Below are 72,089 nucleotides of genomic sequence, written 5' to 3'. Positions count from 1 at the left end.
AACAAAAGAACCACAAAGAAAAAAAACTTACTTTCACAATTGACCGACTATTCAATACCGCAGAAACTTAAGTTATGCTTCATTTAAAGGAGCGTTAATGATGCGTAACAACTTTCTCAGTCAATTTTTGTCGTTTTTGTTTCTGTAATTCTTTTACTTGCCAGCAATTATCGACACCGTTGTTATGAACACAACGTGAATTTCCTAAGATCCTACGGAAGAAAACTGAAGAGCGCTACACTGGCAATGGCTTCTCTTTCGGGGGAGGGGGAGGGGGACTTCGGCTTTTTGGCTTTGGCTTTGGCTTTGTCTGAGATTTTGTGATACTATTTTCTCATGTCAATCAAAAGTACGACACCTCAAAGCTAAAAAGAGAGTTGTGCTTTCCTTTCCAATGATTATAAATCCTTAGTTTAGGGAAAATAATTCCATAGGTTTTACATGAAACCTAGAAATGGGTAGGGTGATTTAACATTTCTTTTGTACATTCCATTCATTGTAAAACTCACCTTGCTGTTTTAATCCAATGCAAATTGACGAACAACGTCCACAGTTTCACGAGGTTAGTGTAAAGCCCTTGCCGCCCACTTTACGATTAATATCATCTGATCGCATGTATTTGTCCTTAATAAATATATAATGTTGGACGATATGAACGGAAACTGGAAGTGACGTCATGTAATATTCAGCGACACACACCCAAAGTTGCGTAATAGTCGATACCAATCTACATCTCTAAGCAAGTCAGGCCGCAGTGTTTAACGTTTTAACTAAGTATAGACAATACTTCTACTATATGCATAAGACGTTAATTCATATGATCAACAATTTTAGAATATATATATTGATCAATTTGAGCAAATCATATGTTCACTTTTATGTAAAGTATTACGCAATGGAGAATAGTGTCAATATATGCGATTATAAACGTTAATTTCTACAGCACATCGTATGGTACAAATGAAATTCGAACAATATATATATGTATATATATATATATATCAAGGGTTCTCAACAGGTGGCCCGCGCGCCAAATTCGGCTCTCGAAAGATTTCAATCCGGCCCGCGAAATAATTCGAAGTGCAACTTTGGGTTTTCCCGAAGCCGTTCATCAGGTCAGTAAGGCTTTAGGCTTGATCACCCTATCGGCCTACCCTATGCATTGCCCAGTCTATGTAGGCCTATATATAATAAGATTTTGGTTCTCACTGGCCCTTTTTTCTAAGCAAAGTTTCACTTTGGCCTTAATAGTGATAATAGTTTCTCTTGGAGCAAGTCGTTTATAGATTCCCAATGACGTCATTCTGTCGTCTGACGAAGGACACAAATATTACCCAACCTTCATCCGGAAGGGATGTATACGTGCAACTGAGGCTACGGTGAAGGAAACCCGAATAAACCCCCAAAATTGTAAAATACTCTGTAACGTAAATTAAACCGAGTTAGGCAACACTTGACAACAGCATGCCGTTTACCAAGACAACGAGTCAGAAACATCGTCTATGCAAATATAATATAGCACAGTCCATTGTCAAATATGATGGCGAAATAAAAATACAAAATGTTGGTAATAAATGAGGGATAAATTCCATCGCCTCTAAGTAACCAAAGTTAATTTATATGAATACAAACTTGATTTTACTTTCTTTAACCATAAAGCGATTACAAGAGGTGAGTGGGTTTGAGGGTAACGTGGAAGGATGTAATATTTATAATTATATTATAGTTGCTTTTATGTTGTGAATTTTAATCTTAAACAATGTTATAAACATGTCACATCACATCAAGAATGACGTGTTCATGTGATAGGAAGTCACTGAAGTTATAAGGGGAAAATGTAGACCAAATTTAATTTACTTGTTAACATAACCAACAAATGTTAATAATTACACTGTAGCACGTGCATGTGAGCATAAAGGCTAAAACTAAAGGTCAGACGGAATCCATCTGCGGGTGCGTGGCGGTGCAAGTGCAGGGGATGGAGAGGAGGAGGGAGGGGAGAGGGAAGGGAGGGGAGAGGGTTTTCCCCCTATCACTGAAGGGAAAATTTTCTTGTTATCATAACCAGCAAAGGGTAATAATTACAATGTAGCACGTGCATGTGAGCATAAAGGCTAAAACTCAAGGTCAGACGGAATCCATCTGCGGGTGCGTGACGGGTGTAAGTGCATAGGAGGGGGAGGGGAGGGGTTTGCCTCCTATCACTTAGGGGGAAAATCGAGAAGCCTAAATTTACTCAAGCAGTACTTACACAAAATGTCTTTATATATACATAAATGCAACTTCAACCCCTTAATTTATATAAAAGAATTTTCTTCAATATTTTCAGCACTTTAATTTTAAAAATGAAGAGAAAAGAAATGCCAGAGCACGATGGAGCAAGATGGAGCTGCAACAACGCAAGAAATGCAACTGATTTTAATTTCATAGTTCGCAGCTTATTTATATATTCACTTGAACTGGAAGAAGTCGATTAAATTCGTGTGAAAAAGTGACATAGTCACGGACGTCTATCAAGAGAATTCATTTTATGTGCACTGAATGTTGAACATGAAGTCTAATGACACGTTCAAGGCCAAATGAGTATGTTGCATAATTCACGAGAATATATATATATTTTGAAGAAATGTAGATAGAAAATATCACAGAGTAGGCACATATTAAAATTTGTCATTGAATGTTGTTGGGTATTTTTTTTTAAGTCTAGTGTTGTTACATAGTTGTTTATTTTTCATTTGTAAAATATATGTAAGTTTACTAGTGAGAAAACAGTATATGCAAATGGACGTGCAGTTTAAATATGAGAAAACAATCACTGTGTGTTAAATGTTCTCCTGGTTGGTACAATTTCGTCATTACCTAATTTCATATCAAAGCGCTTCAAAGCGCTCGAACAGTATATGAATATCTTGTTTCTATCAGATAAAGGATATAGGAACTGTTTCTACTGTCAGTACGAGGGCTTTAAAGCATTATATCAGAGGACAGTATATAGGGTGGTATTAGCATTGTAAATGTTGCGTGGTCTACCCCAAGTCTAATGTCTTATTACGTCTTAAAACATCTTGGTAGTTTGCTGTCAAACAGGGCTGCTTATGTTGTTGTATTAATTTATGGTTTCTCGATTTTGACAATGTTTATAATGAATAAATGATAAATAATAATGTTTGATGTTGTATTTTGTGGATGTTGTTATTGCGCGCTGCCTTTGTTGTTGTGCGCATGTATTGTTTAAAGGTCTATTATTTTCTTTGGTTTTAATTTTCTAATACTCTCGATCACGCTAACATCTCATGCATAACAATGCTATTCATCAGATTTCTAGATTATATAGACGCGTTTTATTTCAAATAATGAATAAAAAAACATGGTCGAAAATTGGAAATTTCGGCATGTTTTTGAGTTGAGTATAGCTAAAGGACTTAACCAGTAGAATTGGAATATTCCGTTATTCGTTCTCTCGTGATACCATTGTGCGCCTGCGCAGTTCGATACACAGCTATAATGAATTGCAGAACAGTTCACTTGTGATCAACTGACTAAGAAGCTCAAACAACAGCTCGGGATGTGTTAATTATTCTACAATAAATTAAACACAAACCGAGATTATAAATAGGCTTAATATCAATCACTTTTAATTGATTATCAAAACAATTAAATGACGTAACAGCTAAATAATACTTAACTTAGTTTGGCGACAGGTTTCAAACCAATGGCCCTTAACCAATAATTAAAGATTGTTGAGTCAACATAAGCAAAGATGGCGACGAATAGTTTTACTTGGAGATATTTTCGGGTATTGTCTTTCCTCCTTATCTTCCTTCGAACGTGCTTAATCGCTATTCATTTAAAATCCGCCTCTGCTTACAATCAATTTGATTTGACAGTTACTGTTATGTTCCAGTATAAAATTTGATTGAATATATATTCGCCCAATCTTTCAATCAAACTTGCTCCATATCGGTTAGGAGTAATGACCAAAAAGGGTTTGTTTAGCAACCTTTTTTTCTGTCTAGGATGGCGGTAAAGTGATTCTGTGAATGAGATATGGAAATAACGAATCTATCTGGCTGTGTCAAGCCGTCATTCTTGCGATAATTATAAATAATGACTGTATTTTGAGGACATTTCTGACATTTTGTCATGAAATTAAAATATTGCAAATTGAATATCGCTATAATCGTTTATGAATATGTACACTGAAATACGATCCACAAAGCAAGGGTTCATGAGGGAGGGGGAGGGAGGGGGGCAGTCACACACACATGTACTGCTTTTGTTTTATTCCTCCTTCCCTCACAAAATATTCTTTCTTTAGACGTTATACAATTACTATGGAAAGACTATGCCACCAGTGCTGTATTAGCACTGGTGTTAGATGAAATACGCGGTCTTTATGAAATGTGATGTATTTAGGCTAGTATATGGTTGTCCACTATGAAATCAGTAAACGAGGACACAGTTTAAGACTAATATCTTTTACTTATTCATTCGTTCATAAATTATTTCATAATGGGTACATTGATTCATTAGTACATTTATTTATGTTTTATGCATTGATTCATTCATCCAGTCATTCATCATCCATTATTCATTCATTCATCCAGTCATTCATCATCCATTCATTCAAATGTTTGTTCGTTCGTCCGTCCATCCATTCATTTGTCCATTCATCCATCATTCATTCATTATATTTATCCATATATGCAGTCATTGTATTTATCCATCCATCCGTTCATTCAGTCATTACTGCTTTTTCAAAGGGTTTTTCAACGCCGATATTTTCCCGTTTTTACTTTTGGTCACTGATTATGTTAAACCTCTACAAGCCATCACATATCAATAGCTATACCTAAATATATAAACGTGTGGCGCTTTCATTTCTCCAGAACTTTCTGTGGGATAAAAACCACTCCAACCAAAATATGAATAGATATATAATTGAACTGGATCTTTAAAATAGGCAAAGTAAAATTTATAGTTTAGTTTTTCAATCGTTCAGTAAAAGGACTGAGAAGAATGGTTTTAAAAGACCTCCTTCTATTAAAGTGTAATAAAGACGACCCATTTTTTCTGTTTAAACGCCAAAGGGATTACACGAAATCTCAGAAGGCTCACAACGTATTCTTTGCTGTTGAAAGGAAAATCTGAAATCAATTTCTTCTTCGTTTCTATTTCGACCGAGACGAAAGCATTACTAAATATTTGCTATAAAAAAAAGACCGGAAAAACAATCATAAAAGAAAGAGACTAATATATGAGCTTGATATGACTTTTCCCAAGATATTTGGGGTATTTTTTTGTTGTTTTGGATCAATATCACAAGATATGTTTCCTTGAATTATGGCATGGATGGTTGTCCATGTCGTGTAAAAGATGCATTAAACCGCGCGTAACTAAAGCGACATGTAGTTTCAAAGGAGAAGAAATGTAGAAGACATTAAGCCCAAGCAATACATTATGAACAAACCTTTTAATTGCGTCTCTATTTATAAAGACGTATTCTCTTTTCTTTCTTTTTTTACTTTCACCATGTACGTTTGGTAAGAATTTCATGGCACACGTAGATTGATGTAGTAGGATTATGTTTTTGAGTTGAAATTCATAGAATTCTATTGGATATGTAGAGCACGAGCTTGACTTGATGTACATGCTTTTTGATCAAATAAGGGGTACTTTGCTGTCCACCTCAATTTTATAGAAAGTTTACACTTTCGTGCCAAGTGGGTGAAAGTAATCTATTCGTTTCGTTTCGGTGTGTTTATTGGGGGGAGTAATGGGAGGGGGAGGGGAGTAATGGGAGGGGGAGGGGAGGTTTTAACCAAGCTATACTTTTGTACTTCAGTTAAGAATTCAGCTCCTTTGTCCAAATCCTGTTGTTTATGGGTTCACCTCATCCCCACCCCCCTTCCCCCACCCCATTCACCCCACCCCATTCACCAATTTACAAATTCTAATAGCTCTGCAGTCATCAAAAGAGAACAACGCAAAAACGAGAAATGTTCTTCTAGCTTCACATCACAAACACGGACACTTAAGGATGAAACCTAACAATTAGACGACCTTGGCAATTTCATAATGCATTGTACACATGTTATGTCAGGCGAGGATAAAGAAAGAAGAAGTCTTTTCTTCCCCTATCGTGTTTGGAAAAATCTGATAAGCTGACAAGTTGTTTGCGTGTTTATGGAACAAGTCACAAACTGACTATAACGATTCGCCTTAAGTAGAGGATGGATTTGCCTTGTTTTAATGTTAACATAACATCTCGAGAGGAATAAATATAGGGCACTAAAATGCAACGTTTTAACATGATCTATGAACAGATTTTCAATGGCTTGTCACAGAGTGCATGGTCATGTAATATCATTTGGAATGTTGTAATATTTTTGTGTGGTTTAGTCAAAGTAAGACCAAAACAAGATATTTAGTTTTCCCAATACTTTTATTCCTTAGTCTAATAGCTCAACTTTGTCAAAAGAAGAAGAAGAAAAAAAAGATGTTGACATTTTCAGATCTACGTTGAAACATTGACTATGACCATGTGGCGAGGGGGTGGGGGTGGGGGGTGGGATGTGGTCAATACCTTTGTCTTTAATCTGATGGTGCTCCAAGATAAACCTTAAAACTGTCAGAATGTTTCCTCCTACGTTTTGGTAAATCATTATAACTCAAGTGTAGAAAGAACTTGGCTTGAGTAAAATAGGAGTGAGGTTATATGACATACGAACACAACCCCCGACACTGTAACATCGTTGATTGGTCGTTGTTCGCAATATGGTCAATCGAAATGAATAAACATGGCTAGTTTTTCTTTTGAAAGAATATGAAAATTGACCAATTCCTGATTTATGATGAAACAAAATAGTAATATCATAATCTGAAACGTCTCAAATTCCATTACTGACCTACGTAAGGAGAGAGAGAGAGAGTTTGTTTTCTTCCAGCCTCTCAGTAAGGCCGTTTGTGGGAGGATTTTAATCTCATTAACTTAAAAGCTTGCTATAGTATACAACCACGGTTGCCTGACTGAAGAATAACGACTAAATTTAATACATCTATGGCAAGCTATATAAAAGACATACTCGTTGTACGTCACCGTGAAATAGGATTAAAGTAGTCACATGGGACCTCAGAATGGAATACAATTGACTCCATTAAGTATCGACGTAATAAATGTCTATTTCTGCTGCAGCTTTTGTTCGAAATGAGTTCAGTTAGACATGTCATCTTTTGTAAGATATATTACGGTATTATCAATATTTCACCCGTTTTCAGGGGCGTTGTATTTTTTTCCTTCAAAATTTAGATAGAACATATCTCTTTTTCACGCATTAGGTTTATATTTACTGCCAAACAGGTGATATTGTTAATGAAATCGAGACGGGATACGCAGTATGAAATCATTCTTAAACATTCGTCATTGTCGTAAACCATGCGGGTTGAAAACTATGTCTCCTGGAAGGGGAGGAAGGGGCGGGGGAGGGTATGATCCGCTATGGAGAAATGAAAAGAGACAAAAAAGAAAGAAAAAAACACCAGCTATATCTGTTTTTGAATGGCATCATGCTCTGGCAGAGGGTATTACTGCTCGTCACATTTAGGAGGGTGAAATAATGTTGCATTTTGCATCTCACGTTTCGTGGTTCGATCACAGCTTTTGATCAATATTTGACAGGAAGCTAGCATATGTCTGGAATTAGTTTGTTTATCCGTTCAGTGATCACAGTATGAGGCTATGAGCTGATCAAAAGCCGACGGTGGTTCAGTCAGGATTAATAACATTATCCTAAGAGGTCAATATAGTTGGGTCTATATAGTCGCCAACAGTTTTACATATATGTAATTACAACTATAGCATGGGAGTTGCTGAAGTCGGAAGATACTGGTGACCTCAAATGACCTTTAACCTTCGCAGAACTCTCGGGTCTTTGTATTAATTAATGTGGATCTACGTATATAGTTACGGTTCATCCAGGCGTTTACTATTGCAGTCATGAATGTTTAAAGGGTTTTCAGATGGGACGGGGAGGAAGGGGCAGGGAGATGGGGTGGAGTGGAAGGGGTAGGGAGATGGGGTGGAGTGGAAGGGTAGGGAGATGGGGTGGAGTGGAAGGGGAATGGGGTGGAGTGGAAGGGAGATGGGGTGGAGTGGAAGGGGAGCGGAGTGGAAGGGGTTTGCAGATGGGACGGAGAGGAAGGGGTAGGGAGATGGGGTGGAGTGGAAGGGGTAGGGAGATGGGGTGGAGTGGAAGGGGTAGGGGAATGGGGTGGAGTGGAAGGGAGATGGGGTGGAGTGGAAGGGGAGCGAAGTGAAAGGGGTTTGGAGATGGGACGGAGAGGAAGGGGTAAGATGGGACGGAGATGGAAAGGGTAGGGAGATAGTGCGTAGTGGAAGGGGGTAGGGAGATGGGGCCGAGTGGAAGGGGTAAATAGATTGGACAGAGTGGAAGGGAACTTTAATGAAACACAAATAGCATACCTAACCACACTTGTCAATAACAATGACAAACTGCTTGAAAATCTTGGTAAGAAACTTCCAGAAAGTGACCCACTCTACATAGGCTGACACAGAGTATGGTTTCCTTTGCAGTATTGTCAAAGAGTGGGGGAAGATAGATCCTATGAAACAGTCCCCGTAACCTCCTCCCTAAAAAGGCCCTTACCTCACCCCACCACTACTCAGCCCTCCTCAACCAACATATCAGAGAATGAAAAGGCAAGTCTTGTCAACTTTTGTCAGTTCTAATTTTTATTATAAAAAAGAAAAGAAGAAAAAAAAAGACCTCATTAGGTTTATGATTTACAAAATACATGAAATTTTGTACAATAGCCACCTTTCTTTTTTTGTAATTTTTGATACACAAGAGAAACAAAATCTAATGCTGCAACACTTGGCTGCATAAAAGCGGCTGGTTACATTTTTCAATTCCAATCGTTATAAAGACCTGGTGCGATTACTACTAACAAGTCGACTCAAATTGCAATCATGTAAATACAGTGCTTCAAAGGTATTTATACCCTCCTTTACCCCCATCTCCCCCCCCCCCTTCTCAACTCAGTCCCAAGAGGATAAAAAATTGCTTAATCAATCAAACTATGAGTTTTCTTTACAAGGTATTTCAACCTCCTCTACCACCATCTCCCCCCATCCCCCCCCCACACCAACCGATCCCAGACCAAATATAGAAAAGAAATATCCCATGTTGATGGTATTAAGCGCATTACATAAGAACAACTATAAGCCTTATATGTCTAAGAGGCTATGCCTAGTGATGCACAGGCTGTGAAAATGCATGAAGTTTAAGCTATTATTGTCTTGACATTATACAACATACTGTAATGTACTGACCAACTTAACAAAGTAAACATAAATGTTAGTTCTTCCAACCCTTTCTAGATTTACGCAAACCCACCTCCCCATCCCCCTTCCTTCCCAACTTTCCCCACTCCCCCCCCCGCCCCCTCTAGCTGTCACAAGAATCCCCATCCCAAAGAAAAGAAAGAAAAACTAACTAGAGACATAAAACCTTAGACGATAAATAACATTCCATTTTGAAACAAAGCATCTGTTAAATTCCGTTTCTGTTCTTGCCGCACTTCTTGTCTTATCAGCTGAACAGCACACACCTACATCATCACACCTCCTCCCTTCACACCCACGATGCTAGTTTCTTATGAATTCCTCTTTCCAAAGACAAGGAATCTGCAGAGGCGTAGACAGACAGGTCAGAGAACACCCCCTCCTCCCCCCCTCCGCTCCCCGGATAAATATGTCACTGGGGGACACCTTTTTGCACTCTTCACTTTCCATTAAGACTATATAATGAAAATGAGAACAAACCACTCCTCCCACATACTTTTGCCTGGCTGACCCTAGGTCAGGGGGATTGCAGCAGCCATGACCCTAGGTCAGGGGGGTTGCAGCAGCCATGATTCCCCCTCCCACACCTATTGTCAGGCCTAGGCATTTACACTAACAGTCTGTATTATATATGACACTAAAGCGAGTGACATCACAGCGTTATAAACGAACACTTGTTGCTGTTTACTTATAAAGATCTCCCATGAGCCCATTCACTTATAAAGATCTCCCACGAGCCTTCAAAAAATTCTGATGTCAAGATCCTCATTTTTCATTTTCACTTGATGATAATAGATTTAATCTTTCTCACATTCAGTTTGACCCTAACAAAGGCGTGATATGTTTTTTTAAAACTTCGGTGGATACTGAGGCTAAACCTGCGTTCAAGTTGAAAATAATCAAAGTCATCTTGTTTTTGTTACATCATTAACCTTGTTCCCTGATGCTTGAGAACTCTTCTAGTAAAAAAACACTCAACTATAAAGATAACAAAACCCTCTCTGTTAGTTAAGAGCATCCGGCATTGTTTCTAGAACCATTCAGTTCAATTGTTATCCTCGTCAAAAATAGCTCGGTAAAACTTACGTCCGTGTCTTTCATTATAGATTTTTATATTTTTGATGATTCTACTTTTAAAACAAGGATCGTTTTCTTTTCAAACTATCAAATTTGAGATTTTTCCCTTACTTTCAAGAAAATTTGTTAAACCACATCAAAAGTGACAAGACTCATCTGTCGTTGGACGTTCTGTCAGGTTCTTGTGTGGACTGCAATTTGCTCGGAGAAATAAATGAAGTCACGGATTAAGACCATCAGAGGACAATATACCTCAACAGCTGCCCAAATACTACTCCATAACCATGTAATGTAGCTATTGGTTTCTCTTCATCTGCTGTTTATTCTTCTTCTTCTTTTTTATATTTACTGTGTGTCAAACGTTCCAATTCTGCCCTGTCAATCTCGACACTCATTTATCATGTACTGTTTCCATGTTCCTCTTCTAAAGTGCAGAAGGTATGGGAGGAGGGTAAGGGAAGACCGGTGGGGATGGGGTGAATGGATTCAGGCAGCACGGATCCTCTGACATTCACTGGGTCGTACAAAGACTGAGTGTTTGTTCCAGGTTGTCAGACTCGGTGCCAGTATCGGTGCTGTTGCTTGTTGGTGGTCATTTCCTGAGGTCCAAGACACAAACCTGGAAAATTGAAAGGATAAAATATAGAGCATGGCCACTTCAAACTTCCCTTATAGATAAATGAGCAGAAATGACTTGATGGGTTATTCTTTATTTCCTCCCTCCAACATCAACAACTCCCCTCCTCTTAAACATTGGCATTTCTTGCTTCCCCAATTCTCGACTAACTTCACCATTAACATTCATAGCTTGCCCTAATCCACTGACTCACTTCACTATTCACATTCATAGCTTGCCCTAATCCACTGACTCACTTCACTATTCACACTCATAGCTTGCCCTAATCCACTGACTCACTTCACTATTCACACTCATAGCATGCCCTAATCCACTGACTCACTTCACCATTCACACTCATAGCTTGCCCTAATCCATAGACTAACTTCACCATTCACACTCATAGCTTGCCCTAATCCATGGTCTCATCTCACCATTCACACTCATAGCTTGCCCTTATCCATAGACTAACTTCTCCATTCACACGTATAGCTTGCACTAATCCACTGACTCACTTCACTATTCACACTCATAGCTTGCCCTAATCCATAGACTAACTTCACCACACTCCTAGCTTGCCCTAATCCATAGACTAACTTCACCACACTCATAGCTTGCCCTAATCCATAGACTAACTTCACCACACTCATAGCTTGCCCTAATCCATAGACTAACTTCACCACACTCATAGCTTGCCCTAATCCATAGACTAACTTCACCACACTCATAGCTTGCCCTAATCCACTGACTCAAGTCACAATATCATTTCCATTAACATCTGAACATTTATGTCTTTAATTCACAAGGACTGCTGAGATTTACAATACTTACAGATCCATCTGACGCACTGGCACCCACTTTATCCCCTCTGTGGTTCCAGCAAACTTCAAAGATACCCCCGGTTCCCCTGTAACTATGAACTAAACTACCAGTCTGTAAGAAGAGTTTAACAAAAACATGATCGATTACATAACATATTTATGTCTCATTTGAGATTTAAAAATATTTTAAAAAAGAGATACAGAATTTTGCTTTTCTTTAAAAGAAGAACAGCAGTTTTTTCCCTCTCGTAATTTATTACCAAAGATGATGTTAACATGTTGATTAAAACATTCGATCCGACGTCACCCGCAATATTAGATGACTCATATAGAAGAGGACCAATGGAGTAGTAATCTTCTCATCAATCACTGTTTTATCAATGTGGCCGGCTGCATCCTGCCTTGAGGGTGATTCTCAAACAAGAGTTCTTAAAACCGCTTTGACCTGAAACTGATTACATTTGCAATTCACAAAACTCTGCACGAGAGGAGAGTGGGCTCATTTTTCCCTGTTAAATAAACTGGCAACACGGTCATAGCAAAGTACTCTTCATCAGACGTTGACCCACGCCCGTTACCTACTGTATGGCGTGAGCGTTATGGAAGTGGGTCGGTCAAACGCCCAGCGAGGACGACACATACTCTTGCTCTACACAAGACGGGTCTTTTTACCTTAAAAGTAAAACGAATCAAGCAAACTGCCCTCTCATTTGAACTTCATGAAAAATGGCTCTTGACACCTTTTATATCATCCAATCGTGTGCACCTCCTTCACCTGACTATGTGACGAGATTGAGTCTGTATTTAGAATTCGCAATTTAAAATAAATCTCAAAAGCTTCCCTCTCCCTACTTTGCAAAACAGGAGTAATCTACGATGGACTTAAAATTTGAAAATCCCCCGAGAGTTATGCAAATAAAATACATCGAGGCCTCTTTAATATATATAGTTCCATGTCGGCAAACAGTATGACCAACTTCATATGCTCACGATTTTTCTCTTTTACGATGGTGGACTTTTTTCTTTTTCTTTTAAACAACGGCCATTTTAATGTCTCCTCTCTTAGGAATAGGGCATGTAATAAAATGTCAGATTTTCAAATAAAAAATTAAACTTTGTTACAATTAAAATTTATTTCCATATAAACGAATATGTATTTAGTACTTGAGATTGAGTTCCCTGTATGTGCTCAACTATATAATTATTTTCTGCATAAAATGTACTCAACACAAGCCTCATAAGAGTACTCAAAATGTCAAATCTCAAAGGCAAAAATCCATGTAAAAGTCGTGCGACAATGTCACAGAGCTTTACTGTTTGCTTCCTTTCATATTTGCACCAATCAAAATATTTTAATGTCAACTTTCCCACGAAATATGTCTTTCCATGTCTGAAATATGTAAATAGTATACAAACTGTAACACACAAAGCTTGTGCCACAAATAACATTGATCCAAATTTGCAGCTTCATAGCATGTATCCCATTAGCGAGATATAATATATTCCGTCGGTCGGAAATCCAGGGTTTTCCACGACTGCAGGGAACGGAGTGAAAAACATGGTAGTACTTTTTCACGCATGATTAACATTAATCTCCATGATTGTGACTAAATATTGCAAATCAACTGGCGAGACTCTCTAAACTATAAAGATAGCCTACGCTTTCAGGACGCATTTAATCAAATGCTCAGATGCTCTGGGCTACAAGCAGGGTTTGGTCGTGTATCAATGAATCAATAATTGTGTGAGGCATGACTGAAGTTGTGAACTGACAAACAAACAAAATACCAGAGTTTTGCATACAGAATAAAGAAAGTCACAAATCTTCAAAAAGACTTGTCGAACCATTTGCGTGCAATTCCCCTCACACACTAGTGTTTTTCACTCAAACCGCAGGAGGTAATGCAAGTTTCACAGGAAGTGACATTGGAGTGCACTGCAGAAGAATCTGTTACATAATACTGTACATACTGTCCTACATCATACTGTACATACTATACTGTACTGTCCTACATGATACTGTCATACTGTATTGTACTGTCCTACATCATACTGTCCTTACTGTCATACTGTACTGTACTGTCCTACATCATACTGTACATACTGTCATACTATACTGTACTGTCCTACATCATACTGTACATACTGTCATACTGTACTGTACTGTCCTACATCATACTGTACATACTGTCATACTGTACTGTACTGTCCTACATCATACTGTACATACTGTCATACTATACTGTACTGTCCTACATCATACTGTACATACTGTCATACTGTACTGTACTGTCCTACATCATACTGTACTTACTGTCATACTGTACTGTACTGTCCTACATCATACTGTACATACTGTCATACTGTACTGTACTGTCCTACATCATACTGTACATACTGTCATACTGTACTGTACTGTCCTACATCATACTGTACTTACTGTCATACTGTACTGTACTGTCCTACATCATACTGTACTTACTGTCATACTGTACTGTACTGTCCTACATCATACTGTACTTACTGTCATACTGTACTGTACTGTCCTACATCATACTGTACTTACTGTCATACTGTACTGTACTGTCCTACATCATACTGTACTTACTGTCATACTGTACTGTACTGTCCTACATCATACTGTACTTACTGTCATACTGTACTGTACTGTCCTACATCATACTGTACTTACTGTCATACTGTACTGTACTGTCCTACATCATACTGTACTTACTGTCATACTGTACTGTACTGTCCTACATCATACTGTACATACTGTACTGTACTGTCCTACATCATACTGTACATACTGTACTGTACTGTCCTACATTATACTGTACATACTGTACTGTCCTACATCATACTGTACATACTGTCATACTGTACTGTACTGTCATACTGTATATACGTCATACTGTACAGGGACTACAGTACCATCACTTGCTTCTGATTTAGATTTGAAACGATTTATATAACCTTGGCAAATAATTCAGTCGTGTGACAGGATGTTATTTCACGTTCGAAAGATTTAATTCATCCACTTCATTGAAATTAAGCGGTGAGTTTAAGACGACAGGAAGGGTCCTACTTGTATGACAGTAAAAAAAAGAAAGAGGTAGTTTGATGTTGTCCAGATATGACAATAACATGTTTGAGTAAATTTCAAAAACTCAGCAATGGAAGATGCCACCAAGGTTAGCATAAACTGTTTTCTTTACCTGTATTCGGTATATGTTGTAAATCATAGACTACTGTATGTGGTATGCAAGTTGTTGTATATTAAATATATATATGTCCGATCTTATGAAAATACCATAGACAAACAATTTCTTTGTAAACCAGTAAACAAACCCTGAACCAGGCCTTGCTTCATGTCCTATGGTCTGTTACACAAAAAACAAAACAAAAACAAAAAAATACACAAAAAATACAAAATACAAAAACAAAAACACACAAAAAATACACAAAAAATACAAAATACAAAAACAAAACAAAAAATACACAAAAAATACAAAATACAAAAACAAAACAAAAAATACAAAAACAAAAAATACAAAATACACAAAAAAAATACACAAAAAATACAAAATACAAAAACAAAAAATACACAAAAAATACAAAAACAAAAACAAAAAATACACAAAAAATACAAAAACAAAAAATACACAAAAAATACAAAATACAAAAACAAAAACACACAAAAAATACACAAAAAATACAAAATACAAAAACAAAAACACACAAAAAATACAAAATACAAAAACAAAAACACACAAAAAATACAAAATACAAAAACAAAAACAAAAAATACACAAAAAATACAAAATACAAAAACAAAAACACACAAAAAATACACAACAAAAACACAACAACATCCCTCCCACAACAACTGACAGAAAAAGGGAAAAAAATGAAGCACTTACTTGAGTTGACCAAATATGTACACATTTGTCAAAGGAACCACTGGCCAAGTATTTGCCGTCAGGACTAAAGGCGACGCTGTAGACCGGTTCTTGGTGTCGTGTTAAGGTATGAATGCATAGCCCCCTCTCCACTTCCCAGAGCCGTACGGTCGAATCGAAAGATGCACTGAGGTCAAACGGGAAAAGAACGATATGGTTCAACTATTGATTTAATTATTCAATTATTGATTTATTGATATGAAATATAGACCTCTATTTGACATGAGATTTTACTGTTCATTCTAATAAACTACACTTGGTTTGAGAATAATAGCATAAACCAAATCAAAACACCTCAAAAAGATTCTGCGAGAAGTTTAAGCAAAACTTTCCAAGAACAAGCTTCAGAAGTGACAGCCTGGAGACATTTCTCAGAGGTTTTGGAACAGCAGCGTGCACGACGAGAAATGCTTAGCTAAATAAAGGTAAATGTTTTACCTACAAGGCTACAACAGTAACTTCTGATAGGGAAACATGTAAAACTTGAAATTGGAAAAAAATATGAACCTTTGAAAGTAGAGCTGATGATCACTACAGGCATGCATATATATATCTATATAGCACACAACTAATATAATGTTCTACTTCTAAAAAACCAGTCAATGATATCAATGTACAGTAAATACCAAACTGCATACTGCATCTGCCTGTTTTTCTTAACCCAAAGTGTTGTTTTTGTCAATGTCATTTTAATTTTTTTTTTAAGTTATTTTAAAATTATTTTTGTTAGCTTCAGCCAGACCCTGTATGCTCCTATTGTCAGAGTGGGTGTTCATTCAAATTGCTCATGGTCCAGAACTCTTTGGGCATGGTTTCCCAGTTCTGAATGTGCTATTATACACAGTTATCTCATAACAAAAGTTTGCTTTAAGGAAATGGTATTGCTTTGAAATTCAGTATTAGGTAAAATGTTTGGCTATGGTATGAAAGATTACCAAAATAAAAAATAACTACCACAGACTTTTCACTTCAAAGAGGAAAAAACTATATGATTACTGTAGATATTATCAGAAGAGTAAAAAAAAAATTATACCAAGGGAATCACTTTTTTGACGAATATTCATACATAGTACATTTCAATTTAAGGCAATTGGATTTTACACATCAGGCGAATGATGTACATATAACATATATGTTCTGTGCAGTAAATGAGTTAAACCTGTTGTAACCTCATGTAGGTGAATTAGAAATTCATGAAACAAATGGATTATATACATCAGCAAAATTTGAAATCGGTGGAGATTACATTATCAGTTTTCACTTCTTACCGTACGTGCATTCTTATTTAGTTTTATACCTGCTGTACTTTTACAGGCCAAAATTTAGAAGTAAAATTACACGAGAAAAACATCACCTGCATTTATTTACCACTTTCCCTCTTTCATTTATTCAACATTACATAAAAAGTCAAAGACCAAAAGTATGCACAGAAAATAATTTGTGTTGTGTAGTTTACGGTTTGGAGAAAAAACACAACCCACCCTCAACACTGAATCTCAATGATGAATGTTGACATTTGGTGGATTTCACAGCTTTGAGGGAAGGCATTGGGTTGAGGAAATCCTTCTCAACGGTAAGGTCAGATGGCAGAGAGTTTTATCAACATGAGAACACTTTTATGCCTTAAATGTTAAATTTGCTAAAAAATTTGCTAAAAAAAAATTTGCTAAAAAATGCTAAATTTATTCCTTAAGTGCTAAATCATAAAGCCAGAAAAATTTTCTCTCTTAATGTTTTCAAGACAATGTATCAAATGTTCGTTTTTTTATGTGTTAAGTACTCAATTTAGATATTAAAGCATCTCTATAACTCAAATTGCTACAAACTTCAAAAGTTTTCTAATGTAGAGCACACACACACACACAAAAAATAATAATGATAATAATAATCATAATCATAATTAAAATCAGGACAAAAGCAAGTCTTCACTAGGCTAATTACAAACAGTTCGCCACCAGTTTTCTGGTTTTGGTTGCATATATACACACTAAAATGGAAAGGGCAATTAAGGTTGAGTAACGGAAAGTTTCTTATTGAGATCAAATCAAATAAAATGCAACCTTCTTGGTTTTGACCGGATGGTCTGCGCACAAATAGTTTAATGAACTTGTAAGTCATAAAGAATATGACTCTCAGTCTCCATGTGATTAAACTTTTGGAAAATCACGGCGTCACGGAACAGCCTCAAGATCGCAGCTACCTCCAAGACGAAAGAAAAGAGGCAGGCTCAAATTTTCTTGCCTGGACCATAAAAAGAGCTTATATGGCAGTTGGGGTTTCACAAGGGGTTACATATTCATAAAATGATGGGGCACGCGTAATTTCCACGGGGCACGGTGGCTAAACGCGTTGAATAACTCGCAGAAATTTTACGTAGAGACCGAAGAGCCATGAAAGTGAGAAGACAATACAACCCTAATTATAAACCTGTAAATGCTGTAAAACTTAATGGCTTGAGGGTCAGAGATAAAAGATTTGTCAGTTCTGCATAGTTTTCCAAAAGGCACAGAGGGATTTTAGAATATGTCTCCATTGGATGGATATTTAGGTAGAGATAATTCAAGCCTAAGTTGTACTGTAAATGAAATAGTGTAAATGCCATGTGTCACACAGTGTCACTCACATAGCAGTTACACGATCTTTTCCACAGAGAAAGGGTACCAATTTTGCGCGTTATTGATTCAGGTACCCGACTCAGGCCTTAGTAGGATGTGATATGGCAACATCGCAATGCTATCTTAAGCTGCTAAATGTTGTTATAAAGATCAAAGGTCAAATGGAGTTATCTTTGATTTTGCTCTGAGGACTAGTTTTAACCATCAACTACCTGATTTCACTGTTATACTTTGATCAGCTACCTCCAGAGTGAGACAGATATATTCTTAACGTCTCGACTGAAAACAGACAAAGCATTGAAAAATGAACAAACTGCGCATGTGTTAACTTGAACAGTCAAATAAAAGTCAGTGAAATAATTCGTAAAAGTGCCTCAAAACACAAAACCATTGTTTCCTTTCTTCTTGAACAGTAAATATTTCAGCTGGTTTCGAGCAAGATTTTCCTTGTCTATGTTGGGGAGTTAATCATCATAAAGATCTCTATAACATATGCGAAAGATGATGGCTGTGCTTGCTTCTCCTTTAATGGTTGAGCCTTCTGTAGTCGACACAAAATTCCGGTGTCTAGGATCAAACTTCACGACCTACAGCTTTCCAGCCTACGGAACTCTCGTCATCGAACAAATTGCTCTTACCTGGCTAGCATCAGGGATGTGTTTGGGTTGCATGGACTCCATTTGATGGTGTAGATCTCCTTTAAGTGAGCCTTCAAGTCGTGAACCCAGGTATCATGTTTCATCGACCATATCTGAAAAGTTGAATCGATGGACAGCATTTATTTCTCTCTCTCAACAAACATACAAAACATTTCTTTTGAACAAAACTCCTCAAATTATCGGTTGTGGCCCATTTTAATCCATGGGGGGGTGGGGAGTTGGGGTTGTTGGTAGGTTTCAGAATTTCATTAGAAAATTTATGTACAGTTTCTGAGGCTTGTCTGTGAACATCCATTTAAGTTATTTATTCCTGACCATCTATTCTGTGAGGTTGGGGGAGGGGGGGGGTTGGGCCTTTATTTTGTCGACCACTGATTTATAGCATATTTGGTTGCTATGCTCATGACCTTTAAAGTGAAGATAAAATTATTCCATGCTGTTAAGTGTAAAACTTCCATCTCAAACTATTGTTACTAACTCTAGGTATAATTTCTTGAAGATGAATTTAAGGTATTTGCCAGAAAACATCTTCATTAATCCAGGAAATGGATCACAGTGGGTGGTCTGTGATGTCATCATGGCACATGTCCATGTCATTGAAAACTTCAATTTCCTATATAAATAAAATTGTTCAATTGCCCTTAAAATGAGAAATAATTGGAATGTTGGAATAATTGTTAATGTACTTGAATTGTTGTTTTCTCACTTCTCATCTCTCTACAATATTCTACTTCTGAAAAAGGAGAAGTTTTGAGCTTTTATTTGAATTTTAAGATCAAAACAAGAATGAATTAAGAAGGAAAATAAACGCTGCTTTATAAATCTGTAGACGTGTTGAGAAAATCTATGGGTCGAAATATATCTCTCAGGTCAAAACAGGCCTTCCTTCTAACAAAAGTATTCACTCAGTTTTGTCGCATGTGATGTATGAAGACAAACAACCAGAGCAACCAAATTGATAACTTCCTTTGATATAATTTCACCAACACTTTGCAAGATGCAGGCATACTTTAAATGCCTGCTTTACTAACTAAAACAGAGCAATATTTTTACTAAATTTTCGGATGAACATCCCATTGTGCTTCTGCACTTTCTTAAAAAATGTACGGATGGCAATAAAGTTTTGAGGTCCTTCTCTTTGATTCAGACTTTATGGAAGACCATTTTCAAGGGTCATATCAATAAATTCTCCCCCTCCCCCCACTCCCAAGAAATCTTTGATTTATTGATGTATTAACTCTGCCATCACGCATTCAAACATTTCAATTTTCCCTTTCACTTTGAGAATTACATCTTTCTATTTCTTAATCTGGAGCCTTCTTGCTTAATTACATTTACGAAAATTAAAACGAGAGGTTTCAAAGTCTGTTACAGACTAGAGAACTAGTAGACTAGCAGTTGAGGGTCCAAGGTTTCCAAGAAAGTTCACTTGGCTGAAATACCTTCTTTCGAGAAAATATACAGAGAACCATACAGAGATGGTGTTTATGGGGAATTGTATTAATTACTTATCGTGTAGCGTATACCGAAAAAATTCCACTGTTTATTCGCAAAGCTTCTAAACCAACGCCACCAGACGTATCCCCACTGTGCTCGACGGCACGTCAAGACATATCAAACTTGTTTATCGTCACTAAAAGGAGACTAGGACGAAGACAGGAAATACAGACGTCCAGGAAATGATTTATAGCCAGAACAAGAAAAAAAAGAAAGAGTAACGATTTTAACGTCCAATTTTACGACTACGCTGCCTATTCTAATTTATTATTATGATTATTATTTTTTGGGGGAATATTACAACTACAGACCTACTATGCCCCAAGGGATGATTAGGTTCCATTTAGTTCCTGAAGAACGTGATGAGGTCTTTCTACAGGTTAGAATCTTTACGGATTGATTGAAAGGGTATTAATATAATTGTACTTTATATGACACCGTTTGAACTCCTGCAAGGCTGGGTATATTGTCAGTTATATTATTTAGTAAAGTGAAGCCACAGTTAATTTTTTTTATTTTTGTTTTATTTATCCATTTTGTTTTTGCTAATGTATGTACGTAAATGCTACATGTCTGAAATATATTTTGTCAGTGTGAACTGAAGCAATGCTCTCTGATTTCATAGCATGAACCGAAATGATGCTCTCTCTGTAACAACTGATGCATTCACTGTCAAATGTCAGTTGTAATATGCACGATTTCATAGTGTGAACTAAAACAATGCTTTTATCAGTGTGACCTCAATTATGTCTGAAACATGTTTCAAAACTCTTGTAAGGACTGAAATATGCTTGTAATAGTTTTACTGTTTTCCCAAATTTGCAGACTTCCAGACTGTGTGGGAACTGTGTTGGATGTTGGAGACTATAAATTACACACAAAAACTTCTATCTATACACCAACAGCCTCAGAAAAGGAAAGAATTAACTGTGTATTTCAAGCAAATTAATTGTTGTAAAATCATGTTTTATATTCTGGGTACGTATCAAATGTTGTGTAAATGAATAATAAAACTGGAGTTTCTTTTTACATTTAAGGAGAGATTTACTAATTACCTTGAGGGTCATATCATCTGAGCAAGAAGCCAACATTGATCCATTAGGGTCCCACTTGATGGCATTGACTTCATTCTAAAAGGGAACAGAAAGGGGAAAGAAAATTAAACAAAATTTTTAGGTAACTTCCTCATTACAACAAAGAGGATATCGCTTTACATTTTATAACTTGCATTAATGTACAAACATACAACCAGGCTTCAAACTCTTTCTTGAAATAATTTCCATGACTTTTCCATTTCAAAATGACAGAATTGTGTGATTTTTATGATAGAACATGTCTGTAGTTATGTTTCAGTTGAATTCTTAGGAGGAACAAGAAATAGAAAATAGAACCATTTTAAGAATTTTCCATGACTTTTCAATGTCAAAACTTACAAATTTCTGTGACCTTTTTAATTGAACATATCAGCAGTTTTGTTTTGGGTGAATTGTTAGGAGGAAAAAAAGGAGAAACAGTACAGTAGGAAAGAAAATCTACGAAGGTCATGCCATTTTCCATGACTTTCCCATGTTTTGCCAGAGTGTGTTCAACTATGTTTGACACTGTTCTGGCATAGGAGAGAGAAGTTGTAGAAAGTGTCAATCTGCAAAACAATGCTGTCCTCCACCAATTCTACAAAACTGAACCATTGCTCAAATAAAATTGCCGAGATTATTCAGAGGTACAAACCCAGGAAGGTATCTCAGTTCCATCAAGTAAATCACCTACCTGGTAGACAAAACCACCTGTATGGCCAAAATGTCCTTAAAACATGTACATTAAACTCGATAAGGTAACATCGTGTCGCAACGTTCATACCTTCACAAACTGACAGTTTCTGCCAATCAGTGCCCTCCGTCACAACAGATACAAATAGTCGAATACTCCTACCAAAATAGGCAAGTTTGTCCAAAAGAAACAAAAACAGACCACCGACTAAACCATCATTCAGCGGTAAAGACCCACGAGTATTACATTTTTCATCTTTATAGGGATAATTGAAGAAATTATTCCATTTTAGTTTTGATGGTAATAAACTGCAAGGTATGAAAAATTTCCAGACTGTTTAGCTTTTTCTATAATGATTTGGGTTATTTCTACAACGAAAAGGTGGACTTTTCTTTAAATTTTTCTGGTACTACTGCCTGAAGCTTTGTCCTTGAGAAAATCAGTTTGTTGACCTTGCCTTCCTCCAGTTTTGTGGTTTCTTTTCTGTGTATTTTTTTTTGTTTTACCTTTGTGGTGAAAGAAATCGCTAAAGAACCTCTGATAATTACTCAGCCTCATTCATTTATGTATGACTTGCTTCATAAAATCTGAAAGATTAAAGTGTCTTCACACTTTAATCAAACTTCAAAAGGACACTTTTAATTATTCTCCTTCCTTTTTACAATTTCTTTCTTTTTTTAACTCCTGGTTTGGTTTGCAAAGTAAGATAAAAAGAAAAACAAAAGCCAGACAGAAGCATCCGAATTAAGAGAGAGATAACAAATAATTTTTCGGCTCGGCTGGTCATCAAAAATCATTTTTGGCTGATGGGGGAAAATAGAGCCCGAATGATCAACATTCGTGACGCTGAAGAGCTTGTACAAATAATCCTCTAGCCATCCTGAAGGAGATGACGCACGTAATCTCGAAGGAGTTTTAAATGTCGTTGAGGTCTGGTTAAATAATGAAAACATTAAATTAAAATGACTTCAAGACTTGTTGAGCACTATAAAAAAAAAAAACATTGTTTGAGAAGGTATTTTTGGAGACGAAGTTTAGAGACTGTCCACGGGATGTGCTTTTCATGTCATTGGCATATGAGTCTAACTCTCCTATGTTCCAGTGTCTTTTTTTTTAATTATCATTTTTTTTGTGTCAAATAGTGTAGCTTTACACCGCGGGTTCAATGCGACCTTGTCTTATTTGGTCTTATGAAATAACTTTTAGGCAAAAATTTTGGTGTTGACATGAAAGAGTACCCGTGAAATTGTCCTTGAAAATGTAAACAAATGGCACGCCATACATAGACAAACATTCTTGTCGTATTACAGACAAGTGGTAAATACATTAATATATTCATAACAAAAAGTCTGTCAAGAAATTAATAGTTCAAATTTGGCAATTGTCACAATAGTTCTCATTGTATCTGAAACAATAAGTTTGTCAAGAAAGTTAGTTGTTCAAATTCAAAACTGTCAAAATAGTTCTCATTGTATCTGAAACAATAAGTTAGTTGTTCAAATTTGGCAACTGTCACAATAGTTCTCATTGTAGCCGACGAGTCTAATTCCATCTGCCCCAACAAGTGACCCCAATCTGGAATCTTCATCTACATCCATGTCGTAACCTTCGGCTGCCCTCCCTTAGTTACCCTCATCTACCATCCATGAATAACCCTCACTTTCCCAATTAGTTACCTCAATCTGACTGATAGGACGCATCTGCCTGCAATTAGTAACCCCCATCTGCCTTCAACAGTAAACCTCACATCCCCCCCCCCCCTCCCCTCCAAAGTCCAATAGTAACCCACATCTACCTCCAACCACTAACTCTAAACTTTTCCAACTACTGTACCTTTACCCTGTTTCACATACTACCCACAAATAGACCACCTCTCCCGTTCCACCCACTAAACCAGACATGCTCACTGGGCCAGTCTGTTCCCCCTCGCCTGCCTTCTACCACACTCACTTGACCCAAACTGAACCCCTCACTTGCCCACAAATACTAACCCACAACAGCTCCAAGCATCACTTTTCACCTTTAATACTCAAATACTACTTCTAAGTTACCTCAAACAGCTCAACCCCCTCCCAGTCCCCCCCCTCTCTCTCTCTCTCATACATCTCCTTCTCTGACCATAACTTAGTCTTCTCCATTCAAGCAACTATTAATCTGTGCTTAGATCTAACTTAACTTCCTACGAAACTCATAATCCATTTTACATTCTCCAGTTTTCTCACACAGACTTTGTAAATCCCACACATGGTCTTGTCTCGACCTCTGTCTCATCACCACTCACCGTGTGTCCCTGGAAGGTCTTGACTGGTTTCTCCACTCCCAGCTTACAGACGTGGATACACTGATCGGTCGAACACGACGCAAAGCTGTTGTTGTTCTGCCAGTCCACGTCCAGGGCTGGAGCCGTGTGAAATGGAAACTGCTGTTTACACTCGCCCGTCTGGGCGTCCCAGATGATGGTGGTCTTGTCGACCCCCGCGCTGAGAATATAATTGCCCTTCTTGTTCCACTTGAGGGCAAAGATGGGTCCCTTGTGTTGCCCTAGGGTGCTGATGAGATGTCCTTCCGTGGACCAGATTCTGGCATGGCCGTCATAAGATCCCGTGGCAAGCTTTGTTCCATCGCACTGAGGGGATAAATAATCAACAGAAAACTGACTAGACAATTGTTTAAACCAAATTATGACAGATCAGAGAAAATCTTGGCCAGAATGGGAATCAAATCCAGTGACTCCAGCAAGTTACAAAACTTTCAATTATTGCATTTGCCCCCCCCCCCCCAGTGTTTATTTAAAGAATTGTAATCATCAACGAAATTGATTAATTTCAACAAACACAAACCCACCCATCGTTTTTAAAGGGACACAAACCAACCATCATCTTTGGTCTTTCTGACAGACATACAAATTGTGACGAACAACTTCCCCAAACAAGTAAAAAAAATTGTATTCCATTTGTGGATTGTCACAGGTGGTTTAGTGTTCGTTCGCACAAAGGGCTGAAGACTTGAGCAAGTCTAACTATGACATCATCAAGTCACATATGCTTCAATGTTTTATTATGTTCTTTTTTTTTTGTATTATTATGTTTACTGTCTGACATTAAATGGAGATGGGTATTGCAAATGCTAAATCTAAATATCGAAGCTCTTGACGATTGCAGGAGTTTAAGTGCCAGCACTGACAGCATTTTACTATCTTGAAAAACATGAAATGAAAAGAGAAAGAAACAGGTTTCATATCCTAGCAGCAGTACAATAAACAGCACAAATTTAAAAACTGACAGCCCCCAGACATGACATTTAAACAATGATATCTCAAAAACAATGTTTCCTTTAATAGCTGTTTTAGGGCTTTGTTCATTCACAACGAATGATTCTCTGTCCTGAGATGGATGTTGGGATTTGCATCGCCTTAAAAGACAATATCACTTACATTCCAGTCAAGAGATGTGACGTCTTTGTTGCTGGGTACTTCTTGCCCGCCGTCTCTAATGCAATGTCGTAGCACCATGTGTTGAGGGGAGCCAGAGGCATTCTCGTTCAGGTTCCATATCCTAGCGGTGGAATCACCGGAACTGAAAAGAAGCCGAATCAGTTTTATCGGATCTTTAAGTAGTACAGATAATCCGAATTGTAAGAACTTTAAAAAAGCATATTAAGAGTTTACCAGGACGAAAATGACTGAATCCGATAATATTTGACAGCCAACTTATTGTTTTTGGCTTTCATGAAAGTTTACAGATTAGGTAGGAAACGGACCTGGAATTTTGGGCTATTCACTGGTTAACTGTAAGACAATTTTGTTAATAGGGCATGTTATACATCGCATTGAATTTTCATTGAAAATGGCGGAGCACTGCAGCATTTTATCAGCTTTCCAAATGACACAAAGGGAATTTAAATATTAAAGAGGGCGCCCTTGCATTTTGTTTGCTCAAAGTGAGATAGAAAGACTCATTGAGGTGACAGAAAACAGCAACAAATCACTTTTTCCTTCCACACTTATATTTGTTGGACTTCTAAAACGTAACTTTAAAGATTAGTGATTTGAGGTTATCGTGAGGGCATATATCGCAACTTTAAAGGGACACAGCAGTTGATACTGTCTACAACATGTGATCTTGGAAGATGACTTTAGATACACAAACATACAGTTTAATATGTTGTAGGACCCTAAACAACACTGCTGTCACTCCAGGTTCTATTTCTATTACACTCCTAAGTTTTAATAAATGTTCCTTTAAACATCTGAGTCCAATCAATCAAACTTCTAAACTACTTAATTCAACAACACAGACCACTGGGGTAAGTTCCTTGTGTGCAGCATAAAACTCAGATGGAAAACTTACAGACTTTTTACAGCCTGAAATCACACGTTAACAATATATAAAAAAAATTGTCAAAAGAGCAAATGGTGTTTTATGTCATCCAATGGTGATGTATTGTTCACAGGAAGTTATAAGAACATATTTTGGTTCAGTTATTGTGATTCATAAAACAATAGGTAAACATAATCATTCAGGCCTGCACTGACGAGCTGACGTCATCACCAATCAGGAGCCTTTCAGACGTTGAGCATATTTAATAGAGCTGCATATCTCAAAAACCAGAATAGCAGTAGAAACATTACCAGCTCACTCAATTTTCTGTGTTTCTTCTTGGACTATGATGGTATCAAGCCCAAATATTCTTACTAAAGTCATTCTTGTGTAAGTAACAGTAACAGAAGGGACAAAAACATGCAAAGAATACAGACAGGTTAATGAGCATGGTGAACACAAAGAGATTTTAAAGTCATTCCTGAAGGACCTGAGAAGGGCAAGTGACCGGTAGGGGTACGGATGGCAGGTGGAGCCACGGTTACGATAGCTCAGGGTAAAGTTTCGTTGCTACTCACCCAGAAGCAAGGAGATCCTGGCATGGATTCCAAGCACAGCTGAAGACTTCCAGCTCATGACCTCTCAGGACTGTTGCTTTACTGGCAGGGATTTCTACTCCAGAATCTACCTCCATCGGTTCATTATGATTAGCTGCAAAATTAATTTATAAAAAATACAAAATTACAATGAGAAAACGAAACAATAACAACAAATTCATACAGATATTTAAACATGGGATCATTAATATGGAAAGTTATCAAATTATGGGTATATAAGATTTGACCCAATATGTCTTTGTTTTCCTATTTCCCTTAGACAGTTTTCTATTACAAACTGTGCATTTCTGAAAAATGCTGCCATTCTATGGATTGCACACCCTACCATTACTAGCTTTTATCTAGTGTAGGACAGGGAAGCCAGCAGGGTTTGCCCCTAGGGCCTGAAAGTTGTGGCTACTACGTCCCAAAGACTATCTAAGTGGAGCGCCACCCTGGTTGGCGCGTAGCGTTGCAAGAATATTTTGGCAAAATATCCCTCCCAGATCACCGGAAATGGAACTTCCCAGGCCTTGTATGTTGCATCTGAATTTTATTCTTATCTGAACTTTATTTTGAGATATCATGTTTTAGAAATTTAAATAGACAAAGAGTACACACTTTGTTGAACCGAATTATTTGCGGTCTCTTCTACTTTGACTTGGATGCTGTTCTCGTCCTTGATGATATTCTGCGAGTTTGACGCGGCCTGCTTGCTGAGTTCTGCCTTCCTGTTCGAGATGATATCGGGCATCACAGCATCGATCAAGGAGAGAGAATCCAACGACCTGGTGTCTATAACGCTTCCGTCCTAGACACGGAGCAAGAAGGAAGGATTAGATGTCAAACTTTTTTAAAACTGCTAGGTTTGTTTGAGATGCCAGACAACTACTGACAAACTATGACATCTTCTATACATGTCTTCACAAATTTGTGGGATTTCCTGACCTTAAAATCAAATTCTGTGATGTCTCGTAAAGGCAACATCTTATGCTCAAGACGATATCGCTCCCCTCTCCGCTAAAAGTCTTTTGACCATCCAACCAACGAGTGATACCGTTAATCTACACTTCAACCAACATCACTTCTACTCCTAGCTGGCACTGGGTTTTGTACTTTCCTTACTCCCAAGTGGTAATGTGGCTGAGGCATGACATACAAACCACATTAGTAAAAGACACTCAGCTACAGAGGGGGGGGGGAGGGGATAATTGCAGGGAATTATTTATATGGTGCACAGCAAAATGGTATGAGAAATGGTCAATCATTTTACAACTGCAAAGATGTTTTATTACAGCTTTTTGTAAACATGAACCAAACTATTTTACAAGAGACCACATTCAAAGCCGTTAAACCGGCTATACAGAACTTGAACACTAAAATATTTCGCTGTACTGTGACACATCCACCACATGACAAATGCAGAAATTGCTAGTTCTTAATGAATGTCTTCTCCAAGTATATTCAGTTACTGTAGAAAGGAGTTAAAAACATCTGAATTGAGCAAAGCTGGACTATTTATATCCAGAGGGGCTTTGAATGTTAAACTATTGGTCCCTGAATCGAGGGTTGTGTTTTTTATTGGGGGGGGGGATGCCATCTTTCTCTGATGCATAATTTTCGAAGGATAAAGAATAAATGCCGGTTACCTCATTCACACTGATTTCTGCTTCCACAAATTGTAAGCCTTTTTGAATGACAGAGATGAGAGCTGCCGGTGGCACGAGGGCACCATTTATATTTGACTGGCTGATGTGAGATTCAATACCAAAGGTGAAGGCAGAGTGGGTGAATCCTACAGAGAAATGAAAATAGAGATATGGCTTAAATTCTGCAATACTGTAGGTACTACCGACTGTTGGTAAATTATGTACATTAAATCAGTTAATGAATGGTGAATGTCTGCACATGTTGAGCATCCTATCTGGTCTTCAATACCATGAGCTTCATTTAATACAAAAACAACATTCTGCTGAAAGGACGTAAACAAATTCCCTTTCTGAAACTCGCAAACTGGAAATACTAGATTTAATAAAGTGTTACATTTGGAGCAGCCTGACGAATGTGGAAAAAGTGATGGCGTACAGGAATTAGACCAATGTTAAGACCTTTAGTTGCTTGGTAGAAATCATTCCTGTGAAAAGTATTAGGAGGGGGGGAGACGTTTGTCTGTTGGAGACTATTCGCAGAGATTGATCACTGACCCAAGTTGACTAAACCATCTCTCTCTTCTTAGAAAAAAAAAAAAAACACCTCACTGACACTGCCAATGGACAGCAAGCTTATGTACACTAAAACCAATGAGTCAATATATTTTGGTCAATGGTCATTACAAATTTGCTGTTTAAAAACAAAATGCATTAAGAGGAGGCAGACGCTGCAATTTCTTGATACATTAGCTACCAAGTCTGTTAATACTGTGAGACTCTCTCAGATTAAACAGAAGGGTTTGGCAATGGGTAACAAAAAATTACAAGTTCTTCTTTCAACTGTTAAGCTTAAAAAAAAAAAGGTAAAAGGATAAGAAAAACAAAAATTGTATAATTACCAGACTCTTGTAGATATCTGTACACAAGAAAGTTGACCTCGTCACTGCTTATGCTCATTTTGTCCCTTGTTTAGAGTTCCAGAAACACTGCAAAAGAGGAGAGTCAAAAATTGTAGTCAATAGTCATTTTCTGTCCAACAATTAAACAAGCCATGAAAAAGGAAAATATTTTGAATCTTGGAGACAAGCTATAACTAGAAAAACCTCTATACTATCCTTCTCTTTATAGAGGTATACAACCCCTCCCCTCTCCTCCCCCGAAGTAAACAGATTTCATTTTTCGTTTTTCCTTGCCATGCCATATTGTTCTGTGGGGAAGCATAAAAAGGAGTTTGACATTGAAAAGCTATTCACAGGTCACAGAATTTTGCCATCAGGCCACACACTTTGCCCAACTAAACTCTACCAATATGAAAATAGATGTGTTCTTCTTTCCAAACAAGCAATTTTCTAGACATTTAAGGCTTTAACTGACAGAAAAGGAATTGAAGAGATATATGCATAATTTTAAAGGGGTTGTGTCACTGTGTCCTGTGCAGATGGCCAAATGGCAGATAGCAAAATAATTACATGAAATCGTGCAATTGTAGCCACTGTAAATGTTGATCAGTAAAAAAAAAAAAAAAAAAAATTGTTCTTTCAAAATGAAGATTATTCTACTTGTTTCCATTCCTTTTATGTGTGAGTGTGTGTGCTTTTACAACTATAAAATGCAGGACCAGTTAGAAGATGCATCCCATGCTTCCTAGCATCACAATGCTTGGATGCCCAATCTGCTCCTCTTCCCACTCTGCTCCTCTTGCCACTCTGCATCTGAGTATCAGCATTCTGAAATAAAGGTCTTGGACTCTGCATTGCAAGCTTCCACATCAGATTATAATCCTTGAACTTAGATCCTTTTTAAATATACATGCACACACACACAAATGTAACAGCACAACTCTGGGTTGTTTTCAAATTTAAGTTTTGCACTTGGGAGTTCTCTACTCCACATCCGAGCATACACTCCAGGATGTTAGTATTGGACTTATATTTCTTTTATATATTAGGGTAAATTAGTATGTGATCTACTTTCTCTAGATTCTTTTAAATATTTGGGTTACTTAGAATATACGATATCTGAGAAAGTTCTGTTGGATTTGGCAATATGGACTGGGCATCCAGATGTGGTGACTTGTTGATAGTTATAAACTGTCATTGTGAACTTGAAGGGTTGCCCTATTCCAATATCATGGAAAAGTGGGGAACCCACGGATTACAAGTTTAATCCATGTGCAAATGTGTTAATCTATTACGTACGTCGAGTATGAATGAAGGATGGTGTGGGTTGCTTTTTTCCAACGTTTGTGCTTTTCTTATTGAAAGTGTATGTTAATAAACAAGGCCCTAATATAGCGTGTTATTTTTTTATTTTTTTTGGTTTTTATAACTGTGCGTGTAAGACTAGAGTATGAACATAGCCTAGGCTATGCATATTGAATGTACGACATTGACAGTCTCGTAACTAAGTGCTTTGAACCGTAGATGAAAGTTGAGGAAAATCAGGTTGTAGTTACGATACCAGGATTCATGTTGCAATTGCACTACCGCACAACGCTACTTATTGGCCTAGGCCGTTAGAAAGAGTACGATCATGTTCATGGCATGAGCTAACGTTAGGCCTAGCTCACTTTAGTTACACACTTTCATTGTTACCTGCTTCGAGACTGTTACAAATATTGTTAGAAATTAAGTTTTTACTGTGAAGCATAAATTGTGCTAGGTTTAGCATAGCATTAAGTTAGGATAACTTAGTTGATCTAAACTTCAACTAGGCATCGGATAATAGCTAGCCTAGGTTTACGCTAGTACCAAGCTAACCTACAATTTCAAACCTAGGCTAGGCCTAGGCTACACAGTTCCTACATGAAATTAGCCTAATGTTTCAATCATCCTATGCGGATCTCGATAGGATATATAAAATTGTGTAGACACTTGTGCAGTATACGAAGCAGAATTGAGATACAAAAAGTCATCAGTGTTACCTTTCTATAATTTACAGATGCCTTATAAACCTTAGTGTCATATAATGTGCTAGTATCGTATCAAATTTGGTCCATATTTTCGGCAAGTTGTTACCATTGTAGTGGCTTCGTTTCAACCTTTTGACGATGAAAGCTGAGCTGACTTGTTGAGAATAGTGGTTGATCGCCCTCTATTCTTTGGCTTTCGCCCAGCATATATACTTATATATATCTCGCACCAAAATTAATTGTTCTATTGAATTACCCAATAAACTCGTCACTTTTAAGACCTGCCAAAGCATAGATGGAAGTTTCCAACTGGTATATCCTACCCACCACATGATAGCTGAGATCTTGGTCTACCATAGCATTTGCAAACTTTATATCATGACCGTGTAGATTTTGAGCTAGAAGAGGAGCAAGGTTAGCATTCTGAACCCCCACCCTTTTATTTGCTCGCCCGGAGTAATATCAACATTTAACCAAAGATTTCTAAAATGATTTAAGATCAACTTCGATCCTCCCTATTTTGCACGCCATCTGTACTTTAAATTATGCTGTTTCATATAAAGGCAGAGTGAACAATGGTAGACACTGATACTATGCTTAAACAAGCATTACATTATGTACTTTTACCTCTTTTCTCCGACAATGGTTAACCTTTCGAGCGGATGTACATTACTCTATTTGTGGTGCGGTACCTATATATGTGGCAATGTTGCTACTGTACAGCGGCTAATGGCAAGCCAAATGCTCAATAATGTGATTTAATCCGGGTTCTTCAGTCGATAAGTACTTCAAATCAGCATGCGATTGGAAAGAGATATTAACGTATTGTTGTAATCATTGTCAATGTCAGTTAATTACCTTTCTTTTATGTCGCATTCTCCTAACTTTAAACTCACTTTAAAGAGGAGATTGCATTAGAATTAATTTATTTTCAGCCTCTTTAATATATCAATTCCGACGGTTATTTCCGTGTGAGCAATACTTAGAAATTATCTCCATGTGTTCTTATTATCCTTGTTTGTTATATCTTCTGAACTCGAAGTGAATTGATTTAAAGAAGTCAATTAATGTATCATATTCAAGTCACTGAAGCCAAGCAGTAAACAAAGTTATTAAAGTTCACAGGGGTTGGAAATAGATAATAACAAACAGGCGAATAAAGAACAGTTGTTGTGATTAAACTTGCGTGCGAGTTTTCGTGGCTATTTGTAAGAATGTCAACATGTTTACGTGATACTCTCAATGTGAATGGCAGTAGTAACATCAAGGTGGGGGGGGGGGGGGGGACATGGGGAATTTGCCACACAATCACGGTGCGTTTCCCCCAGTTGCACCCCTCCCTCTAATCGGCTGCGGTAAATTTAAATACTCAGTGTCCCCTAAATTTCCTCGTCATATGTATTCAATACCGGTGCAATTTTTGTATTTCCAAAATATTTGCATGAAAATTGTCTGCTTGCCATCAACTTAACCAAAAAAAAAAGTAAAAAACTATAAATTTAAACTCTACATTTTTGTCAGTGAAGAAATTGTAAACTTTTGAATATACACCTCTATGTTGTGCAGTCGTTTATTACATACCAAAGTCAATAAACAAGTAAAGTAACCAACACGCTATAGCATATTGAAAATGTATGGGCATTTGTCTTAGATCTCAAAGAAAATTAGAACGGAAATTGATTTTGTTTTTTATGTATCCTTGGATAATGTTACTCACTTCCTAAGTGAGTTGTATAAATAATAATGAGTTCATTATCACTGAATAAATGTCTCGAATGAATATGACATATCCTGCCGCAAGCAGCGTTTGGAGCCAGGGCAGGCCCAGGTGACCACAGGGGGTCACCGCCGCCCCCTTTTATTGAGGAGTCTTCATAAATTCATGATACATTGACGGGCACAAAAAATATATTTCCTAAGGGTCGGAAGCCCTGGCTTGACTGATAATACATTCTATCTTTACCCCATATTCCACATGGCCTCATCATTGACCCGGGTCCCTGGGTGGTACCCTCCCGACCCCCTCTCGGCTAATCTGCCAGTCGCATTATAACTAGTATCGTGAATTATACCAGTATCTGAGCATCATTTTTATTCACTATTAACAAACATAATCTTTTTTCAAAATAGATTATTTGTTTTGTTTGGTAAATATAAAGTAAACAAGATTGATGTGTTGGTGTTTTTATTTGATATATAGCAAAGTACAGAAATACTGCATTCACTAATCCATGAAATGTAATTATGATATTAATTAATAATCTCACCAGAAAAGCAAACATGTAGATATGATATCAAGGATATTTAACGACAATCATCACCGTAAGAAATTAGTATAAATGTTATTGAGTAACTGAAAGTATATAAATGCTTCTAAACTACTTTTAATCGTAATAAAACACTCTCTATATATATTTATGTAGGAGATACATAAATTGTTATTATTATTGAACGAATATGGTTGATCTAAGCGGACAGTATTCTCGACTTAGTAAAGCGGGGGGGGGGGGGGGAGACATGTTGAAATGGATATAGTTTTTGGATTAATTACATGGACTATAGGCTAAAATCTCAACAATCACGGGTCGATTGTATATGGATATATTCATTTTGAAATATGGTACATTTTCATTATTTTGTATGATTTGATAATATGGTGCAATAATTGGACTGACGTGAATTCGAGTTTGCCTAATACGGTATAGCATGCAGTAAAATTGATTTCACCAACGATTTAGGTTAAAGTTTTGACGGATATGAATGATTTCTTGGAGTTACTTGCCGAATTTTTGGCAAATAAGAAGTACCCACAAATTAGCTGCACAATCTCTTATTTGGTATCTCCCCATTAATTCTCTCCATAAATTATCCCCATGATTTATTCGGGAATTTTGTCCTTTATGGCACACCAAGAACCATTTGAAAAGCACCTTCTCCCATGGCCATGACTCTCCCATTAGACACATTAATGTCTCCAGTGTATGAGAAAGAATGCTAAGACAGAGGCAGACTTGAAGATGACTGTTGAAGTTTGTCACGTGACCAATGGGTGGCTCTCTAGCATATTGGGAACAATAACGGCTGACCTTAAAGGCATTGAAGACTCGCCCCAAACAGCGTGCCGCCATCTTTAAAAAGTTAACTTTCCGTTGCTTGCAAGTGAAGTTTTTCTCTTGTCGCTACAAAATGCTGACAGTAATGAAACGTGATACCTTGTTATCTTTAGCTGGACCTGAGATGTCCATCGCTCTATCGTTTGTACACTGTGCTGTGGGTATGGACCGCAGCTGTATGTACTGACTGTAAACTAGTGTCTAATTACCGATGGTAGCAAGCTGTGTGTGCATTTTCTGGGATCGATGGTTGTGTCTAACACTTCTGTTACACCTCATTCGAAACTCTGTCAGATTACCGGCATTAGACGTTTCTTTGTGCGCGAGTCCTCACACCATTTAAGGGATGGACCGACTGCCACGACAAACATGAACATATTACATTATGCCCGAACTAAACTACTAGTATATGAACGTGCGCATTTCCCATCTGTGATGTTGACATTTCCCTATACACAAATATAAGCCTTATATATAATGTCATCTCGCTAAGGTTTCATGTTTTTCATTCCGAGCATTCAATGAATTCATTGTTTTAAATGATTTATGGTTGAATAAAACATTGGTTCGATATTTTTTAAGTTCCGTTAATTTGCGGGTTGACAAGACTTTACCCACCTATTACCTAAATACTATAGTCCAATTATGACACAAAAGTTTAAAAAAAAATAATATTAATGTTACAATATCAACAAACTGTATATAGGGTACACGTTTTATGTCTGAGATATTGTATAATTTCATAATTTGCAATGTCTGGAAAAAAATGGAGGATCACAATCCCCCTGAAAAGTATTATTATGAAAATTGTGCACTTTAAAAATTGGTGACACTTTTGTCAGTTTTCTGAACAATTAGCAAGTACTCAGCGGGACTACCCCTTCTTGCCGCCCTCGACCCTCTATCGCCTCCTCCCGCAAACTCAGAACTTCGCCCTTCAAGTTTTATGTTAAACTATTAGCCTATACGTTGTTACCCTTTGTTCACATTCACCATTAGACAGTATTCATTAAAGAACACGTCACCAACAATCTGGCATATATAATGTTACTCATGTTATCGGTTTCCTGAATAAATCGATTAATGTTACCCCCCTTTTCTTTGCGCAACAGTAACTTCCTGTGTAGACAGGCGTGACGGGAAATTGACCTTACCGTGGATTGATATATATGTATATATATGTATGGTTGGAGGAATATTGCATCATGGGAGGATGTGAAAATATGATTTCCATAATTTCTGAAGGGTCTATCTTAGTCACAGCTTCCTATATTGAACATGACACGAGTGTTGTTAGGAGTATACCTGGGAATGTTATCTGGGATGCCTTATACAATTAACTATACATCCTATATGTATATACTGTAAAAGAGGATAATGTGCTTAACGTTGCTCACCTATACCCCTCCCTTCTATTTCCACTTCTATTGGTCTGTACACAACTCGTGGGACATTTGCAGGAATTTTATAGCCCAATTGAATGAAAGTAATGCAAGATTCCGGTCTTTAAATCATGTAGCTATTATGAGTTTGGTCAACAATTTGAGCCAACCCTAAGTTATAAATCAAACTAAGATTGTATAAATAATCGAATGAAACCCCTCCCTATAGATTTTCCGTCACGGTGAAGTGTTTTGATTGATTTATATTACCCTCCCCCCCTCCCATATTTCCAACGTTTCATCGTCCAAACAAATGTTCATATATAAGCAGATATAAGCAGGGATATTGATATTCAGATATGGGAAGGGGAGTTCAAATAATTCTCCATTTCAACACCACTGAACATTGGTCTGAATCCAACCCCCCTCCCTCCCTACCCTCTCAGAACACCCCTCCCCAGGTCACAAGTTAAACATGCTTCAGCTCTCTGGTCGGTAGATTATCACATGTAAAAAAGAAGGTGGAAAATTTACAAAATGGTCGACTTTTAGTTCTTTATTTAAAATGAAACTTTACTATAGTCAACCTACTGTGGCAGTTTTATGAGGAACAGAATAAAGACATTGATACCAAACTTAACTCTCCACCTCTCTCTCTCTCTCTCTCTCTATATATATATATATATATATTTATATATATATATATATATATATATATATATATATATATATATATATATATATATATATATATATATATATATATATATATATATATATATATATATACTTAAATAGAAGAATGAGGATTTTTTAATACATACAATGAAACATATGTTTCGATATTTTAAGCACCGCAACATGTTTCATATCACAATGTCGCTGAACATTTTTAACATTACGACCATTGCCAATTCAAAACACCTTCATTATCCTAAATTTCTTCAATATCTCATAATAAATGTGCTTCTATGATATCTATACAATAGACAACACTCTTCACTTTACGATACTTCTGGTAAAATGCGATGGCCATTTAACAGACATATATACAGCTTTAAGTGGGTATGACAATACACTCTTCTCTCCTGTTAGGAATAACAAAATAACATGTACGACGAAACTAGACAACGACTTAACAATTGACACAATATATGATTGGTTTAATCTCATGGGCTATCCATTAACTTTTTAAGAGATAATCAAGCATTTTGAGCTATCCGATTTAGATGTTGAGGTGTGTAGAATCAGGAACAAGTAATGACATATATATATAGAGGATAACTTTTATGACAGATGTTCAATCTTTTTAATTTAATATACCACGTGATGATTCTCATATGAGGGGGTTTATTTAAAAAATAATAATAATTCCTTGATCATTTTCCTTCTTTCATTTTCTCTGTCAGGTTTGTGAGTTAATCAAGAAATTAACAAAGAATCTTACATTTGTTTTCATACAAAAGGACTATTACAAAAGTAGGATTACACAAACATCAAATCATAAGGTGCACATGCAAGTATAACTTAAAAAGAAAAAAGGAACTTTTGTAAACATTTACAGGTGAAAACGAGAGCAGATTCTCCCTCTTCGTACACATGTCTGCCAAATAGCCAATCAGCATGATTGTTAAGTAAAATAAAACGTCCAGGTAAAGGCCATTGTTTAGGCATATATAATCACTTTGAGTCTATAAGTTCCACCCTCCCCTCCTCCCTCCCTCCCTTCCCTCCCTCCCTTCATCCATCCCTCAACCGCCCCCCCCCCTCACCCGGAAGTGTAGTTTATCGCCAAATTGCAAACAATGCACATTTCCAAGATGGATACGTTCTGACGGGATAAATTGCATTCTGGGTAATATGCTGGATTTGTATGTTATCATGAGTGGGCTATATAATAAGACAAATACGTCACCAAACATGGCTACTATTGTTCGCCATAGTTGGCTTGGCCTAGTGCAGTGGAATTACGACCTTCCTTTACAATTTACTGCTTTTCAAACCCATGGATGGCCATATCACGTAATGTCCGTAGACCTGCTGGTTAGGGCGACCGAGTATGGAAGCGAGATGCCCCTATGTGAATCCCGCTGCAGGCTGGAAGTTTTTCCACTGTTCCGGATTGCCAGATTCGAAATATATGTAAATCTGTACCCATTTTTCAGTTGGAGTATTCAATAATTTTATGGAAATATATATAATATACATAAATAAACTTCATATAATACGTAAATAAGTCTTTTTATGACTAGTTTCTGACATTACATATTACATCTCAAAAATTCACAATTTATATAATTCACAATTTGATCAAAATGTTATCAAAATATAGTTGTCTTCATTTACACTTTACATAAGAATTGTTTAACCCTATTAGGCGTCAATAATTCAACTGTTACATACATAATATTTACAATATATTTTTATTATATTTTTAATTTTTTTTGGTTTTGTTTTTTACGTAGTAACGGTAATATTTTTACAAGTATTAACAGCCAAAAGTTCCAAGCACCAATTTGGAGATTAAAAATGTCTCATTGATAAAGTGCTTAGTGAATGAGATGTAACAATTTGACAAATGTGACCATTGTACATAATTGCCTAAATGGAATGGCTATGTACTACTTTTCACTTTCTAGATTAAAACTCTTTCTCTTACAATATTTTCTTGAAGCTGTAAGTGAAATATTTCTCTGTTTTCCATTCCATCGATTGAAAATTATGATTACCCTTTCTATGTGTCAGTTAGTACTCTGGCATTACAAAAGAATTTGTGTTTAACGTCATGTGTTATTGTAGTCAGAGTTTATAGCGAGTCAATAGCGAATGGGTCATAGACACTTTAATTCATCGACTACAGAAAACACAACAACGCATGTGTCTGACCCCCGTGTATACCATATGCTATGATTGTGCGAAAGTATCTGCCTGATAAATGTCACATTTATTTTCAAAAACTGCCGTTTTGACATCATATGACACGTGATTCCTTCAACCCAGTTTAAATTGCATAATTCATTTCAAAAGAAATATGAAATATCTTGCTCTTATCCTCCAGATGGCATGTCAAATTTAATAAATTCATACTCACCAATGAAATTATTATTATTATTATTATTATATATTTTTATTTTTGAAGAGAATGACTTCCAACTATTTTGAAAATGATTGAAATTGGCAAAACGAAACGCAGCAATGCGTAATGAAAAAAAGTAATTATAATTACCAGCCGCTTACGTTTGACTGAAAACCTCCAAGCTGGGCATGAAGATTAATGAATTCGTTAAGATGCAAATGTCGTTGATCAAAATGTTAGGTGTAACCTTGAATAGAGTCAAGTTTTGATAAGCTTGTCTATCCTGTCTGGCATAATATATGCGCGTTTCCTATGCTTAAGGTCAAACCAATTTCCCTAGAGTTGATTTTGTTTCGATGATCCCTGTCCAAGGTTTACATCAGGTTTCTATGATGATAACTTTGGGCTATTTTATTCTTGTCATATGATGTTTGAAAGACAAAGAAGAGAAAGGAAAAACTAACAAATACACACACACAGACATACAGACACACACACACACACAGACAACCTATATATTTACATCTCGTTTAAGGGAACCATTATACATGTCTATAACGACCTAAGGATAAACTCGATTGCAAATTAGGGATGAAAGTAATTCCTGATTGAGTCGGACAAACCACAAGCATCTATATTTTGACAATATTCGATTTTTTTTAAATATGCAGCTGGTGCAAAAAAACTCTTCACTGATTAAAGGCGATGATATTCGTTCTAGTTGACTTAACATATGCTAGCCTAAGGTAGACACTAAGCTAATTATTTCCTTTGAATTGCTTTTTATTTATTTATTTATTTCTTGTTGTTGGTGTTGTCTCTTTGCATTTAAATTTAAATTAGTTTGGACTGATAGTCCTTTATAGTGTAATCTGTAAGGCAATGGAAATTGCACAAATACTACTTGACCAGCGTATGATATGTTAGTGTCAAAATATAGACTTAAAGTAAGGCCGTATACTCGTATACTAGCATAGGTGTATTTTAATTTAGATTGGTTTCGATCGATAAGTCCTTGATAAAGAATAATTAATTTGTATTTGCTCGAATGAGACAGAGTTTGGATTAGAATGTATAGTATAATCTCTTTGTCATGAGTATAATTTGTAAGGCAATGTGAAGTACACAAATAGTTCAATTAGCGTATGGTATGTAAGTGTCAATATATATATATATATATATATATATATATATAGATGCATTATAGCAGTATATTTGAAAGAAGCAATCCTCAAAACAATGATAATTAATTTTTATTCATGAGATATTAATATTCAAGCTATGAATTCCATTGTGATGTGCTAGTTAGTATAAATATCGCATCGAGACTTTTATCAAGGTCATTAACATCTTTTCTTTTCTTGCACTTTTTTTTCTTCTTTTATTTTCATAATTTTCAGTATTTGTTTACATCAAACATCTTCAGTTCTCGTGCATGAATACATTCTTCTAAATATTTCCGATATGGTTGATATCCCAGCTAACATTGTTATATAAGAACTATTGATATGCCCATCTTTTCAAGATTTAAACTTAATATTGCAATATTTAATCGATATCTATAATCTATTTAATCATTGTTAGTTCGCGCAACGGGCTCTTATTAAATACTTCCATTAAAAAATCGCAAATTATATATACCGTTGTTCTAACGCGACAGTTTATAATCAATATATTTATCTATATACACTGAAATTGCTTTTGTTTCCTTCCAAGCACCGTCTATAGACAACCACCACAGTGTTGCGTTGTATGTTACATATTTGCAAAATTATGTTCTACGCTGTTTCCCTTCAAATAGATCTTGTTTAGCTAGAATGTATGTAACTAGGCCTAACATGTAACCAAATGGAGGAGGGGATTGGCAACTGTTACACCCCTCTACACCCCTTGTCCCCCGGCATCAAGTGCAAACGCACCTGTCCGGTGAGTTCATTATCCTATCTGTAGATTGCCAAATATGCCATAACTAACGATGCAATAACTTCCTGGTTACGAATCGGTCTCTCGTGTAGTTCATCCAATTTGAAGATAGCTGTAGACTTGAATCCACTGTAAATCGGTGAATATCGGCCAACACGAAATCTGTTACATATATCAAATCCTGTCAATATGTATAAAGCCATTTTATGGATTTTTTCTGTTACATTTCTCCAAAGTTTCAAAGAATCTAATTTTAGCTCTGGTTTCACCTATATGAAGTTCACGTCTGGGAAAAGTTCCAGCCGACCTGCAGTGACCACCTCTAGAGAGCCTTTCGAACATTAAAACTTTTGATCGCAAACTTCCAGAGCCGGTTTGGTAACCTCTGCGCTTGCGCACAGCTACGGCCGAACAACCGATTTCATTTAAACTTAGCTGCGATTCGTAAGAAATAACTTCATTGAAATATGAAATCTTTTCATCCAAGCTGAGACTGGAACGATCTGGAGCATCACTCGACGACAAATTGGACTCACGTAATCGCTTCTCGATGGTTCCTTCATTCCAAAAGTTTATCGACGAAGTATCGTCGTCAGTGGTAGTAGAATCGCCGCAACTTGAAGCCACCGAATAGCTTGAAATCCGGCAGACGTCATCGGAGAAGCGAACTTTTCGAGCACTATTTGTACTTTTTAAATCGTAACGACTCGGTATACAGTTATTCGGTAATCCAGCTGCGCGATTTCGTTCCAAGTAAACCGTCGGATTAAATTCAAAGTTTTCCAATTCGCTCGCAGATGCGTAACCTTCCGACCCGTCATCTTCTTGGGGTAACGGATAGGAGTCATGGGAGGTGCAAGAAGGGGGACGTTTCTTCGCACGTTGATGTACCATTTGTTTTTCTAATTCTTTATAGTACGCATGTTTGGACCGTTTCAGTTCTTTATCCTTCGATGACGTCAATGTTTTTAATGCAGGTTGGATTATATTTCCCTCGTCATCAATACAGCCACTTCTTCGAGCTTCGATAACTTTATCTACACAAGCTTCAAACTTTGTTTTCTTCTTCTTTCTAAATATTCCTTTTAGTCCGACTGCGCGAAATCTTTTCCTGATGAAATCCATCCTTGTAATGAAAATGAAGTTAACGTCATACACTTAGTGCCTCACAGTAAGCAGCAACCCAGCTGTTCCTTCTCTTTCTGTTGACTCTGGCAAATCAAATGACTCCGTAACACGACTCTTCCTACAGAACCAGCAGTTCCGAAACGGAGCCTCGATGGGACATCGAATGAGTCATTTAATATCACCGTAGGTCCCTATCGAGGGAAGAGGCTCTTCCGGACCCTAAACGTTTATAACTGCAGTATAACAATTGTCTTTAAAATAAGCCCCCTTTTTACTTTATGTATCCTCTAATTACACTTTTCAAGTACCCCGAGAGCAGGGAAATAATAAATTAATATAGAAATTAGTACTGTCAGTTCTGTGGAAACGGCTTACACCTTGTCTTCCTGGCTAAATTAAAAATAGGGCTTTCTGATGTGTTATATAGTATCTTTGACGGGAAACAAAATCTATAGCGATTGATTCGTTATATATACGTACATCGTATACCTCAGGACAACTCTGAGTTTATATAATGTTGTTATAATTTAGGAGATGGTATATATATGATCTAATAATTCACTGCATAATGAAATATGATATTCTACAGCATGATATAATGATTAATGTTCAGCACATATATGTTTTATTCACATTTTGTGTTAACAGGTATACACTTAAAAGTGAAAATATTCAAAACAAAGTCTATAATTGATCAGGCTCATGAATGTCAACGTTGAAAGGCAATTTGTTAAGATGAAAATAAAAAAGCAATCCGTTCGCTGCCGGACTTTCTAGGGTTTTATCGAATGAATCTGGGGCTTGATTCCTGGTTTCTCGTTACTGCCATGGCTTCTGACTAAGCGCCCAAGCAAAGAAACGGCTGGTTAGCTATCGGCACCAGGCTAAATGATTGATAGATCAGTCGGTATAGAGCGCATAAAGGGCTTGTAATCTTTAGGTCATTGATTCGAATTACGTTCTATATAGCCAAACTTTCCACATATCCATTACTAAATAAGTGATAGATATAACAGTCAAAACAAATACATTTAGTAATATTCATAAGAAAATACTATAAACTTCAGAATAAGCAAACCAACTATTATCATCGATCTGTGTGATATAGCCTGCTAAGGAAGGTAAGCCGCCTCAAACAGCTCAGAAAAATATCATTTTATTTTGGAAATATCAGAATTTTAATGTTCCTTCACGCACAAGATACCATCTAGTCACATATATGATTGTTTTTCTTCTTTCCTCAAAGCGATGAGCTTGACAAAAGCTAAATATAATATATTAATGTCCAATACGTAAACTAATACTGGTATATATTGTCTTACACATTATATATATTATATTTACATGCAGTCACGTTGAAAATATGAAGGCAAAAAGAGGGAAAATAGAAAAGGTTCATCTTCTAATGTCATTATGACATATGTACTGACAAAATGGCGGCTCCCAGCACACCTTTTTAACCCGGATGTCTTCTATATACCCTGTAAACTGAGCAAAATCTTCCTTAGATTTTTGAGTAACTTGTGCATTAAGCATACTTCTGTCACATAAGCTAAAGACTGAGTTTGCTTCTCTTGTAAGGCAATGAAATCCCATCATGACGTCGGAGTACTTAACTTGTCAAATGTTAACGGCAGATAAATGACTTTGTAAATTTGAAAAGTTAATTTGCTTATATATGATGCAGTTCAAATAGTGTAAAACATATACCTATACAACACAGGACATACAGTAGGCCTAAAACACGACATTCTACAGTACTTTCCAACCTGAACAAAAACCTGCGAAATGTATACTCGTTTCTGTCATTCTAAGTGTTTCATCTAATGATAGTCCAAGCTTGTTTATCATAATCATTATTGAGCATTTGCCTTCCACGTCGATTCCGCATATAAACATATATTTAATGTCTGACTTAAGTTAACTTTCTACGAAGAACAACATCTTTAAGACATGCACGTACTGGTTAATCTGCATCCCTGTAACAACATCCCGGATATGCAGGATGTAGAGTAATTTCTAGGTAATTGTAACGTTATTATCAAACGAAAACGTAAATGAATATTTCTTATTAGAATGTTATCGATTAATCACCAAATAGTTTGCTGTTTGCACATGTGGCTCTGCATCTTCACAACATTATGTATAGACTGTGCCTTTAAGTTTTCTCGACAAGCCGACGGACGTGATCATTATACATACATACATACCGGTACAACAACCACAGTTGTGCACAAGTCACACCCAGTTAGGACCATTTGGCTCCAAGTCACGCCCTTGAACTGATATCATGAATATTCAGATAGTATCTACAAAAGCATTAAGTTCTTCTAAATAGTGAGATTATTCCTTGTTGGAACATTTTAAAACGAAATGCATAAATGAAAACGTTGATGCAACTATTTGAGGTCGCCATTATAAGAGCAAAGCGATAATACACACCATCAAAGTTTAAAGGTCCTCCCAAATTATAAACAAGGAAAGAAAATTGATTTAATGTCCAGCATAAAATGTATGCAATGTAAACTGTAAATAAAGTCAGTGTTGTATTTCGCCTTTGAAGAGAAATCGGCGTTTGAGGACATTTCGTTAATTTATCGGTCCGCGATTTCACATTCGTTTGCCCTTGTGTAGTGCACACCACGTCGGCATGATCATCGTCGTTGTTGCCACTGCGCACGACTGTAGCGCATTGCGCATCAAACGGTTCATGTTGACCCTCAGCAGATGTTGCCGGTTTTTCTTCTTCGGTTGTTATTTCAACTACATTATCAGCGTGAGAAGAAGATGGCGTCTTCTCTGATGCAGGGAACGCAACCACTTCTCTGGGAGTACTTCCGGATTGTTCACTTCTCCATGTAACTTGTATATGATTCAGTTCTCCAAACTTGCGACTCACTTGGAAGAAGCAAAACGTCATAATGCTGACTGGGATAAAGTATTCCCAAAAGAAGAGCATCACCCCTAAAATTGGACTGCCTCGTTCGTAAACGCAAATGCCGTCGTTATATTTGAAGTGCAACCCCACGGTCATGTACTGCATGACTGGCGCGTACAACCACGCCGTAACCCCGATGTAACAAAAAGATTGCCTTAATTTCGTTATATAGATTTGTGGGTGTACGACCGCAAAATATCTTTCCAAAGATAGAATAGTTAAATTAAAGGAAGACACTACAAAACTACCGAACATAAAAATCTTAGTTGTCCAAAGAAAACAGTATACTTTTCCTCCTAATGATTCTGTCGGAGTTTGCCAGTTTTCTACCAAGCTTTCGATTTGAATAAGTATCATTTGAACTGAAGAAAACATATCTGCAGCTGACTGGTTGCCGATCAGCCAATATGTCTGGTTCCGTTTGTGACGTTTTATTATTTTCAGTAGAACAATGATCACCAGGGAATTTCCAGTTATACCAATAATTCCGACAAGAATCAATAATAAAGATACAATGATCACCCCAGGGTTACGAGCGTCCGTAGTTACAGGTAACTCGGTTGTTGTAACATCACCGTTCATAGCCATTAGTGATCTAAGATTGAATCACTCAAGTACAATGTTCATGACCTAACTTCTTCGAAACCCGCGATAGATTACTTTCAGTTGGCCAGGTCAAATTTTATCCAACATCGTTATAGCACGATATATGCAGCCATATCATACCGGTATATCCAATCCTGAACCTCACATTAGTAATATAACGATCAACACTGCAATTGTCACAAAACGAAATCATCAAAGAGAGGTAAGTTGCCTAAAAAAATACAGAAATTAAACAAATCCCACGAAAACGATTTCAAATATTTTCCGACCTTTTTCAAATTCCGGTCAGCAAATTTAGTTAAAGAAAAATATATTCTTCAGTTTGATTTGCTCATACACGTACAGCCCTTAATAATGACAATCCAGATGGCAGTACTTCACATTTATAAGCAAAGCTCCCTTGCGAAGTTAATGACATTTAGCACAGTTTTGCTTAGTGCATTCATCTTATGACGATGACGTTTCATATAGTGTTCCAGTGAGCGATAACCAAATCGTATTTCCATTTGTTGTAATCGTTCACGATATGCAAAAAGCATGTATGTATGTATTTTAGTTGGCGTAAAAGTATATGAGGAATTTGGGCGTGTATAAATGCATGGATCAGTCGGTTAATTTAGTGTTTATGGATAATATTTATTTTATTTGGAAAAAGCCTTTGTGTGTCTTATTCGTTTAATTATATTGTAGTATATTGTTATTCTTATATGCTTTATACAGTTGAATGGATATTATTTATTATAAAAAGTGAAAAATTGAAAGTGGAACATGAAATGTAATTTTCAGGATGGTTGGTCTGAAGATTTAACGTGGTGATTGAAGTATATCCTCTGAACTCGGAAGAATTTAGAATCTGGCGGTTAACATTGTTGTTTTATTGCTTTTGGTGCATTTTCTCGTCGTTTGTATATGACAAAATATAATATATTGATAAAGTGCGTTGCATGTATATAAGTAAATGTTGCGATGTCTATGATGTTCATGAACAGATCTTTCCTAAAGTTTATCAAATGAGCGAGAGAATATTATCCATGCATGGAAAAAAATACATCGCCGTTTCTATAAGTACTTTGTAGGCAAAGTCAACCTAAAATAGAACACGCGGGGACATATTCCCGAGTTCCCGAGTTCGAGTCACTCCAAGATTAATGTATGTCATCCAGTTACAGAGTTGTTGACAATTGACAATTCATAATTATGGACGTTAAATATGAATCTTAGAGACTGACTTCGGTCAGTTTGCGGTTTTGATAAGCCAATCGTGGCTTCTTCGCGAGTTCCTGCTTACATACATACATACATACATGGATACATACTCAGTCCCAATCTCTCTATATCGAGACTGTAACAAGTATCATGATGGTGTTACTTCGGTCCCTACGAAAGGGAATAGATATACAAGTGACCAGGTTAAAGATAATATAAATTGTAATACAAATGAAATAATAAATTAACAGTCTCTACTTTTGTTCAAATCTATTGCATCGCTGGTAATCAATTGTTATTGGTTTCAAGTGCAAAATTTATGATGCGATGTGCATATAATGAACGTGTAGATAATATAGCTGTGAAAGTAATGGATTGGTTATGGATGAGCGACCGAGTGTAAATCTGTAGTCATCCGGGTTCTGTTAGGTCGGCGAACTCGTTATCATGGTGATTAGTTTGACCGTCAACTTCATAATCTGCATAACAATTCATTCAAGTTACGTTTTATATAGAAAGAAATAGTTAATGTAAGTACTGTGAAACCGTGGCTTCGATGCAGAAGTGGTGTTTGACCTCAATATGACCTCCCCGATTCCTGACTCGCCACAGCTCATGCAACAATGATTATCATCCAAAAGCTGCTGTGTGAGGTAAAAGTGCCAACTTCCGGTAGCTTTGCCTTACATGCCGAGTTTATTATTTAAGAAATAGATTTTAATCAACAATCACTCTCGATGTTCGTTTCACTAAAATGAACGTTCATTAGCAAGTACTTTATGAATCCGGTAGTTTCTTACATTTCTATCTCAGAATCATTATCCATATTTTTTTTTAAATCAAATTATCAGCATTTTCGGCTCTTTTCTTTCTAACGGCAAAGATTAAATTAAACTTCACTCGTTGAGCTTTAATGAAGTGCATCCTTCTGGGATTTTAGTATCGAATAGTGTCAAGACTTTACCAAAATTCAACAGAAAAATATGTTTCACAAATAAAATATATCCTGTGGAGCGGATGCATTTAATCATCATCTCATTCTGTGGGGAGCAACAACCAAGATCTTAACTTCATATTGCTAAGTAGCAGTATTAGTAGTAGGAGTAGTAGTAGAGTATTAGTAGTGCTGTAGTAGTAGTAGCAGTAGTAGTAGTAGTAGTAGCAGTAGTAGTAGTAGTAGTAGTAGTAGTGCAGACGTAGTAGTACAGTACTAGTAGTAGTAGTATAGTGGCAGTAGTAGTAGTATAGTAGTAGTAGTAGTAGTAGTAGTAGTAGCAGTAGTAGTAGTAGTAGTATATAAAAATTGTCCGTTTCTTCACACAACTGATGCAATGATGATAAGAAGGATAAAAGGTTCCAGGATTCATCCCCCATTTAGAATGAATGACTCAACATCCAGCTATAGTAGTAGTAGTAATAGTAGTAGTAGTAGTAGTATAGTAGTAGTAGTAGTAGTAGTAGTATTGGCAATAGTAGTAGTAGTAGTAGTATTGGCAGTAGTAGTAGTAGTAGTAGTAGTAGTAGTAGTAGTAGTAGTAGTAGTAGTAGTAGTAGTATTAGCAGTATTACTTACTTTACGTGTCTATTATTTGCCGATTAATTGTGTAAAGTCACGTTTTATTAAATCTTTATTAAATTCAATCATTCATGCTCACTATTTTATTTTCAAAATTGTATTATTCCCTGATATCATATTGCGGCTGCTTAAATTGTGTTCATGAATGGTTTTAGCAATATTTATAATAAATTTGAAATGACTGAGATGGCATATGCATCAAAGCGAAAAGATTGTTAAATCTTGCATTTGCAATCCAGATGGCTACATCCGCTTGACAGAGTTTACTGATCAAATCAACTACCGGCCAATAATCAAACCAATCTGTTTTCGAATTAATTGTGTGCAGTACATAAAAAGGCAATTTATGCTTTGGAAAATTGAAAATTGGAAAAAGAGCAAAGAAATATATACGGCTAGACAGAACACCAATGACCTCTGGATTAAATAAGTGCGAATCCCGTTCTAGTCGTACAATTCTTTGTTCTTATCCATTTTCCCCTCATTTCTTATGATTTTTTATAATTCCTATTCAGTTTTCCCTTTTCATTTACTCATGGGCCTAGAAATCGTAAGTCTTAACAAAAGTTTTGAATGCCCGTGATACTGGTTAAAATTAAAAGCATCACACCCACTTTAACTATAATGGCAGATTCGTGTGATAGCCTATTAGTGGGTGAATTCCATGGCTGGTGGGGGGGGGGGGTATAGGTGTCACTAACAATTAAAGTCCTATAGCACGATAATAGTTATGATTGCAATTTCGACATTTCATAGTTGAAATTTTCACAGATTCAACTATATATATATAGAGAGAGGCTAAGTCAACTTGAAGAAAGCAGGTCTGATGTCATCGTTTCATACTGTGAGCGAAAGGGGATTCGCTCCTTTGGATTGGACAGTTCCAACTTCACTTTTGGGGATGTGAAGTTGACGGTACTCCATATGGTGTCTTGAGATTCTTGAGATTACGTAATCGACTTGCCTTGATCGTAAAATGACCTCTTTTTACCAATTAGTCTTTGTGTGAACGCTGTATGATTACACTGTATACTGAACATTTTTCCGCACAGTGTTTACATCAAGAGCATAATGGTTTAAAACAGCTATGCAGGCTAATTGTTGAGCCTGTGGTCGATTTACGACCTTTGTAGGTCATTTACGTAATCTCAAGAAACTTTTCTAGCTATAGCTAATAAAGCAGATATGTATCCACCTATCCCCACCACAATAGAATTCGAAACAGAGGGTATAGCATAGATAGTGTCATGAAAAGACATATCAATACAAGCGTTAATTAAACTTAAATTCCATGACTGTTAAAATGTGGGGGAAAATGGATTTTTGTTTGCAGTTTAGGTGTTGGTTTTTACTGACGAGGATTTCTGAAGGTAACCTAAATCAAGACCTGGCGCTATTACAAATCACTGGATCTAGAGCAGCAGAATGAGCGCGAATGTCAGCAAATATCTGTCGCGAAATCTGGTCAGGTGGGATTAAAAATGACAGATTATTCCAAAGCTCGTTTATTTGCGTTAGATAATAATTCATTTAAAGTATTTTTCCTACTTTTTACTCTTTAATAATTTATAAAAAATAATTTTTATAGTTAATAATATTGAATATAACGTTTTTCTAAGTAAAAAAAATAAGTTAATGTGAATACTAACAAAGTTGCTCTAAGCGTCTGGCTCTTATGCCTTAGCTAGGTAAGTTGCGTTCACCAACTTCGAGTGGAACGCTCAGGCACATGCCGAAACGGATCGGCGCAAATTTACATCGCAAACATGTCTCACAGGTCGAGAAAAGATGATGGCCTTAAGCCAGGCAGTATGAAGGTATTCCTAAATTTCATATGCAGTACTTATAAATGTAGATAATTTAATAAAAGACGAAGAATGTTTTAGACACATCCACATGAAACTCAGTATTGTGCCCCACAGCAGGCTATTGCTTTTGTAGCCTGGGCGATATAGCCTAACCTGTGAACAGCCAAGCTATAGCCTAAGCAAGGCACTGTACACAGTATAGTATGCCACACTGTGTACACAGTTATTCAACGTCCGAACATCACTAACAAGTAACATTATGATCAAGATCAGTTTCCACACTACAGAAGGCCTAGGCTAACTTAGTATATAGTCCTTATTCGATATTGCAATGGGAATGAAGTAAAGACCTGCATATCCTTGTAAAGAAATGAAATTTACAGTGCTGACATTAATACTACTTAAACAATACTAGTGATAGTGACAAAATCCAGTGAGATCCGAAAGGAACAATAGAACAAGTACTAGTATAGTCAGTATTGCGAAGTTCGGCATACTGCGAAGTTCGGACACCCTAAGAAATACACGATTTTCACCATGAAAACCTACAGGAAGAGCCAAATTTCACCAAAAGGTACGAAGCTACAGTTATTTTCTCTCCAAAATGACCCGTGTGCAAGAAATTACTTACATATTTGTCAATAAAATGACGAAGATCTATGAAGTCTGTTATAATTACTGAAAGAGCAACTGCGCCACCAATTTTGTCACCAGCGCCACACTGTGGGTTGCGTGTCCGAACTTTGCAATACTCTAGCAAAGAAATACCAGTTCCACAATCACGAAGAATCTTCTTGGAAAACAACGTGAAAACAGTTTGCAGGAAAGAAAGTTTGGCCGTGTATCGTAATATAACAAAATTCTCCCACCATATGAAGTATATTTTCTGGTGATTTATACCAGAAGATTTAGTTTTGGGGTGTTTTAAGTCTTAAGTGTCCGAACTTCGAAGTCACCATGCTAGTACTAGGCCTAACTTAGGCGTACAATTTGATCACCCTATGTCCTTTTCTTAGAGAATAGCCATCCTGGTGCAAACCATTAAAGGTGTCAATTGGTTATCAAATGAATCAAACGAATTAGCAAGGTTTCAATGTCATGAGCAAACCAAGGAACCCACTGGCATTTTTTATGATCAAATTGATGCAGGTGCACTTGAAAGTCAATCTCCAGTAACAAACTTCCTCCCAAAGGAATATTAATAGGTCTAAGTACAATAATGAGTATGCTGTGAATGTGAGAGTAGGACTTCACTTTTGTGAAATGTCTCTACCCCACTGGGAGTTAGTGTGGTTACTCCCTATCCTACCTGCGGTCACTTTCTAGACTACCTACGGTCACTTTCTAGGCTAACTATGATCACTTTCTAGGCTACCTGCGGTCACGTTCTAGGCTGCCTGCGGTTTAAGCAGTTTACACTGGATACACAAGCCAGAGAAAATATATAAGCACCTTTGTTATTTCTTTCTTGTCTCTTTGGCCATGATAATTCACAACATATATATGTCAACCTATTTCATTTGATGATTTAATCACATCTACAGAACATATCTAAGAATAAGCTGAAAGCTTTCAGTATTGGACAGATGAATGTCACCACCAAACTGTCAAAACGAGCAGAAGAGGAGATGAAAAAGAAGGTATAGTATGCTACAAAATTCAGAATATTTTCCTCTTAACCCACGTTGTGAAGTAACAACGATTAAACATGAACAATCTAACTGTGAAGTATATCTGTTTAACAATAAGACAGTAAATGGCCACACCTATGTGTACAGTAGTCTCATATATATATATATATATATGTATATAGTTATGGACCATAGGCCATAATTCATAGAAAAAGACACATTTACTTGTCTCAAATGTTTCTTGTTTCTCTTCTTCTTCTTTTTTTGTTTTTGAAACATCATCATGATATTTTGATTTATTTGTCAGGAGCAAGAGGAAGAGGCTGCCCGTCTCTTACAGGACTTTGTTGCTGATTTTTCAACCGGGAAGTCACACAAAGGGAAGACATTTGTGAGAGGAAATACTATCAATCCTGAAACGAAAGGTAATTCTTTACTCTGGTGCTACACACTATCTCTATAAGTGTACCATCTCTTGCAGGTATTTAAGCCAGCAATCAGGTTTTGACTGGGCTTTGGGATTTGTTGTTGTCTGGAATGAACTGGGGATTGATTCTGAAGATTGTTAAACTTTTTATTTCAGAGGAAAGGACGGACGCTAAAACAGGAAGGTTGTATCAGCCCACCTCGAAGGTGGCCGAAAAAGTCTATGCAAAGAAACAGGAGGAAGAAGACAGAGTTCTCGCTGAGGCGAGATCAGAGGCTAAGAAGGTAACAATAACATTCTTTTCATTATATTTTCAACTTTTAGAAAGTGAAGTCACTTGTACTGTAGTGTCCATACAGTTTCCGACGAAATGTTCCTCCGCAAAGTTTCTGACGATATTTAACAAAGTGTAAGGCATGTGAGATACCACAATGTTTCATGCAAATTCTATGGCGCCCTACAAGAACGACAGCAGAAATGCATTACTGTCCTCCATTTAATCACATTGCAGAAATAGAGTCATTCCATGCCAAATCAACAAGCGGTCCCCGAGTGTTTGACACCGCTAAAACTCTACCAGATTGTTACATTTTACTTTACATAAAACAGAAGTCACAGAAAATTTTAGCTCTAAAAATAATACCAAAATTTTCACTGAAAAGTGTTGCAAATTTTTTACTTTTTTTTTTTTTTTTCCTGATCTTTGGATGCTTCTAATTCTTCATTGCAATAAGCTAAATGTCTCAGTTGGTGTTAAATATGTTGATTTATGCAGGAAACTACAGTGATATTACAAGAAATACAAAGAAGATATTAGGAACTGGGTGTCAATCCGTGAATGTTATTTTCTTGCGCTTTGATACTGTGTATAAGTCATTCCATTCCGTGTATAATACGAATGTCCAATCAGCAGGATTTGATCTTCTCAAATTAAAAGATCTGTATAAGTTTATCATCTTTTGCCCTTCACAGGAGAAGAGGAGAAAGGAAAAGAAAGATTCAAAGAAGAGTAACCTAGAACTTTTCAAAGAAGAATTAAAACTGTGAGTATCACAAAAGTCAACAAAATTGTTATTGCTTATATAATATCAGATGTTATCCTCCTTTCATTTTAGAAGGAGCTGTCTTTTTTTACTTTAGTTTTGTAGTAGATCAGCGCTTTGTAACCATTATCATAGTGTTATATTTATCTCTTTTTTTCTTTGCCTAATCTTGTCTTTATTCACAGAGTTCAAGCAGAGAGAGAGGAACGTCACAAGTTAAAGAGAACCCTTCAGGGTTCAGATATGGACACGTCTGACCCCGCTAGTGTGGAACCAGATCCATTCAGCCAAGAGGACATTAGAGTACCAGGTAAAAATCCACAAACAATTTGAATTAAATTACGTTACATGTTATCCCCAAAAAATATATATTAAAAATATAAATATATGAAAAAAAATATGAAAAAAAAAAAAACCTTGGCAACTCAAATCAGATTTTGATACTGTTGTTTGGCATTTTTAAACCAGGACAATGAAGTTGCATTTCATGTACTTTGCGTCAAATGCATGAAGCTTCCTTAAATGGGGGATGGGGTGTAAGTATGAGTAGTCAAGTTTTCCATCCCCTATTAGGTCCCTTGATGAAGTCATTTCTCACAGGAACGGTGAATACCTCTCTTCCTATACAAGGGCCCAATTTTTCATCCTTTTTATAATTTTCACTAGTCATTGATTACAAGATAGTAATTTTATTAGGTTTTCAGATATTAAAGCAATTCCTTAAGGCTTTTCCTCAGAAGCTGTATGTTTCATTTTAAAAAAAAGATAAGGTTCCTGAAACTATAGATCGTTGCTTGAGTTCACCAATGTCATAGCAGAATGAATACATTGGGTGTACATTTTTAAGATTTGCACAAGAATTCATCAAACTTTACACTAAATATGTGAATTGCTTGCACAGGATTTGATGTTTAATACCTTTGTAAAAAGGGGAGACAGAGCAGTTGTAGCCAGCTACCACTGTCGTGTAGGCTATGTCATATATATTGTAGTGATTTCCTACTTAAGAAATACTATGACTAACAAACGACCTTCCTTGACCAATTCACTGAACGAAGTTACTGGAAACACTGTAGCTGTACATGTATAATACAAAACTGTCCCTCGTTGAACACCTGTCCTATTGTATCTTATACAATAAGTCCACGCTCGTTTGGTTCTGGGAGCGAAGATTAACAAGAAAGTGGGGCAATAGAATGTTTGTCAACAAAATACGTAGACTGTTCCACTTTGCAAGAGGGAATACTCTATAGGCTCGCTTGCAGTGCAGTGTATTAACTGTCACTACAACCTTACATTGATGGGTATTCAGAGATTGTGAATGGTCACATGGCTTTTTGTTGTGTCAAGTAACGGTAAAATAAGTTCATAACTTCATAGCCAAATTAAATATTAAACAAGTTAAACAAAGCTCCATTGGACCAAGCAATGCTGTCTATTTTTTGATCAGGAGAAACACAATACAAGTTTTGTAAACCTACGTCAGGGTAGCTATGGAAACCACAGAGGACCAAAAAAGCTGGGTGGGCATCTCATTAATTAAACTGGATCAGGTTGTTTTGTTTTCCAGCTCTGTTCTTAAACTGCAGACTCGTACTGTTGTGTTGTCCATGATGATTAAACAATCGTTCATAACATACTCGTGTTTTTAAGTATTGAATACAAGTTTTGCTTTGCTGACTGTTTTCAGTTGGAATGGAAGACTACACGCAAGGCTCATACGATTATGGAGATCCTACGACGACCAACATCTTCTTGGGCAGTATAAACCCAAAGGTAAGCCACGTTTTCACAGATCTGCTCAAGCGCGTAGCCCCCCCTTGGGCATATTTTTTTTTGTATGTTTTTATGATATCGCTAGTAATTTCAACGAGAAATGCTAAGATGCAACTTACAAGGCCTGGGAAGTGCCATTTCCAGCGATCTGGGAGGCATATTAAGCCAAAATTTTCTTGTACGCTTTTCGCCAACTTGTGGCGCTATGCTTAGATAGTTTGCAATGCAGTATCTGATAGTTTGCCTACAGTTTTGCCCCTCCTTTGGCAAATTCCTCGCTACGCGCCTGAATCTGCTACACTTTAGCCGTACGATTGTTGCTCGTCACTTGTAATTAAGTAAATAGCAAGCCATGTACAGGTTGAGGCACATGTTTTGTCTGAATGATGGAGAGCAGCTTTAAAGAGAGCTCAGGTGTGTTGTAGAAGTTATAATAGAAGTTATTCAGTTTTGTGATTTATGTTATTGCTCTAAATCTAAACATAGTAGAAAAAAAAACATTCTTCTCTGCTATATTTTTTCTTAGATGAATGAAGAAATGCTTTGTGCGGAGTTTGGAAAATACGGGCCGTTGGCCAGCGTGAAGATCATGTGGCCCAGAACGGATGAAGAGAGAGCAAGGAACAGAAACTGTGGATTTGTAGCGTTCATGAACAGGAAAGACGCCGAGAGAGCACTCAAAGCATTAAACAGTGAGAATTTAAGATCCCATCCGTGGACATTACAGACTCTTTGAAGTTTTTTCTTTAAGATCGTCTTTCTGTTATTGCTTTTTCCTTCAAGCCACTTTCTCTCTAACAGCACTCTCTTTAATGTCACTCTATAATTATACTCTCTTTAATTACACACTCTTCAATTAAACTTTCTTTTAAAATTACACTCTATTTAATGGCACTTTCGTTAATGAAACTCTATTTAAAGTCACTTCAATAATATAATGTGTATATACTATAATAAGTAAAAAAAAGGGAAAAAAAACTAGTATACTGCAGAATTCTCATCCAAACTTTCGAAAGTTTTTCACATAAGGTCTTAATAGTAAATACAGATATTGCTGGGCACTGTTGTCATTGGTTACGATGAGATTGATTAGCTGTCAGCATGGCATCAAAGTGTAGTTTATGGCATTATGGCATTATATGAAAATCTCAAGTTCAACCAAATATCTAAAAATGATATATGTTCATTTTTTTCCGGCATCCAACTCACAGACAAAAGCATCATGGATTATGAGATGAAGTTGGGATGGGGCAAATCCGTACCAATTCCACCTCACCCGGTCTACATTCCTCCTGCCATGCAAGAACTGACCCAGCCACCGCCCCCATCCGGACTCCCCTTCAATGCTCAACTCAAGGACAAGAACCTCTACGACAGGCTTCCACCGGGCGGACGTCCCTTGAGTCACAGAGAGGAAAGCATTCTTAACGAGGTAAAATTCTCTTCCTAGGCCGCCACTCTTGTGAGTGCTGCACATGTCTTTACAGACTGCTTGCCTGCCCCTTTTTTTAAGAATCACAGTAGAGCAGACAAATGCTTTGCCCATCGGTTTTGTTCTACCCACTTCCATTTCTTGACTACTTGTTCATCATACTAGGCTCTGTTTAATCTAAAGTGGTAAAAGGACGTGTGAAGTATGTCTGTGTTCACAAGACAAGACGAGTTCTTTGTTCGCGAATTGCAGACAAGAAAGAGATACTACTGTACTACCGAAGCATTTATTTTATTTAATCAACTCAGGAAATCAAATGTGGTAGAGGGGCAAGTTAAAAGTACTTAGTCGTTTTTTGTTTACGTAGAAAGAAAAACTTTTCCTCACAAGCATGTTTACTAAGTGTGATAATTGAAAGTGTAGCATACCAACAGCCCCCCCGCCCACACCCCATTTCCCCTTTATTGAAACCATTAACATTGATGTATGTTTGCAGTCTTTAATCCAAATCTGCAGGGTGTTTATTTATAGCAGATTTGGACAAAGAAGTGAAAACTCCATATGACCTTCTGTTATCGTAACATCAGATTTGAAAGATGTGATGCAATTGTAACAATAAAGAGATACTACCGATTGCAATTGTAACAATAAAGAGAAATCAATTATCATTTGGAATTAGCAGTGGTTGAAAGACTTTATAGCTGTAAATATTGCATTTTGTCTGTTTCTTTTTTCGTTTAATCATTAGTAGCTTCTTGCTCTCATGGTTCAGACTGTAGAATTTGTTGCCAATATTTGTAGGAATTTTGACAATTCACAAACTTTGTAAAATAATTTTTTTTTTGCTTTCTTTTTTTATATTTTTTTTTTTGCTTTTGCCTGAAAAAATGATTTTTCTAAGGGTATCAGGAAAATTTGTTAGCACCTCTTTTTATAAATCAGGTTCAAGTTCCTTTCCAATGTACTGACGCTTTCGTGTTTTCGTTTCGATATTTTTCTCATGGTCTACCCTTTCCACCAGACGCTAAAAGAAGCAGTTGTTAAGGTGGTTATTCCGACAGACAGGTACTTCAGCTACGCTTCCTTTTCTTTCCTCAATGGCTCTCTTTGAGGGTCAACTGTTAACCATTGCCAACAACTTTTCCTGCCCAGACCCCTGTTACCCTCCCCCCTGCCCTGACCACCACCATCCCTCCAAATCCTCCATGTCGCCTCTTCCCTTCAAATTGGCTTCAAATACTATTTGTGGAATCAACAAATTGTTTTATAAGGATTTTGCAAAGGGTTTCATTAATGAGTTTGGTAGTAGTTGGGTTGGGTGGGGAGTGGGAGGGGGGTGTGGGGCATAATGGCATTTTTGTAGTTTTTGGAGTATGTCAGCATTGCAAGGGGAGGGTCACCAGAGGGAAATGATACCCGTGGAAATCCATGATATTCCATATGTTGGCAATGGTTACAGTGTATTAGCCCAATCACTACTCTACATTCAGTGGTTACACAGGTGCGTATTTTTATTCTCTCTATATATCTCACCGTCAATAGTCATTTTTGTCATTGTAATTTATTTTTCCTTTGGTGAGTGAATTTTTCATGTCTATTGTCTCAAATTTGTCTAGGCTATTTTTTAGATTTTTCTTGGTTCATAAAGGTTTAATCCAAAGTCAAAAGAATTCTGAATGGCTAGACCAACAAGTTGAGTACTACAGGCTACTGGACATGGTATTTGTTTTACTGTATGTTGGTATGTTGCAGTGAGGTTTCTATACAAAGAAATCGGAACACAGGGCCTGAAGAAACTGTATATGCACAGGCCTAGAATTTCACAACTTTGGCCACTCGGCCTAAATGTGACCTAAAACATGTACTGTCTTAAACCAAGTTGTCACTGACATCTTACAGCAAAGATATTACTGTGGGCCGCTAACGATATTTGCTGATAGTAAGCATTGAAACTCTTACTTTTGGTACAAAAAATTATTCCAGTTTTTCATGAGGAATGTTACCCAACGTATCATGTGTTATTGTTTTTTAATATCTTCTGGCAGAAAAATGCAAGTGCCTTATTTTTGTCTACTGGCAAACCATGAAATCTACAGCCTTACTTTGGATGTCTGATGCAGCCAATCTCTTTGTCAGTTTTAAAATTCTTGAACTGCTTATCAAAGTTCCTCACATCTTGAACTTAAAGTTAGTTGACACCAAACCAAATTAGTCATCCTCTTCCTATGTGTCAAAGGTTAATTATTGGACAGGGATGTTTTACAGCAGTGATAAGTTCTACCTCAAATCACAAAGCTGTTTATAAACACATAGTGAAGTCTGAGTTGATATACTGCCCCAAAAATATAATGAAATATGTTTAATAGGTTCTTTTTGAGGTCTATGGGATAGATCTGACTGATTTTATAAAAATTTTCATTTTTTAATTGTGGGGGACGGGGTGCGGTGGGGGGCAGGGAAAAACTTTTTTTAAGCTATGGCAGGTCGACACAGTATTGAGAGAAAAAGAAAACCGTTTGCATCCACTCACCCCATCCACAGACCTTAAAGTGAGACGACACTTTGCATTTGGATATCTCAACCCCTCTTTGGAAAGATATAACCCCCCCCCCCCCATCACCCCAGAGAGTATACTTCTGTTGCTATCATATTTCTCCTCCCACATTCTTAATCACTTACCTAAACTTAGAACAAACGTGGAAACACTTTGTATGTAGGCCTGAGAAAGGGTTATTAGAGCTGTATTTTGTGTTGGGTTTTAGCTTTTTGTCATTGTGGCTGAGCCATAAAATACATATAACTGGGTACCCTTCAATTGTATGTCTGTGTGTGGTCACAATGTGATATAGTTTCTTAAAAATTAAGAATATTTCTTGTCCCAAAAACAATTTCTTCTTTTGTCTCTTTTGCTAAAGATTATGCCTAACTTTCATAATTTCTGGTGCAATTTTTGGTGGACCAAAGAATACGATTATGTTTTCAGGTACCTGGCCTTCAATAGTGGATGTTTATCATCTGGTCATAGTTAAGATTCAACACAAAATACAGCTTTATTATTATGATTTCAAATTGATATTATTCTGTCAAATTGTCAGCTGTTGTGCAATGACCAGGTGTTGTTGATTCACTTCTTACGTGTAAAAAACTTATCAAGACGATAAATTGGTTTTAGTCTACAAGTTTCTTGCAAAATGTCATCCTAATTAACTTTCAAAAATTCTGTTTGTAACTTTTGGGCTACCTACATCAAGTATAATATCAGTCAGTTCTGAACCTTTCGGTTCATTTGTGGAATTGTTCATCATCAGAACGAAACTTCAAAGATTGGTGTTCTGGTCCTAAGGTTTTGTGGTTGTGAGAACCGCTACTCGGACGACTTTTCTACTTTTCAAAGTCCTGAATTTTCAGGAAACTTGAATAAGGCATGACAGCGGTTATTAGATGATTTCATACCTTAAAGGAAGTGGAGTGATTCGATCCTGTCACATGTAATTTGACGAAAGTTCCCATCAGATCCCCCCACCCCCCCCCCCCCCCCCGAAAGAAAGCTCATATTCTAATTCCCACAGGGTGAATTGGGAGTGATGGAAGGAGCTGGAAATATATCTTGAGTTGAAAGTGTCTAGCTCATCCTGCCTCGGTCACATCCTCACAAGATAATTAACTGATGAATTTATAGTGAAATCTTAAGCTGCTAAGGGACATGCACTAGTGCCACAAGGTCAAATGGGGTCACTATGGGCATATATCATAAAATAAAATGTCTTTGATATGCACACCTCATCCTCTGTCAGCAGGAGTATTTAGTTTGTCTACCCACAAAGTATATTTGTATCGAACTATTATGAAGTACCTGAGATGAATTAGCTTCCACCCTATTGTAATCAAATTTTCAAGAAAATGTGACGGAAACAAATCTGAAATAGTAAAACTTGGCATTTACTGAAAGTAAATTGCAAACATTTAAATTTCATAACATTTTATTTTGAAATGCTTGTTTCATCAAGAGTAGTCAGTCTTTCGTTCTTCCTCGGTGAGGAAAAAAAAAAATTCTCTCTTACCACGATGTCCTTCTAAGCTGCAGTGTCGTATAGAATTCTTGCGAACCATGTCTTTTGCGTGTAAGATATCGGGATCGTATGGGTCGGGTGGGACCATTTTATGAATAGGGGAGATCATCTTTGTCTTTCAGAACTCTCCTGCACCTGATTCATCGCATGGTAGAATTTGTCATCCGGGAAGGCCCCATGTTTGAAGCTATGATCATGAACCAAGAATTGAACAATATCATGTTTCGGTAAGCATGCCTTTCTCATGAGAGTTCAAGCAGCTTTGTGGAATTTTTTTGTGCTGAATAGTCAAACTCTTTGGTGTTGTTGTAGCACATGTAACATACAGTATGTTGCACAATGTTGGGAAGTGATTGATGTTGACTTATTAGCACAAAATCTTCGAGGGTTTGGGGCGAGGATTGGGGGAGGGGGATTGGGGCGTGGATTGGGGGTGGTGATTGGGGTCTGGGATTGGGGCGGGGATTGGGGCAGGGGATTGGGGAAAGAAAGGAAATGGAATTGTGGCTATGTAAAGATTACTGGCCCCCTCCTAATCAGGATGGTTAGTCAAATGAAAGAAAAAAGAAGTAATTTTTCCATGCCATTGGTTGTCATGGATACCATATATATTTTAGTTTTAGTTCAGGCTGTTGCTAATTTATGACAGTTTTAATAAATATATAGCAACAGTAAGGGTACATGGAATCTTTGGTGATGTCATTTTTCGTCGTAACGATATTAAAGAAAGATTAAATTGTATGCTGAAGTCGTGGATTTTACTAATTATTGAGAAACATTTATTTTGGTTGTTACTTTCTACTGTTTGCAGGTTTTTATTCGACAATCAATCTCCTGCCCACGTTTACTATCGATGGAAGCTATTTTCATTACTTCAGGTAAGTTGAGATCTATCTGTTGTCTGATTTGGTTGACTCTTGGGTCAAAGTTCAATGCTGAGGAACGTCTTTGACCTCTTTAGGAAGATGATGCCTCAATAATGATCATGTTAGTTTCTTTTTGGGAAGATTAATTGTCAGAGGAGTTCATTTCCTTTAATTTCATTAAAATTCTGTCAAAAATTTACTCTTAGCTGAAAATTCATCAATAGGGCAGTAAAATAGTTGGGAACAAATGTGAATGTTCCTTTCACTTGTCATTGAAATTGTGGTCCTGACATATTTTTCAATATTATAAGAAAATGTTGAACATTTGAGACCTAAGCTGTCTGACCTAAGCTGTTGTGTGTAACTGTGTAATACGTGTGGAACAAACTGTGTGACATGAATATCCACACAGCTTTACTTTTCTCTAAATATGATTGTTATTTCATATAAGTTGAGAAACTGAATGGGCATTGAAAATTTGAAATATTACCTCCTGTGATCAATATCCATTGTCTCAGCTTTGTTTGTTTGTCATAACAATATTTAGAGTTAAAGTACTAAGAAATATTGTAGAAAATCTAGTTAGGTTGAGAGCTGATCTTACAAGCAAGATGATGCAAATAATGTTTGATTCAAGTTGTGACAACAAAATGGCAAGATGGTGTGACCTTCAAGTTGTGACCACATCTCTCTTTCTTATGGTTCGCTGTGACTGAAAGTCACAAGCAATTTGCATACAAAGAATGAAAAGTCTGCTATTAATTAAAGCTTTAATGAGCCTTTGTCTTAATTACTTCCTGTACTTCCTGAATGGTTAAAAGTTGGTATGTCATGCAGACTAGAAGAAAATTCCAACCAAATGGATATGTGCATGATTTCTATGAAATGTGGGTAAAATTGATATTTTAGGTAATAAATGAAAACAGATGATTTGATTAAGTTTCTGAACTCATTTCTGTCAGTTGAAATTATCTTGGTTTCATATCTCATGCAACATTCTAAATAAAAGAAAAAAAAAATTTTTTTAAACTAAAACCTTGGCTTCCTGACCATCATACAGTCAGCTAGAACTGCAATTCTGTTATAGAAACAGTTGGAGATCTTGGCATAGTATTAGTGTTGGTCTTTGTGAGGTACAGCTGATTTTGTTGTGCCTTTAAAGGTCCGTTTGTCGGCTGAATAACACGACAAACAGATGATGCGTTTGATGTGAGGTTGGATGAAGGGACGGAGTCAACAGAACCATCTGGTTTTACTTTCATAGTATTGAGTCACTTTGGTTTTAACAAGCGGGGTCAGTCTGTGTTTAGTTTTGGAATCCCTTTCAAAATTAACAACTTCCTGTGTGCGCATCCACAGACATTGGATGGATGTGACGCATGTTAGAGGGAGTGGGTGTAGATCTCAGATTACTTGTGGTGTTTACAGAAATAATTAGTTTACAAAAAAAGAAAAAGAATATTTTTCAACAGAATGAGTTGGGTTTACAAGTTTATTTTCAGTGTAATAATTTGTTTGAGAACCCAAGTGGGACAAATGAAGCATTGTTAAGTCATTACCATCGTATTAAATTGGGATATTTAGTGTTTCTACAGAGGGCCCTGTGATATTCCACATATAGCCGTACCATCAGACTATCAATTTATACTTAGTGAAGTGTCTGTGAAATTTTTCTTTTTTGTGGGGGGGGGGGGCTCAGGGGGTAAGGCCAGGAAAGGGGAGAATGCATGGTGAACTACAGGTACTATATAGCAAGACACTGTGGTCTCCTTCCTCCAATATCTTGAGTCATTGTATACTTACTGTAACTGTCACTAGTTAAATTATCAAAAATGTCATGCTAGGATCTAGTTACTTTCCAATTTATACTTCATGAAGTGGCTTTTTTGTGTTAGGGTGGGGAAGGGGGGGATGGTGGGTCAAGGGTCTTGCCTCATTGTTTCCTTTACTTTTTCAAACATATACATATTCAGGCTATTCTATGATACTCTTTGCTTAACATATTTTGTTACTAACTGCTGCTGTCTTTATTTATTTTTTTTTTTTTAGGGAGACTCTACCACCAATTGGGCTACCAGGGATTTTCAAATGTTTAAGTTTGGCTCATACTGGAGACCACCTGCAGTCAATCCCTATCTCAAAGGCATGCCAGAGAACCTTGTACCCAAGGGAGGGGAGAGTAGGTCCAAAAGATCACGAACACCTGAATCAGAACGAAGGAGGGAGGGGCTGTCAGAAAAGTGAGTAAAATGATAACATTTGTGGCTCAATATTAAGTTCAGAAAGTCAAATATTGAAGATCTTAACAAGTTCTAAGGGTAGAATTGGAGTCCTTGTCGACGCTGTTTAATATTTTACCTTCTACGTACTAGATATTACCTATTACCAATACCGGAATGAAAACAGACTAATGTCTGTGTTGCAATGGTAGCGTTTCAGAAATGGCACCATCAAAATAGATCTGAAAAGAGAAACAGTCACGATACTTTAGATGGATGGGTTGGAATGATGAACAGGGATGTGCCCAGGATTTCCTGAGTGCCGGGTTTACTGATTTTTACCGATTTTTGAAGGTGCTCAGATGCCAAATGCTGGCACTTGTGTAGCTTTTTAAGTACATACACAAGTACTAGTTTTGCTAAAAATTTACATTTTTTTTTTTTTTTAGTGAAATATATTACGTACCTGGTAAAAGTTATTAGTTTGTTTCAAAGAGATTTTACAAGGACCGATTGAGAGCCGTAAGTAATGTTTCTCATAATGCATAATTATGATGCATAATTAGTCTGTATGATTTTGGCATAGGCTAGGCCCAATTTATGTTGAATATATCGTTATGAATGTTGGGATTTTAGATGAAAATAGTGCTGAGCAGGATTCACGATTTTTAAGACAGTGCTGGGGAGATATTTTTAGTGCTGGGCGGTGCCGCCCAGCGTGGGCACATCCATGGATGAAGATACCTTAAAATCATCATTCTGCCTCTCCTGTACTTTCCTCTCAGTCAAAGGAATAAGTTGGAAGACATGCTGCGGAGTCTCAACGTTGCGAGGTTCAGCGTTGGGGAGTCCATGGTCTTCTGTCTGGAACATGCGGATGCGGCCGAAGAAATCGTCGACTGCATCACCGAATCTCTATCGATTCCAGAGACTCCCATCCCAAAGAAGGTATTTGAAAATATCACCTATCTATCTTAGATTCATGTACTGTTGTAACAAATACTAAAACATTCAAAATGAAATCAATAAGTTCAAAAAAAAGTAGCAAGGTGTTTAAATTTCTTGCACAGCTGAAGTAGCAACGTATTGCCAAGTTTGAGTGTACCAGTATCAGGAAGCTTATGTCTTTATTGTTGTTACATGCCTTGTAAGGATGGATCACTTAACCTCCAATTTCCCCATTTTTTGGGTGAGAAAAAAAAATTGTAGTACAGTTTTTTGGGGGTTTGTAGCATTTTTATTGATTTATGGAGAGATTGTAGACTGCACTTCTGACGTCAGGGGTAGAAAACACTGATTTAGTTTCAAAAGAGTTGTTATGTACATGTGAAGTACCCTCTGCTCTCAAAGACAATTCTTAAAGTGACTCTCTCCCTTTTCCCTATCCTCCTAAATAGATCGCAAGATTATACCTCGTCTCAGATATCTTGTACAACACCAGCTCGAGAGTGAGCAATGCGTCTTTCTTCAGGAAGTGCTTCGAAAGGAGACTGCCCGACATATTCAAATATATTCACGACGTCCACATCTCCATTCAGCAGAGACTAAAAGCTGAGCAGTTCAAGGTAATGAGGAGGTCAACAGAAACTCTGAGCACAATTGTAGTCATTCACTAGTAATGTAAAGTAAACAACAAGTTAATTGGGAATGTTTATTGTGTTTCATTTCTGATTGTTATTAGTCTACGATTAGTCTACTATTAGACTTTTCCTGTCTGACATTTACTGAGATGAATTTTAAAATTTAGTTAGAAATTTCCAAAATAACAAGGAATGTACTGTTCCTTTCTTGTTTCTTATTTTTGGGAGTTATTTACTGAATAAGCAAATATCCTTAAAACAATGTTTTTATTTTGAAGGGTATATATATATATATATATCTCTATGTATGTTAAGGAAACATGTTCATTTGTTCTTGAAATATACCTTTAAATAGGTAACAGGTAATTTGGTGCAATTCCCTTGCCAGTTTGGTAGACTTCCCAGTGCTAATAGCACTCTGTACTGTACTTGAATGGCATGCTTTAAAGCACTTGTACTCACAGTATGAATAGTTTGTACCCTTTATCTGTTAGAGGATATTCTTACTTTCAGAATGTTTTGAAATGGTTTTATAAAAGATGTCCCCAGCTGAGTGCAATTCCAGGCAGCAATATACATAGCAAGGAAATATCTGACCAGTACATTCATTATACAGTAGAAACTAGCGAGGTTACAATTCCTTTGGCAATCAATACTGAGTTGCCATGCGTTTTCTTGTTTCCACCAGAGATATTTTTAAAACACACCATCCTTTAAAAAATGAATTTGCATAATCAGATCGTTCTAGTATAGCTCAAATGAAATTATGAAATTAATTGGAGTATTTGATATTCATTGGTTCTTGAGAACTTGTTATTTTTCAAGATATTTACTTGCCAATTGAGGTTCTAGATATCTAATTCTCTTGTGTTTGCTTCTGAGGACTGAATTTTCTTTCCTCTCTCTCTCTCTAAATGCAGCAAAAGATTATGGGTTGTTTCAGAGCGTGGGAAGAATGGGCTGTGTACCCAAACGATTTCTTGGTCAGGCTGCAGAATCTGTTCCTCGGACTGGTTACGTATAATAACGACGGATCCGTGCAACACAAGCAGGTAAAACACTGTTTCATAATTAGGTCCAATAGTTTTGAAAAGTACTGAAAATGGTTTACCCAAAAGTCCTCCCACTGTATCTATAGACACCTGCAATACATTATCCCAGAACGTAATAATGTACAGAGATTACAAAGTTTTGGCATTTCGCATACCATTGTTCACGTTTTTTATGTCTGTCATTTTTAGGATGAAAAGGGAAAAAAATGTAAAAAAGTGTTCTGCTTTTAAATTTTCTATTGTCTTTTGACCTCTATCGGACAAATGTGGTCATGGCAACGAATTATAATTTTCTTTGTTTCAAAACATAATTTCATGTGCAGGAAGAAGGTGATGATGGCCTACCAATAGAAGGGGTACCGTTAGACGGGTTACCGTTGGACGTAGTATCCCTTTCACTTGACAGGCCTCAGGCCTTAGACGGAGTACCAGTTGTGAAGGACGACCTAGATGGGATGCCGATGGGTGATCCTGACTTGGACGGTCTCCCAATCACTGCCAGTGAAGATCTTGATGGAGCACCAGGTGAGTCCACTGCTAGTGGGATCCATGATCCTATTGATCATCTAAACTTGTCTTTTATGGTCTTGCACCTCCACCCTTCCCACTACTGCTAGTGGGATCCATGATCCTCTTCATCACCTTAACTTGTCTTTTATGGTCTTGAACCTCCACCCTTCCCACTTCCACTAGTGGGATCTATGATCCTCTTGATCATCTAAACTTGTCTATTCTGGTCTTCCATCTCTCCCACTTCCACTTGTGGGATCTATAATCCTTTTGATCACCTAAGTTTCTCTATTCTGGACTTGCACCTCCACCCTTCCCACTACTGGTAGTGGGATCCATGATCCTCTTGATCTTCTAAACTTGTCTTTTTTGGTCTTGCAGTCAAGGAGGAGGAGGATGATCTGGATGGAATTCCTTTAGGTGGCGGCGGTATGCTTGGTAAGAGGCCTGGTTTCAAATCAGCGCCCTCAAAGTGGGAAACGGTAGATTCTTCGTTACTAGAGGAGCAAGCCATGACGTCCTCCAAATGGGAGATGCTGGAGAAAGACGAGGAACCGGAGGAAGAAGAGCCTGAAGAGTAAGTAGCCATGGCAACTGAACATTGTTTCTATGGCAACAGGTTGTAAAAAGATTGATACCTGGCTTTGCGGATACATCTGACGGTCTTTCTGGGACAATTTAGTGTGAAAAGTGACCCTAGTCTTTTGCCCTCATTTTTCTGAGTATGAGGCGAAGAATGCATTGCAATACAAAGTGATCGTTTTAATTTAGTAATAAATACATAACTAACACTTGTACACATATTCAGTCTGTGACCTTTACTATCACTGTGGGCTTGTTCAATATAAAGGTTTCATACCTATTCAGTATATCCTGGAGGACAGAATTTCAATGTCAGGATAGTTTTCTCTTGGGTTGCAAAATTGTTTCTATCCGAAAGTTAATTTGAACGAAAACTGTTAAAATCTGCATCTGACATGTTTCAACTCGGATGGAAATGGAGAAGTTCTATGCTTGTTAAATTTAGCTCTATTTTATGAGTGTAGAGAAAATTTTTTGTGTTCCCCTCTTTTGTTGGATTGCCCCGATTGAACCGAGTCGCATTTTGAATGATACCTGGCAAGATTGGCAAAATTGTTGCAATTTAGTGAATAATGCTGACTTAACATGTCTTTGGGGAACATCTCTGATTTTTTAATTGAGAAATTAAAGCCATATGTTTGTTTGTTTGTTTGTTAGGGAGGAAAATGAGGAAGAGGAAGGAGGCGGTGACGATGATGATGATGAGAGCTCTCAGGATGAAGCGGCTCATTCCAAGGAGTCGACCCCAAAGCCCGTAGAGATGACGGAGGAAAAGAGAGCAAGACTCAGAGAGATAGAGGTTAGAAAAGATTGCATTTTCATTAACTAACTAACTAATTACATAACCTGTCTTTTAATGTAACTATTGCTTTATTACATGTGACTTTTTAGATCAAAGATTTCCTGCCTTGGAATAATCTGTTTGACAAAACCTGCCTCTGCAGTTCTAAAAACGTTTGGCAATTTTACAAAATGATGCAACGTTTCAAAACCTTGGGAGTTTCTGAAAGTATTACAAGTGGCATATATCCATACATAAGCTAGTGCTGTAACATTGGTCTATAGACTCATCACGTATACAGCTATGACAGTTCTGCTCGGAGGATATGCGCAGTTTTCCTTGTTAATTCATTAAATAATAAAATTATAAAAAAAAATATTTATTTTTATAATAAAATAGTAATAATTTTAGATTTATAATAACAAAATCAAGGAGGAACATCGTCATACATTATAATTTGTTACTTTTGTAGGTTAAAGTGATGAAATTCCAGGATGATATAGAGGCAGGAAGGAGAAATCGTAAAAGTGGAATAAGCCTTCACGAACAAATACAAAAATATCGAGAGAAGTTACTACAAAAGGTAAATAATTATTTCAATTTTCTTTTTTCTTGACTGCTTAATGTTAATTCTCAAAGTAGGTAGAATCTGGTCCTTTGATTTGATTCTGTTTTTTTTTCTATGATGCCTCACAAGACTTGGCATTTTACTAGATTAGCTGTAACTGACACGCTACTCAGATATATTATTGCTGCCACTTTTATAGATCTACTTGTTAAATCCTATCATAATATGTGTTTGGATGGATTTTGTTTTCTTTTCTAAGTCATCCCAAGAGAAAACATGATATTTTTGTCATAACCATTTTTGATAATTTCCGGACTACAAAAGTCTGTAGTTTAACGTGTGATCCCCCATTATTGCCTTTTTTTTGCTTTTCGTGATGGTTGTTATAATTTTACATTTTTTTCGTAAAAAACTTCAGGAGAAAACAAAAGAGGAAGAAAGACAAAGAAGTAAGGAGAAGGAGAAGGAGAGAGAGAAAGTTCGTTCGAGAATGAAAGACTACGAGAAGGCCCGAGAGAGGGAGAGGGAGAGGCTCGGAGACAGCTCGGCAGATGACAGCGAGGAAGAAACCACAAAACATAAACGGAAACACAGTCGAAGCCGGTCACGCAGTCCCAGGAGGAAAGGCGGCTCCGGGTCCGGCTCGCCCATCTCCGACAGAAGGTCGCGCAAGGGTTCAGCCGAGCCATCTCCCCTGGCCGCCATCCGAGAATATTCCGATTCTCCGTCTAGTAGATCGAGGAAGTCCAGGTCGAGGACTCCGAAACGCCCGAGCCATCGATCGCGGTCTCCGAGACGACAATCGGGTGCCAGGTCGAGATCCAGGTCGCCCGTCGAATCAAGGAAACGCCGCTCTCGGTCGCGATCGCCGAGCAGGAAGAAGAGCAAGAAGAGTAAACATTGAGTTTTGAAGAGAGCGAACCTCTGTTGTTATTATTAAGTCGGAGGAATGACAAACTTGACCGTTTGAGGTAGAATCCTTCAGGGTTCCCGAAGGGTAGGTTGAGATCTTCTGTAAAGTCTTGTAGATACGATCGTTCATCAAGAGAAGTATTTTCTTTTAGTTTGATACAGAGCAGAATAAGGTCAAGTCACAAGATAGATGACTGAAACGGGGTATGACCAGAAGGAGGAGGAGTAGTCCATCCAAAGGTTGGCAGGTGATATCAAGTCTGTTGAAATATTATAAGCAGTCATCTCTTCTCCTAAATGGTTTTGTACAGAGAATTTTCTAACAAATTTGTTGCTAGTCGTTTTCAAAGTCTGTATGTGGAGGGGGTCAAGAGTGTGGAAGGGCTGGGTGGGGGTGGTTCGGGGTGAGTTGGGTGGGGATGGGAATTGTTTCAAAGGGAAACCTGCTCAAATCAATACTAGTGTCAAGTGTTATCATTTTGAGAGCATTTATGAAGGATCTGATTAAAATGTACTGTCATCAGCATTATTTTATGTGATGGGACAAAACACAAGCATTATAAACTCAAAGTACTTAAGTCGTATTCCATATGATTTTTGATGCAATGATGCAGTTCTGTGATGGATTTAACCAATGACGTGTTTTCATAACTTTTTAAGGTGTTTACGGAAATGTTGACAAGATAACTTTGCACCAGCCGTGGTATTTGTCACCGATTTTTCACGTTTTTGTGTTTTTTAAACTACCTACCTAGTATTACGGATTGTAAAATCTGCAAGGAATCAAATGAAGACATGGGATAACTTTGTTTCTTTTTATCAGTAATAGAGCAGTACATATACGGTGTTACTTATGATTGCATTGGTTTACAAAGATCTGGAGCAAATGCAAAGGGTTTAGTGTTAAACTTACAAAGAGCAAAATACAGATGATATTGAAAGCTTGATTGGTCAAGCTGAATTTACTGGTAACGGAGTTAAGAAGCTGGTGATACAAACGATTTTGTCCAATTCATCACAACAAGTTTATATTTCTTTAATGGTATGGAGTGGAACCTAAGGTTGGTGTTACAAACACAACCAAACCTAGCTTTAAGGAAATGAAAAAAAACTTTTTAGTTTTAGAGGGGAGTGGGTGGATGGCATGTAGAGGTGGGCGATGTTGAGGGTTCACAGCCTCACAATGATAGAGCTCAAATGTGTAAATAAAATATCTCATTGGATTGATGGAAACCGTTTTGTCATTGTTTGGTGTGTATGTCATCTGTCAGGCTGGTACTGAATAGGAAGCTTTTCTCTGTGTAAGACCAAAAGCCTGAACCCAAAAGTCATGTCCCTGAAGATTCTTTTGCAGTTGAACAATATTGATGCATGCAGTTTAACATTTGGATATCTGGTTGCTGTAGAAATCATTAGTTCCTGTGATGCTAGTGTATCTGTGTCTTGCATGCTCCAGTGGTGGCTGGGAAAGTGTTTACAGAAACAGGATGGGAGGGGGCGGGGGGATTTCACCTCTGGTATAAGACCCTCATGTGTTGTTCAGTCATTTCTGAAGGTGCTGGAACCCTTTCACTTCTCATGATATGTTTCACATTTTTAGAAATGTAGAGAAAGATAGTATCAAATTATCAGTACCATGATAGAATCCAAGGAAAGGACCCACACCTTCCCTCTAAATCAACGACAAACAAAATCTTTATTCAGAACAAAGTACTTAGTTTGGGATGCCTGCAGGCGTGCCCTAATTGTCAATGATGTTTTCCTATGCACCGCTATTTGTATAATGTCCATCTACTGAAACTTGTCCGGCCAGGGCCATCTCTTCCAAGGAATCCTAAATCTACCACTGAATACTGCCGCAGATCTAGTAGCAGCGAGATGTTATACAACTTCTAAAAGTGGAGGCGATGTTACTGTGTACTGTTTCAAATACATATCTAATTGTAGATATGACATCAAGTAGTGACATCATCAAGTAGTACTGTGAAAAGGTATGACTCAAGTCACACATTTGCTGTATTGAATAAAAAA

General features: G+C 37.1%; 3 protein-coding genes across 3 annotated transcripts; 1 reads left to right on the top strand and 2 right to left on the bottom strand.

The window, feature by feature from the left end:
* Nucleotides 1-8,726: 8,726 nt before the first annotated feature.
* LOC139974874 (F-box-like/WD repeat-containing protein TBL1X) lies at nt 8,727-32,024 on the bottom strand. Its single transcript, XM_071982370.1, has 12 exons — nt 31,866-32,024; nt 29,842-29,928; nt 28,943-29,088; nt 27,915-28,104; nt 27,276-27,408; nt 25,812-25,953; nt 24,660-25,004; nt 21,667-21,741; nt 19,094-19,206; nt 15,802-15,967; nt 11,889-11,990; nt 8,727-11,060 (listed from the first exon to the last, which is right to left on the bottom strand). The coding sequence occupies exons 2-12, from the start codon at nt 29,897-29,899 to the stop codon at nt 11,034-11,036; spliced, it is 1,497 nt and encodes a 498-aa protein (XP_071838471.1). The 5' UTR covers nt 29,900-29,928; nt 31,866-32,024; the 3' UTR covers nt 8,727-11,033.
* Nucleotides 32,025-42,807: 10,783 nt separating this feature from the next.
* Nucleotides 42,808-46,297, bottom strand: LOC139975265 (annetocin receptor-like). The gene has a single exon (XM_071983027.1). It carries the CDS (start codon nt 45,999-46,001, stop codon nt 44,796-44,798), a length of 1,206 nt encoding a protein of 401 aa, XP_071839128.1. The 5' UTR covers nt 46,002-46,297; the 3' UTR covers nt 42,808-44,795.
* Nucleotides 46,298-50,479: 4,182 nt separating this feature from the next.
* On the top strand, nt 50,480-71,341 carry LOC139974771 (U2 snRNP-associated SURP motif-containing protein-like). Its single transcript, XM_071982184.1, has 21 exons — nt 50,480-50,618; nt 52,154-52,249; nt 52,548-52,665; nt 52,824-52,951; nt 53,640-53,710; nt 53,896-54,020; nt 55,401-55,486; nt 56,013-56,178; nt 56,698-56,918; nt 57,940-57,983; nt 61,111-61,215; nt 61,800-61,866; nt 63,904-64,094; nt 64,859-65,021; nt 65,471-65,638; nt 66,574-66,705; nt 67,029-67,230; nt 67,597-67,792; nt 68,455-68,596; nt 69,051-69,161; nt 69,565-71,341. Exons 1-21 carry the CDS (start codon nt 50,568-50,570, stop codon nt 70,048-70,050), a joined length of 3,069 nt encoding a protein of 1,022 aa, XP_071838285.1. The 5' UTR covers nt 50,480-50,567; the 3' UTR covers nt 70,051-71,341.
* The last annotated feature ends 748 nt before the right edge of the window (nt 71,342-72,089 follow it).

The sequence above is a fragment of the Apostichopus japonicus genome, chromosome 10 (assembly GCF_037975245.1).
Source record: "Apostichopus japonicus isolate 1M-3 chromosome 10, ASM3797524v1, whole genome shotgun sequence".
Classification (NCBI taxonomy): Eukaryota; Metazoa; Echinodermata; class Holothuroidea; order Aspidochirotida; family Stichopodidae; genus Apostichopus; species Apostichopus japonicus.
Note: the sequence above shows the minus strand (reverse complement) of the source record. Positions and strands in the feature narration are given on the sequence as shown.

Coding starts and splice junctions, on each gene's coding strand:
- LOC139974874 (XM_071982370.1), bottom strand. CDS start 29,899: ATGAGCATAAGCAGTGACGAGGTCAACTTTCTTGTGTACAGATATCTA. Junction 28,105..28,942: donor CAGAAATCAGTGTGAATGAG/GTAACCGGCATT, acceptor CTCCGTGTCTAG/GACGGAAGCGTTATAGACAC. Junction 21,742..24,659: donor AGACCTTCCAGGGACACACG/GTGAGTGGTGAT, acceptor GTTCCCTTTTAG/AATGAAGTCAATGCCATCAA.
- LOC139975265 (XM_071983027.1), bottom strand. CDS start 46,001: ATGGCTATGAACGGTGATGTTACAACAACCGAGTTACCTGTAACTACG.
- LOC139974771 (XM_071982184.1), top strand. CDS start 50,568: ATGTCTCACAGGTCGAGAAAAGATGATGGCCTTAAGCCAGGCAGTATG. Junction 56,919..57,939: donor AGGAAAGCATTCTTAACGAG/GTAAAATTCTCT, acceptor CCTTTCCACCAG/ACGCTAAAAGAAGCAGTTGT. Junction 66,706..67,028: donor GATCCGTGCAACACAAGCAG/GTAAAACACTGT, acceptor TTTCATGTGCAG/GAAGAAGGTGATGATGGCCT.